The sequence below is a fragment of the Papio anubis genome, chromosome 8 (genome assembly GCF_008728515.1).
Source record: "Papio anubis isolate 15944 chromosome 8, Panubis1.0, whole genome shotgun sequence".
Classification (NCBI taxonomy): domain Eukaryota; kingdom Metazoa; phylum Chordata; class Mammalia; order Primates; family Cercopithecidae; genus Papio; species Papio anubis.
Genome location: NC_044983.1, coordinates 40044844 through 40116112, shown reverse-complemented (window position 1 = coordinate 40116112; position 71269 = coordinate 40044844). Strand labels below are relative to the sequence as shown.

The following is a 71269-nucleotide window of genomic DNA, read 5'->3' as shown; positions in this document are numbered from 1 at the left end:
TTGCTGTGTTGCCTAGGCTGGTCTAGAACTCCTGTGCTCAAATGATCTTTCTACCTTGGCTCCCCAAAGTGCTGGGATTACAGAAATGTGCCACTGTGCCCCGCCCATTCCTACCTTTATTCAAGCACAGTATGCTGTGATTTGGTTTTTGTTGGTCTCCCTCACTAGATTGTAAGCTGCTTTAAGACAGGGGCTTTCTTCTCTTAATGTGCAGCACATACCAGTGTCTGACCCCATCTGTCTTTTTTTTTTTTTTTTTTTGAGATGCAGTCTCACTCTGTCATCCAGGCTGGAGTGCAGTGACATGATCTCAGCTCACCTGCAACCTCCACCTCCTGGGTTCAAGCAATTCTCCTGCCTCAGCTTCCCAAGTAGCTGGAATTACAGACACCCGTCACCATGCCCGGCTAATTTTTTTTTGTATTTTTAGTAGAGATGGGGTTTCACCCTGTTGGCCAGGTTGGTCTCGAACTCCTGACCTCAAGTATCTGCCTGCCTCGGCCTCTCAAAATACAGGGATTACAGGCGTGAGGCACCGCACCCAGCCAGCCTACTTGTTTGTTGACTAAAGTGAACGGAGTTACACCTGGCACCTTACTGGGTCACTTACCTGACCTGGCCACTCTTTTTAAACAAGTGCTGGAGTGAGAGGACACTATACCTCCTGCCTTCATTACCACTTTTGCTTATGAATTTTCCTACTTAGGAATAAATACACTGTCAAATGGTTTATTAATCATCATTCCCATATATGTTTTAAAAAGTGGGAACTTCAGGCTACTAATATATGTCCAAGTTACTAATATGTACTTATATAACTTTTACGTAATTCTTCCCCAAATTTGGGGTAGCTTTTAAAATTAAGGCAAAATATTAGATTGAAACTGTAGGTATTGTAAGGAGATCAGAAACTATTTAAGGAAAGACACAAGGAAGCTGGGAGGGAGGCAGGAGGCACACAAAGTGGCTCTGAGTTCCTGGTAGGGAGGCCGGGAAGGGGAACAGATAGGACTCATTTGTCTGATAAAATGAACCATAAAGTTTGAAGATACAAACTTTTACTTGCACTAAATTCTGAGAAAAATTTATTACAGGGATTCTTATATAGAAACAATGGATATGTAATTGATAATACCTTCAGTTGTAATTTTCAGAAAACATGGAAATGTTATTCACATGGCTGTCTCTTTGCTAAAAGCAAAGAACTAATACATTTATCCAGAAATACTGACTTATGGGATCCAGTTTGATACAGAAGTAAAAGTTGGACGGCTGGGCGTGGTGGCTCACCCTTTAATCCTCGCACTTTGGGAGGCTGAGGTGGGTGGATTGCCTGAGCTCAGGAGTTTGAGACCAGCGTGGGCATCATGGTGAGACTCCATCCATCTCTACAAGAAATACAAAAATTAGCTGGGCGTCGTGGTATGTGCCTGTAGTCCCAGTTACTCCAGAGGCTGAGTCAGGAGAATTGCTTGAACTCTGGGAGGCAGATGTTGCCGTGAGCCAAGATCACGCCACTGCACCCTAGCCTGGGCGACAGAGCGAGACTCTGTCTCCAAAAAAAAAAAAAAAAAGTTGGAGAACCAAGAGAAATTGACTAACGAAACAGCCCTTAGGCTCTCTCTTGTGTTAGTTGTTAAACTGTTGAAAAGAGTGTGGGCAGCAGCCTACTCATGACCTCACTAAAGAGGACCCAAAGGGTACATGTTACGTTGTTGACTGGAGATCAGAAAGCTTCAGATTCCAGAAGATGGCAAAGTTGATGATCTTCTACACAAACAAGGGAGGCCTGCTACAGTCTCACCTGGATTGAGGGCCAAATCACTCGTCCGGAGGTTGAGGGCAGCCACATCTGCAAACAGAACTGGGAGTGGACGGCACACACTTTAACACGTGAAGCTGGGTGTGGGAGAGGCCATTTCTCACTGTTACTTTCATTACCTATTCTGGAAGTGAGATTTCAGGCCGACCAGAAAGCTGTGTGTGCCCAAATCACTCCAGTGTTTCTCATATGAAAACTTGTACACCTTAATTCCCCAAAGTTGTTGGTGGGATTTAAACAAAGATAAAATAGTAAAACTGTAGGTATTAAAAAAGAGATTATAAAATATATAGGGAAAGAGAAAGGATAATTTGACCAGGAAGCTGGGGTACTGTGGTGAGCTGGCGCTTATCTCACAGGGTCGTTATGAGGATTAACCGAGATAATTCGTGGAAAGCAATTTGCCTATTGTCCAGGACACAGATAAATATTAATCTCCTTTACTGTTTCCTTTTCTGTAGGCAACAGGTAACCACTGAAGCTTTTTTTTTTCAGATGGAGTTTCGCTGTTTTAGGCCAGGCTGGAGTGCAATGGCAAGATCTTGGCTCACTGCAACCTCCAGCTCTGGGTTCAAGTGATTCTCCTGCCTCAGCCTCCCAAGTAGCTGGGATTACAGTCACCTGCCACCATGCCCAGTTGATTTTTGTAGTTTTAGTAGAGATGGGGTTTTACCATGTTGGCCAGGTTGGTCTTGAACTTCTGACCTCAGGTGATCCGCCCACCTCTGCCTCCCAAGGTGCTGGGATTAGTCATGAGCCACTGTGCCTGGCCCACTGAAGCTTTTTAAGAGGCAATGAAATGGTCAGAATTCTGTTTAAGGAAAATTATAGGTTCAGTGATAACAGAAGCAGCAATTTGAAGTTTAAAGACATTTACATTTGAGTTGGCAACAACTTTGGGTCCCAAGTTGTTTTAAGCCACTTAAGAGGCTTAAAACATTCATATGCAAATCTCTGAACCCAAGAAAATAAATTCCTCTTAACCCTAGGCCTGGCCGTTAGGAAAATCTTTTTCTGAGCCAAAGAATCTCATACTTTTAGGTTTACACTTTAAGACATTTTCTCAGGATTAATTGTAAATTCCTTAGAGGCAAAAATAGTCATTTACTTTTATTCTTATTTCCATAGAAACTAATAGAACTGGACAAGAAGCAAGACTTAGGTTTAATTGTGTGCGGACTTTATTTCAAGTGGTTTTCCTTGTCTTAAGAAGCTAGGCAGAATTTGTCAGCATTGTGTTATGTAGAATAGGACCTGGTTAAAACAGAAAACTATGTTGAGAAAAATGCCACCTCCTCTAAAGCAATGTGAATGGAGTTGGTTATTCCCTCAAATGAGTCTTTTTGGAATATGAGAACTCATTCCAGTGAAGCTGTCGTTGCCGAAAACATTTTTGGATCTTCTTTTCTTTTGTGGAAAGAAAGATTACAGTAAGATGAAAAGCATGTACTCAGGTGCCCTGGCCTCACTGGGGTTTGATCACATCTCCTCTACTTAGAAGTGATGTGGCCTTCAGCAAAGGAGTCTGGTATCTCGACTCTAAAAGGGGGATCTCAGATGCCATGGCTCATGCCTGTAATCCCAGCACTTTGGGAAGCCAAGGCAGGTGGATCACTTCAGGCCAGGAATTTGAGACCAGCCTGGCTAACATGGTGAAACCCTGTCTCCACTAAAAATATAAAAATTAGCCAGGTGTGGTGGCACATGCCTGTAGTCCCAGCTATTCAGGAAGCTGAGGCAGGAGAATCACTTGAACCTGGGCTTGAACCCGGGAGGCGGAGGTTGCAGTGAGCCGAGATCATGCCATTGCACTCCAGCCTGGGTGACAGAGTGAGACTCCGTCTCCAAAAAAAAAAAAAAAGAATCTCATATATATATACATATATTTGAGACAGAGTCTTGCCCTGTCACTCAGACTGGATTGCAGTGGTGCAATCATAGCTCACTGCAGCCTCAACCTCTTGGGCTCAAGCAATCCTCCTATCTCAGCCTCTCGAATAGCTGGGACTACAGATGCACATCAGCAAGCCAGGTTAATTGTTTTATTCTTTGTAGAGACAGTCTGTCACTATGTTGCCCAGGCTGGTCTGGAACTCCTGGGCTCAAGTGATCCTCCCACCTTGGCCTCCCAAAATTGCTGGGATTACAGGTGTAAGCCACCAAGCCTGGGCCAGTACATCTCTTTGTACACCAGTAGTTGTTTCTTAGCCATGGAATGAATACGATTTTTCAGAAATAGCCAAGCTATTTGAAACCAAATCTGTTAAATAAGTACAGAATAGTGATTTTGCTTTTTTAAAAAACAAAGGTTTTTTGGACAATATAACGAGAGGGCTTTCATAGCTAGTTGATTAGATACATGAGAAAAATCAGTTCTTACAGAATTCTAAATGGGACATTTGGTTTCCCAAGATAAATTACTTAAAGGACACTATATGAAGAATTGACATATGATGTGTTTGCTTAAAAATGCACTCTGCGGCTGGGTGTGGTGGCTCATACCTGTAATCCCACCACTTGGGGAGGCCGAGGCACGCAGATCACTTGCGGTCAGGAGTTCAAAACCAGGCTGGCCAACATGGTGAAACCCCATCTCTACTAAAAATGCAAAAATTAGCTGGGTGTCGTGGCGTGCACCTGTAATCCCAGCTACTTGGGAGGCTGAGGCAGGAGAATCGCTTGAACTCAGGAGGCAGAGGTTGCAGTGAGCTGAGACTGTACCACTGCACTCCAGCCAGGGCGACATCTCAAAAAAAAAACCAAAAAAAAAAAAAAACCACCAAAGCACTCTGCAAGCTTACTGGCTAACTCTTGTACATTGCAGCTGGGAAAGTTTGATGCCTCTGAGGGCGATGCCAAAGCCAGGTGGGCTGCTGCGGCATGAGCATGGAGTAAACGCATCAAACTTCATCACAGATGACGGATGATGACTGCGGTGGGAAAACCCACACAGGGACCTGCAAGCACGTCTCAGGAAGAGCTGTCTTACTAGGGGCAAACTTATGGTAAAGGATCATGCCATCATTTGATAAAATGTTCTGTCATGCTTTTAGCAGCGAGTTTTTAACAAGAAAGCAAAACACTCACCATGAACCAAATGTTAACATCAATGTCAACCGAGTCACATCATTTCCTGTTCCACTTGGTTTTGAAATTCAACTTCTCCTTTATTTAAAAATGACATATCAAAACCAGTCTTCTTGAAGAGGTAACTTAGGAAATGGAGCAATTTACTGTGGCTTTAGAGGATGTAAAGGGCTTCGTGCAGTCGGACACGTACAGGGCAGCAGCTGGAGGCACGAAGACATAGGGCCATCACTCAATGTGGTCCCCGGGCCAGCAGCAGCTGCACAACGTGGAGCTCCTTAGAAAGGCAGGATCCTGGACCTCACCCTGTTTCAGAACCCACATCTTTTTTTTTTTTCTTAATTTGCAAAAATTTATTCATATACAAATGTGCAATGTCAATAATATGACCAATTAGGTTTGTTCTTGAAACATTTTCAATTGAACAGGAATTAAGTGCTTTTGAAAAGTGACAAAATGATCATACAGTGAAGATGTCTCTTTATATCAGGTACTAACTCTTGATTTTACTCTGAATTAACTATGACATACTAAACGAACTTGGGCTTCTGGCAGAACCTACATCTTAAGGTGAGCTCCAGGGGATAGGTAAGCACATTAAGGCTTAGGAAGCACTGTTCTAGGTAACAGCTCAGGTCTCTGGGCTTAGCACTACAGGGAGAAGGTGACTAGGAAATGGAGACTTGGGTTCTGATCTCAGGCTTACCACTAAATACTTGCTGTTTCCCATTAGCCCTGCCTGCTTCACAGGACTGTGGAAGACCAAATGGGATCCTTATTAACAAGGTTCTGTAAGATCTGGGCCCAGCCTGTCTCAGACCTTATCCTGTACTACTTTCTATTTTGAGTAGGGCTTTGTAGCCAGGCTGACCTCAAGCAGAGCTTGTTTCTGCCTCAGGACCTTTGCACAGGCTGTCTTCTCTGCCTGGAACACCCTCCCTTTTGACCTCTACACTGCAGTTGCCTCCTGTTAATCAGATCTCAGCCTAAATGTTGTCTCTCCAGTGAGACCCTCCCAGACCACCCAGTCCAGTGTCCCCGGTAAGTCTAACTCTTTAACTCTCTGCAAGGCACTTCTCACTCCATCCAAGCAGGGACTGAATGTCTTACTCCTGGTTCAAGGCACTGGTGCCTTGAACTATGCCTGGCACACTGTGTGCTCAACGCACATTTGTTTAATGAGTCGCTTAAGGCGGTAAAGACACTGCAAAAAACAAGGGACTGCACGAGTATCAAATACCTTTGTCAAGAAATAAAACCTCCCCAAGCCGTGTGCGGTGACTCAATTCCAGCACTTTGGGAGGCTGAGGTGGGTGGATCACCTGGGGTCAGGAGCTCGAGACCAGCCTGGCCAACATGGGAAACTCCATCTCGACTAAAAATACAAAAAATTAGCCGGGTGTGGTGATGTGCATTAGCTACTCAGGAGGCTGGGGCAAGAGAATCTCTTGAACCTGGGAGGTGGAGGTTGCAGTGAGCCGAGATCATGTCACTGCCACTCCAGCCTGGGCAACAAGAGGGAAACTCTGTCTCAAAAAACAAAAAAGAAAAAAAAAAAACAAAAAACACCTCCCTTGCCTTCCCCTACTGATTTCTCTTGGAAATGACAGCAATGTTACCCTGATTACTCTCGCAGCCCATATCCTGCAAATGGAAATCTGCCAACTTCATCCAGGAAGAAAAGATGGAATGCAGGTTTTTTTTTATCGCATTTCAAGGAACGATCATTCATTCACTGCCTATACATCCTTCCTTCCAGCATCATTGTGAAACTCTGCATGCATATTAGGTTAATTTCATCCACTCCTCTTGAAAAAGTGAAGGACTTAAACCAGAAAAGCGGCCACAGAGGTCACAATACAGGATGGTTAACATCACTCTGTTAACAGTGCCTTGGCCAAGGACAGCCAGATGGCCCGGAGGCTGGCCTGGCAAAGCCGCTGGAGAGTTGGGGAGGGCTGCGGGTTAACAGCAGGGAGCACATACTTCATTAGACTACAAGCCGGGAGCCGTCCAGAGGTGCCTTCTGCCACAGAATGGAAATTTAATAATGGTTTATTGGTTTAGTTGTGATTTTCAGTTAAGCATGACAGAAATTGGTTTTAAGTCCAATATTAGAGGTTCTAAAATGTTAGTTCACACAGTCTAATGATGTATGACGGGAGAAGGCCACAGCTGTTTTCTTTAATCTATTTACAATCTTCCCAGCAGAAAGGCTAAATGAACTCTCATACCATTATCAGGTCAGGGCTAAATGCAGCCCCGATCACAGGCAGTGATGCCTTCTTATGAATTACCTCTGCCTGACTTCCCTTAGCTCAGAAAATACTACAAAGGGAAAAGGCGTGCTGAGAGCCTCTGCTGCTCCGCCAAGCATACAGAATAAACAGAGCAATGGCCCCATCTACTGACACAGGCTAAAGCGGCACACAGGACGTGCGGCAACACAAGCAATCCTGCCTCAAGCTCCTCTTCACGCCTGTGACCCACAGCACTGCTGAGGAATGTCTGATGCCTAGTGAACTACTTTATTATTGTCCTCAGGCACAAGGTAATACGAGGGGTTTCTAGTATTTTCTCTAGGGTTCCAGGTCTTCATTCCTGTGTATGCCATTTTTTTTTTGAGACGGAGTCTTGATCTGTCGCCCAGGCTAGAATGCAATGGCACGATCTTGGCTCACTGCAAGCTCTGCCTCCCAGGTTCATGCCATTCTCCTGCCTCAGCCTCCCGAGTAGCTGGGACTACAGGGCCTGCCACCATGCCTGGCTAATTTTTTGTATTTTTAGTAGAGATGGGGTTTCACCGTGTTAGCCAGGATGGTCTTGATCCCCTGACCTCATGAGTTTATACCTAGTTTGTTTTTTTTTCGAGACAGTCTCGCTCTGTCACCCAGGCTAGAGTGCAATGGCACGATCTCGGCTCACTGCGACCTCCTGCTCCCAGGTTTAAGCGATCCTGCTGCCCCAGCCTCTCGAGAAGCTGGGATTACAGGTGCACACCACCACACGCGGCTAATTTTTTTGTATTTTTAGTACAGATGGGGTTTCATCATGTTGGTCAGGTTGGTCTCGAACTCCTGACCTCATGATCCGCCTGCCTCGGCCTCCCACAGTGCTGGGATTACAGGTGTGAGCCACCATGCCTGGCTGTTTATGCCTAGTTTTAAATTAGCTGGACAGCTCCAGATGCAACCAGAGGTGCAATGGTTTTGTATCGGATCAAGTGCTGTGAGCCCTTTTCCAGGTCAATCACGTAGTCCCTGAAAAAGAGGGAAACATATTCGCCTGTAGAGCTCGGCTGGCCCTCCAATGGGAGGAATGTGCCCACTGTGAAAGACGCACGCCACTCACCTCTGCTCATCTGTGTCTGGTTCTACTAGTATGTTTTCTTGTCGTTCTCTCACTCTCAGAAACACGTAAGAATCTAGATCTGGTTTGGGAACTGCCAGGAAAATAATAATGTGATCAGGAAATGCTCGGCCAACAAAGTCAACCAAGGAAAAGTGGCTGGGAGGTATGGTACACTCAGGGTTTAGATAGGAGTCCAGCCCTTTCCTATTCTTCTAAGATGCAGACAGAGTGGCTGACCAGGGAGGGAACTGGACACGGATTGGGCCTTTTGTTTTCCTCAGGCAGCCTCAGCAAAATGACCAATTCAGGGTTTCATAAGTCTGATATGGGTCTGACTTGCAGCTGGTGTTATGGGCTACACTGTGTCCCTGAAAAATTCATATGTTGAAGCCCTAACCCCCAATACTTCAGCATGGGACTGTATTCGGAAACAGGGCTTTTAAAGAGGCAATTAAGTGAAAGTGTGGGCCCTAATCCAATCTGACTGGTGTCTTATAAGTAGAGAATAGGCCAGGCAGTGGCTCATGCCTGTGATCCCAGCATTTTGAGAGGCTGAGGCTAGAGGATCAATTGAGGCCAGGAGTTTGAGACCAACCTAGAAAACAATAGCAATACTGTCTCCACAAAAAATTTTTAAAAATAATAGCCAAGCATGGTGGCACATGCCTGTAGTTCCAGCTACTTGGGGGGCTGAGGTGGGAGGATCACTTGAGCCCAGCAGTTCAAGGCTGCAGTGAGCTATGACAGCGTCAAAGTACTCCAGCCAGGGCAACAAAGCAAGACCTTGTCTCAAAAAATAAAAAAACAAAAAAAAAAAGGGCGGCGGGAGGGAGGGGACTAGGACACAGAGACTGGCATTAGTGATCTTACGGAAGTAGCCTGAGAGTCTGCTTGCCCCTTGCCCTTTGCCCCTTCCCTTCTCTGTGGCGACATATGGAAGGCGCCATCGATGAGGAACAGGCCCATGGCAGATACTGAACCTGTCGGGGCCTGGATCCTGGACTTCCCGGCCTCCAGAACTGTGAGTAGCCCAAAGGGACTAAGACCTTGTTCCACCACCACAGGGGTGGCTGTGTGGCCCCCAGCCCCAGCACAGGCTGGGCAGAGATGAATTTCCAGGGCTTGGGTGCACTGGAGCTCGTGGCCTTGGAACACTAAGCTCAGCTTGTAGACAAGGCGGGCTCCAGACCCCTGGAGGGCATTTGATTTGGTGTGGCAATTTTGCCTGAGGCAGTCTTGCTTGGATCTGGCGCACTGTGAAACACTGAGGAACATGGGCTTTATCCTGTAAGCCAGGGGCCCCCGGTGGGTTGATCCACGGTTAAGCGCTCTACCTATACCTCCCTTTCCTTGCTCAGCAGCCCTCAGGAGCCGGTGCAAAGAGGCCCGTGGAGGGGCTCCGGCCAAGCTGCCCTTCCCCGGCTTCCCTCCCTCGTCTTTCCATACCCTCCAACCTGCTCCCTCTTCCAAGGCCACAGGGACTCAGTGGAGGTCTCCCTAGCCTCCTGTTTCAGCCCTCCCCTCCAGCTAGGCGGGCCCTGCGCATTCTGGGACCTGTGAGGAAGAGACTGCCAGCCCCTCAGAGCAGGGGCAATGTTGGCGTGGGCTCTGCAGCACTGGTACTCGGGGCTGCCAGCACCTCGCAGAGGCTCAGCAGATGGCTAGCTACTGAAGGTGAACGCAGCTCCATGCCCGAGTCTACAAGCACCAGTGCAGTCACGGGGCTCAGCCCACCCCAGGGAACATGGAAGCAATGCTCAAATGACTACCATTGGATCTGCTTTCTGTTTTGTTTTTGGATTTTAGCCAGAACCCTTCCTCTCCTTTCTGTTTATCTACATACTTATTTTCCCATATTTGGGTAAAAACAGTGAAGAGAGGATCCTACCCTGGGACACCTGAGGATGGGTGGGCCACCTGCAGGGAGAATGTCCTGTTTACCTGCCCGAAAGAGGTCCACCTTCTGTAAGTTAGGGGGCATGTGCTTCAAGGCGACATTTTTCAGATAGGTCTCTGTGTTCACCATGAACCTGAAAGACATGGATTCAAACTGCTGTAGTGTGCACAGCTGATGGACGTCCAAGGTTAGCAGGCAGCAGCGCACAGCCCTCGAGGACAGGCCTCATGCTGAACCAGCCAGGTGCCCCATGCCGACAGCTCACTCACTCACTCTCTGGCAAAGGCCAACTCTTCCGGGGAGAGGCTGGAAGGCTCCCCCTCGGGCCGGGTTTTCTCCTTCTCAAGGACATGAGGGAAAAACTTCTCTATCTGTGAGGATAAAGCAAAATCTTCATGAAAACGTTGGTAAAAGTCAAAGACAAGGATGTGGTTAATATAAAGAGGGTTTACACAACTCTCCCGAGGAAGGACGTGTGGTCTGGAGGTGGGACAATGTGGGTAGAGAGGCACACCATAAGACACGGGACAACATCTCTGAGACACCCTTGCAGGCAAGCTGTGGACGTGGGGCTGGGGGACAGCTTGGATTGGGAGACTCCTAAGTGGCTGAACAAAGAATGCTGACTCAATGGGTAGATGTCAAACTGTAAGGAAGTCTTTGGTGAGAGATCCTTAACACAGTCTAATTAATATTCACATAAGGTGTTTTTTTTTTTTTTTTTGAGATGGAATCTCATTGTGTTGCCCAGGCTGGAGTGCAGTGGTGTGATCTTGGCTCACTGCAACCTCCACCTCTCGGGTTCAAGTGATTCTCCTGCCTCAGCCTCCTGAGTAGCTGGGATTACAGGCACCCACCACTACACCCAGCTGATTTTTGCATTTTTAGAGATGGGGTTTCACCATGTTGTCCAGGCTGGTCTTGAACTCCTAACCTCAGGTGATCCACCTGCCTTGGCCTCCCAAAGTGCTGGGATTACAGGCACGAGCCACTGCCCCTTGGCTGGTCATCACCAGCTTTTGGTCATCAAAAACCTTATGTGGGCCGGGCACAGTAGCTCATGCCTGTAATCCCAGCACTTTGGGAGGCTGAGGTGGGGGTGGATCACCTGAGCTCAGGAGTTCGAGATCAGCCTGGCCAACATGGTGAAACCCTGTCTCTTCTAAAAATCAGGCTGGCATGGTGGCAGGGGCATGTAATCCCAGCTACTTGGAAGGCTGAGGCAATAGAATCACTTGAACCCAGGAGGGGAAGGTTGCAGTGAGCTGAGATCGCACCACTGCACTCCAGCCTGAGCAACAGAGCGAGACTCTGTCAAAAAACAAAACAAAACAAAACACAACACTCACAACCCAGCAAATAAAAAAACAAGGGGGCTGATGACATAAAGTATTAAGAGACAGCTAATACATTAGGTGACAAGATCAGGATCCAGAGACAAGGGAAATGGCCCAGTTTAATAAGATAAAGTTTAAGAGGAATAAGTATCAAGCCCTACACTTAAGGAGCCAAAACCTAAGCCGTGCAAGTAGAGGACAATGACTGGATGGGATAATTATCATATTAAAAGGGGTTAGCGTCCATGTGAGTGAAGAATGAGCTCAGGCAGCGTACCTGTCAATATGCTAATGTGATAAATATGCTAACGTGATGTGGTTGGCATTACTACCAGCTTAATAATCAGAATAAGAGAAATGATCAGGCTGTTTTTCACAAACTTGGTCAAACTACAACTGGGATACTGTGTTTAGTTTTAGATAGTGTAACTTAAGAAGGATAAAGACAAACAAGAATCCTTTTAGAGACCAGGAGAGTAAATGGTTTGAATGGCTAAAATGTGTGCCTGAGAGAAGACTTCGAGGAGACTGTGGGCAGTCTTCAGATAGCTGAAGCATTCTCGTGTAGAAGAGATAATTTATTTTATTTGTAATAACTAAAGAGACACATAGAACCAAATGAAATGTCAAGGAAGTAGGAATTTCTCAGGGTTATAAAATAGGAATGTTTTGCAATCTCTTTTCCTTTCTTTTTTTTTTTTTTTTGAGGCGGAGTCTCGCTCTGTCACCCAGGCTGGAGTGCAGTGGCACGATCTCAGCTTACTGCAACCTCCACCTGCTGGGTTCAAGCAATTCTCCTGTCTCAGCCTCCAGAGTAGCTGGGACTACAGGTGCCTGCCACCGCGCCCGGCTAATTTTTTTATTTTTAGTAGAGATGGGGTTTCACCTTGTTGGTCAGGCTGGTCTCAAACTCTCCTGACCTCAGGTGATCCACCCTCCTCAGCCTCCCAGTGCTGGGATTACAGGCGTGAGCCACCATACCTAGCCTGCAATTTCATTTTTGTAAGTTAGATAGCCACAAAGCTGTAGGCGAATGTAAGTCATCCTGGCTCATTTGACATTGACGCTGGCCATCTGACAGGCAAAATAATTTTGGAAACAAGTTCTCCTCTAGTCAGCATTCCCTATTCACCAACGCCAACGACTCTCCCTTCAGCACCGTCATGCTGTAATGCAAGGGGGCACCATTCACTCAGCAGGTAAACAGACTAAAAATGTGTGCGGTGTTCCCGCAGTGGGCAACACATGCCTCTCTGTGCTTCTGCGGAGCAATCTCTCGCTCTCCTTACACTTTAGCTACACTGATATTGGGCTCTCAGCAGTGTCTTCAGGTCCTGCACCCTCCTAGGCCCCAGTCCAAGTTCTCCCCAGGACATTCAGTCTGCTTTACAGACTGCGCTGTCTCAATGCCTCCAGGTATCTCCACGTCAAACCTTCATGAGGCGACACCGCAAGTAGCTGCTGAGGACGTAGCGGATCCTCTCCATCTCCATTTGGTGGATGCTGACCTTCAGGTCCTCCCTTTTGGCTCTCCTGAGATTTTCCTCCTATTAAATGAGAAACTAAGGTTTATAAAAAACATGATGTTCAACCATCATCATTGGCAACGTTGAGGACCCAGACTATGTTTCAGTCCAAGGAAAACAAAAATATCATGTGAGTTTTCATTTTATTTTATCATTGTATAAAGTGCAAACAATAGTCATTTACTTTTAGAAAATGACCATTTGAACAGAATATGTTCAGCCAGAGGGTTCCAGAAGAACTCCAGTCTGATTGTAAGGGAGATAATACAGCACACAGAAGAAACTTCCATCGGGCCTAAAAAGCAGTATTAAAACACCAGCTGAGAAACTGTGAAATATCCACATTTCACAGCTTCTCTGAAGTTGACAACGATTTAGACTTAGATAATCTAGGCCAGGGACCACAAACTCAAATGTCTGCAGGGGCCAGGTTAGGAGGCTACAAGAGAAGGGTGGGTAGTCAGGGACTGTGGGGAGCAGGGAGTACATGGATAGGCAGCTCTCATAGGACTGCTCTGGTCAACTGTTCTCATGCAGAAATGCAGGATATTAGACTTTTCATGGGAAGCCAATATCCAGATATTTACAAGAACTCTCAAGCTTGATAAACATAGATAACTAATTCAATGTTTTTTTTAAAGAACTGGACTGTGGGTTGGAGCCAAACAAAACAGATTTGCTATCAGACCGCAAGCTCTCAGTGTGCTCATCAAATGCTTTTACCTTTCTGCTCCTTTGCCAGCCCAAGACCAGCGACTCTTACCATGTGCTCCAGCTGTTCCATGACACATTCTACAATCTCAGGCTTGCTCTCCAGCAGCTCAGGGGCAAACTTTTCATTCATCCAGGCCTAAAAGACAAATGCCAGAAAAACCAAGCATCATCCACCACAGAGCTAAACAACCTTGTGAGTCAGCCCAAGTCCCACAAAAACCAGGGACGGTGCAGGCGAGAAAACGGTCTGCCCACCAACTGGAAACACTGAAGCTGTTTTGAAGACAAACTACGTTTAGCAATTGCTTTCTCATGTCCTGTTTTAGTTGGGAGGATATGTTCATAACCTTCTATTCAACTGACACACAAACCCTTGCTTACTTCAGTTAGTATGACGCCCAGTGCTGAGAGTGACACCACCTGGTGTTCAAACCGTGGCTTTGCCAGGCAGCCCAGGCACACTGTTACTCCACCAGCTCCTTCCTCCCAGGGAGCACCACCCCATGTCTATTTAGAGAGAAAGCAACAACCCACCAATCCACACAGCTCTTCATTCCTGAAGCTCAGAGCACTTCACAAATGTTTTTAATTCATCATCATCATATCGCAGAGAAAATGGATATAGTTATCCTCATCTGATTGAAAAAATACAGATTGAGTAATTTACTAATGGCCCCAAAGTATACAGGATCATAATAGAAACAGGCGCTCATCTATTATGGAGTTTCGGAGCCAGAGGTTAAAGCTCTAATTTATGACTCAGGCCCAGCTGTTTGGTTCATTTTAGAGACTTCTAAGGCTTAGAGAACTGAAATATCCCTAAGTGACTGACGAAAGCTACACTTATCTTTCAATTACAGGAAATGTAGCTTTAGCATAGCTCAGAATTATATGCTGACCAGGCTCAACTTATTTTTTTCTGATGTCCTTGAGTGTCTGCTTCTCTCCATGATCACCATCAAGACACATGACCAAATGCTGGGCATGGCCACTGTCATAAGTGTTTGTGCAGAGCCTGAGCATCTGCAACAGTTCTGCAGACTGAAACAAACAAACAAAACCCTGCATAATGCATGGGAAAACATCGTATTTTCTGACGGGCTTATTAGGAGCAGTATTTCTTTTTGACTGATTTTTATTAAATACTGAATAATTTTTATTTACTTATTTTTGAGGGACAGTCTCACTCTATTGCCCAGGCTGGGGAGCAGAGGCATGATCCCAGCTCCCTGCAACCTCTGCCTCTCGGGTTCAAGCGATTCTCCTGCCTCAGCCTTCCAAGTAGCTGGAATTACAGGCATGTGCCACCATGCCCAGCTAATTTTTGGGTTTTTATTAGAGACAGGGTTTCACCATGTTGGCCAGGCTGGTCTTGAACTCCTGACCTCAAGTTGACCCACCTGCCTTGGCCTCTCAAAGTGCTGGGGTTACAGGTGTGAGCCACTGAGCCCAGCCAAATATTGAATAATTTTTAAAACTAGAAGAACAAGCTGGGCGTGGTGGCTCATGCCTGTAATCCCAGCGCTTTGGGAGGCCGAGGTGGGAGGATCATGAGGTCAGGAGATCAAAACATCCTGGCTAACCTGGTGAAACCCTGTTTCTACTGAAAATACAAAAAATTAGCCGGGCTTGGCACGCCTGTAATTCCAGCTACTTGGGAGGCTGAGGCAGGAGAATTGCTTGAATCTGGGAGGCAGAGGTTGCAGTGAGCAGAGATCGCGCCACTGCCCTCCAGCCAGGGCAACAGAGCAAGACTCCGTCTCAAAAACAAACAAACTACGAGAACAATGACAAGTCCCTGTGTGTCCCTACCTCCTCAGAGGTAATCACTAGCTTGAATTTCGTGTTGAATTTCCTTTATGGTTTCACTACATTTGTTCATATCTCTATAGAATACCTCTCAACTGTTCATGACAGGATATTAAAAGAAAGTGATAGTGCTTGTCTGGTACACTGGGGTACCATTGGGGACCACTTCATTTATATTATGAAATTATGATGATAAAGTATAAAACATTAGGTGGAAGTTTATATTAGTATAAAACTTTCATATAAATCTTTCCAAAATTTTTACTGAGAAACTTGTATCAAAATCCAATCTTTTTTTTTTTTTTTTTTTTAAATCAGGTTTTACACTTGAAATGGCTACATCTGGTTTCTGGTCACACAGTGGCACGATAATGGCTCACTGCATCCTTGACCTCCCAGGCTTAAGTGATCCTCCTGCCTCAGCATCCAGAGTAGCTGGGACTACAGGCACATACCACAAAGCCTGGCTAATTTTTAAATTTTTTAAATAAAGATGGGGTTTTACCATGTTGCCTATGGTGGTCTTCGAACTCCTGGCCTCAAGACATCCCCCTGTATCAGCCTCCAGAAGTGCTGGGATTACAGGCTTGAACCACCGTGCCTAGCCCCTGATCAAAATTCTAAATACCAATCAGTTCATTATTGCTATAGGCTTAAGTGTGTCCCCTCTCAAAAATCTACCTAACTTCCAGGACCTCAGACTGTGACTATATTTGGAGATGGGGGCCTTTAAACAAGTGATTAAGTTGCCATAATCCAGTAAGACCGGTGTCCTGATAAGAGGTAATTTTAACACAGACACACACGAGAGGGAAGACCACGCAAGGACACAGGGAGAATATGGTCACCTACAAGCCTAAGGCAGAGGCCTGGGAAGAAGCCAACTATGCTGGCACTTTGACCTGAGCCTCTAGAATTAAGAAAATAAATTTCTATTTAAGCTACCCAGTCTTTGGGATTTTGCTCTGCAGCCATAGCAAACTAAAACAATCATTAAAATGAGCAAATCTGCACTACAGGTAATAACTTTTAAATCACTTTTTACAGGTATTAAAGGGTATCCTATATATGCTCCCAAAGCTGTTCTCATCAGTGGCCCTGTCAGGCTGTCCCTTTGGCTGTGTCACACAGCATAAGAGACAGGATCTGGCTGTGGCAGCCATGCAGGTGGTGGGTCACTTCCTTGGCTGCACTCAGGGCACTGCACTGGAACATCAGGCATGAGATGTTACTCTAGCTCAACCACCGGCAAGCCACAGCGGTGCTGTCAGACCCCCCGCCGCCCATCCTCTAGCTGCCTTTCAAGGACCCCAATGATGCTCACTTGAAAAAGCAACCAGCCTGGGGCTCTGGCTGTCCTGGAAGGTGCAGGGGTCCACACTGAGGCATCTGTGGCACAGCAGTGTGCCACATCACCCAAGGGTGGTGGCTCTGCCTTGAACAGTAATTTTGCAAGTTTGAACTTTACATAAAGTTTCTTTGGCAGCTCATATTTTATGGTTGTTATTGTTCTACATTATGTTCCTGTTATTCATGCTGTTTCAGGAGTTATTTTACTCATTTTCACTACTATTTCCACTGTACATGGTATATTTTCTCAATGCTATTTATTTATGGTTATCTAGGTTATTTTCATTTTTAACTATTGCAAGCAATGTGTGAAAATACGGTAGATGTCTCCTAGAGTATATGCGGAAGTTTTCACTAGGTATGTACCTGGGGGTGGAATTACTGGACCACAGGTATGTGCACCTTCATCTTTACTAGACAATAACAAATTATTTTCCAAAGTGATTACACCTATTTACATCCCATGGCAGTATGTAAGTGTGCAAATTGCTCTACTTTTTTTTTTTTTTTTTTTTTGAGACAGAGTCTTGCTCTGTTGCCCAGGCTGCAGTGCAGTGGTGTGATCTCGGCTCACTGCAATCTCCACCTCCTGGGTTCAAGAGATTCTCCTGCCTCAACCTCCTGAGTAGCTGGGATTACAGGCGTGACAACACGCCCGGCTAATTTTTGTATTTTTAGTAGAGATGGGGTTTCGCCATGTTGGCCAGGATAGTCTTGAACTCCTGACTTCAGGTGATCTGCTCGCCTCGGCCTCCCAAGGTGCTGGGATTACAGGTGTGAGCCACCGAACCTGGCCTGCCCTATATTCTTAATTTTTTTCTTTTTGGGATAAGATCTTGCTATGATCCTCAGGTTGGTCTCAAACTCCTGGGCTCAAACGAACCTCCCACTTTGGCCTCCTGAGTTGCTAGAACTACAGGCATGAGCCACTGCGCTCAGCTGCTCTACATTCTTGCCATACTTTACATTGCTCACGTTTTTCAGTTCTTCCAATCTGATAGATATGAAATGATATCTCATGATTTTAATTTTCATTTTCCTGATCACTAAAAATGTTGAACATCTTTTTCATATGCTTATTGGCCATCTTGTTTTCTTCTTCTTCCAGGTATCAGTCTGTATTGGGCAGTCTGAAAGAGTTGTTTATGTACTGTGGATAATCATCTTGTGTCAGCTACATATTAACATTTTGCAAGTATCTTCTCCCAGCATGGTGGCCTGTCTTTTCACTCTAATCCAGAAGTACAAACAGGCAGGGCACAGTGATTCACACTTGTAATCCCAGCACTTTGGGAGGCGAAGGCAGGCAGATCACAAGGTCAGGAGTTTGAGACCAGCCTGGCCAACATAGCGAAACCCAATATAGTGAAACCCCATCTCTACTAAAAATACAAAAATTAGCCGGGCGTGGTGGCGCAAGCCTATATAGTCCCATCTACTCAGGAGGCTGAGGCAGGAGAATCACTTGAACCTGGGAGGCAGAGGTTGCACTGAACCAAGATCATGCCACTGCACTCCAGGAATGTATCCCTTTTTTCTTTTATGCTTTGTGCCTTTTGATTTTTGTTTAAAGAACCCTTTCCTAATGAACAAGGAACTCTTATGCTGTTCCACAAACTAGGTCTGTGGGTGGATTTCAGGGGATCTGTGATGCCCTGGAAGTCATATGCAAAATTCTGCATGGGTGCATGTGTGCGTTATTCCGGGATGAAAGACCAGAGTTTTTACCAGTTTCTCAAAAAGGTCTGTGATATAAAAACAGATTAAGAATCAGTGCTAAATAGTAAGGATCATCATATAAGGTATAATTCAAAAATTATTTTAGTTCGGTTTTGGCATTCATGATATCATGTATGGCAGGGAAGAGTGAAGAATACTAAAGTCGCAAACATGAGAGAGCTCTGGAAAGGGGCAGTTAGAGCAAGAGGGTAAGGATAATTACTATGAACAGCTCACGTCTAGTGAGTGCTTACCACGTATCAGACAGCATGCTGAGTACACAATTATAATTCCACATTTAATCAACCCAAAACTCTAGGAAGGAGACACTATTATCATCTCAATTTTATTTTATTATTTTTTTGAGATGGAGTTTCACTCTTGTTGCCCAGGCTGCAGTGCAATGGTGGGACCTTTGCTCACTGCAACCTCTGCCTCCCGGGTTCAGGTGATTCTCCGTCCTCAGCCACCTGAGTAGCTGGGATTACAGGCATGCGCCACCACGCCTGGCTAATTTTTGTTTTTTAGTAGAGATGGGGTTTTATCATGTTGGTTATGCTGGTCTCGAACTCCTGGACCTCAGGTGATCCATTCACCTCAGCCTCCCAAAGTGCTGGGATTACAGGCTTGAGTCATTGTGCCCGGCCCTACTATCTCCATTTTATAGTCAAGCAATGGCTTGAGACAAACTCCCCAACTTGCTTAACATCACGTAACAGAGTCGTGTCAGAGACAGATTTAAATCCACATAGTCTGAACTGTTACCAGAGCGTCATGAGATATAAGTGTAAAGAACGCAGTTACTGGCACATGGGAAATATGCAATAAGTCAGAGCTATTATAACTAAAAGGAGAAATATTTCAGAAAGGATTTTAGATAAGCAGTGGACATATGGAGAGCAGATGACTCAAGAAAAAAACATGTGAGAAAAAGGAAGAATATGACGAGTTATCCCTTACGGGCATTTCAGCATTTTCTTGCTGAACAGGCATTCTCCAGGGAAACAGCAGATGTTCAAGGGACTAAGGTAAAGAAGTTAGCAGTCCCACCACACCTCTACAGTTCCTGAAAATATCACGTGGATCTTGCTCTGTGAACTGTTCACTGAATGTGCCCAAAGCTGTCTCTTACTGACCCCACTTGGGAATGCTGTGTTTGACATGATGAGGTCTCTAACAGAGGATGTCCTTCCTGCTTCCCGTTTCCATGTAGATGGTAAGATCCAGTCCCTGTTCTCCTGAAATAAGCCCTGAATTCCATTTCTTCATTTTGTGATCCCTGATATTCACAGATGAACTAAATAAAAAGGCTGACTGGAGCAAAGGGATTCGATCTGAGATGCTTACCTGCTCCAACCTTTCAATGAGCTCTGCAGGAGTTAGAACCACTTCCTCACTACCCCCATCAGAGTCCTGTCCCAGGAAATCCAGTTCTTCGGTCATCTTCTCTGAAACCAGGAACCTAATGAGAAGGAAAGAACCAATACTCTGCAATGCATTTTCTATTTCTTTGCAAGAATAGACATCTATCTGGAGAAGGGAAAGGTTTATTGCGGTTTCCTGCGGTTGTAGAGGCCCATTAGCAAGTGGTGAGAGAACGCAGGGACTCTAGTTTTCCAGTATCTGCCTCTTCCTCCAAGGCTCAGGTCAGGTATCCGTTTCTCAAACAATCCTCCCCTTTATTACTGCCCACCAGGAACTGACCACCTATCACATCATACAATCACTATTCATTTCTTTGACTTCCCAGCAGAGGTCCTGTTCCTCAGGGACGGGGTTCGTTTCAGTTCACATACGAATCGCGCCTCTGCTCAATGCCTGGCACTAAGCACTGGGGACGCAACGACTTGGGGAGCCCCTGCACTCAGCACAGTGCTTGACTCCTAGCAGGCACTTAACATTGTTGGGAGCTGGCCGGGCTCACGCCTGTAATCCCAAGATTTTGGGAAGCCGAGGCTGGAAGATACCTTGAGCCCAGGAGTTCAAGACCAGCCTGGGCAACATAGGGAGAGTCTGTCTCTATAAAAATGAAAATTGTTAGGAGGATTAATCAATGCTAATTTCCCAGAGCCACAAGGCCCGGCGACATTAGACCAGTCGGCGACTCCAAAGGCCTAAGGAAGTGGATGGCGGGGACGAGCAAAGTCCCCGGGGTCGCAGGGAAACTGCCAACATTCCCCTCCCCTTCTACCTCTCAGTGCCACCCACACAGGCCTTCCTTCGCCACAGAGGTCCCACTCGACGCTCACTCGGGGACCTGGGAGACAGCGAGGCACTCCACAGCAGCAAGCGGTAAGGACGGGGAGTTCGTGGGGACGCAGTCGGGGAACCTGGAAGCAGGAAGACAGCGGAACAAACTGCTCAAGGCCTTCCGCAGATGAACCCGAGCCTCCAACTTCTCAGCTCCCGCGCTACTCTCGGAAACTTTCCGCCTAGGCAGGACGTCATCGCGCACGGGCGAGATTGACCAGTCAAGGCGCGGGGGGGAAGAGAGGGGCGGTCTTCTTGGGCCCGCCCACCCGAGGGGTGGGGACAGTCTTCGCGGCTGCTCGCAGTCCCAGCAACCGGTGGACACTAAGCGGCTGGAGGCTGGTCCGGGTGGACCCCGCCCACCTGAGTCGGCGGTTCGGGTCTGCGGTCCGGGTTGCACTACTCACGAGCGTCGGGAGGGGGCGCCCCGTACCGTGGCCAAGGGGAGTGGCGGTGTCCGCCCCGGGGGGTCCCACCCAGGAGTGTGCTGTTGAGAGCCGGCCGCAGCAGCCTCTTGGGTCGTCTCCACCCACAGCTCCCGTGGCTCTTTGGGTTCCTCCGTCTTTGCGGGGTTTCAGCTGTGGTCACTATGGTCGGTGCCTTCAGAATCTCCAGTACATTCCTTTTTATCTTTCTTGAGACAGGGTCTTGCTCTGGTGCCCAGGCTGGAGTGCAGTGGCACCATCACAGCTCACTGCAACCTCTGCCTCCCGGGCTCAAGCGATCCTTCCACCTCAGCCTCTGGAGTAGCTGGGACCACAGGCCAGCGCCACCACGCCCAGTTACTTTTTAATTTTTTTTTTTTTTTTTTTTTAATGTAACTATGAGGCCGGGCGCGGTGGCTCATGCCTGTAATCCCAGCACTTCGGGAGGCCGAGGCGGGTGGATCACGAGGTCAGGAGATCAAGACCATCCGCGCTAACTCGGTGAAACCCCGTCTCTACTAAAAATCCAAAAATAAAAAAAATTAGCCAGTAATCCCAGCTGCTCGGGAGAGTGAGGCAGGAGAATCACTTGAACCCGGGAGGCGGAGCTTGCAGTGAGCCGAGATCGCGCCATTGCACTCCAGCCTGGGCCACAGAGCGAGACTCCGTCTCAAAATAAAATAAAAATAAAAATAAAAATAAAATAAAATAAAATAAATAAAAAATTGTGGCGGGGTGGGGGAGAGGAGTTGTGTCTCCCTATGATGGCCAGGTTGGTCTCGAACTCAAGGACCCAAGTGATCCTTCCACCTCTGCCTCACAAAGTGGCTAGTGGTTTTTGAAGCCTGGGATCTGACGACCAGCAGCAGCATCGCCTGGGACTCCGCGACGATGCAGATTCTCAGGCCCCACCCAGGCCCACTGAATCAGAAACACTGAGGGTATTTCACTAGACCCAGGCCCTCCCGGTGACCCTGACGCAGGTGAGGTTTGAGAATCACTGCTTTGGGGCAATGCTTTCAACTCAGCTTCTGGAGGGGAAAAGCAAAAAAACCCATGTCTGTATATTTATATATTTTTTCCATCTTTGTGTGATCCAGTTTTTCTTCTCTGAATTGCTGATTCTTTTCTCTTTGCTGTCCTGCATTTTCTGTGCAAAGCGTTGCTTCTGGCTTCCCTAAAAGTGTCTCTTCTCCATCAGTCTGAGGGCTCTTTGTGAAGCTGCCCTGTGATGTCATATTGATTGACTAGTAAAATGATTGGCTAGTATAGGATGATTGTACCTGCCTGATTACAATCCTGTTTTAAAAATGACAATAGAATAAGCTGAGTGAGAGAGTGGGCATCTTTACAAAGGGTGTGTAAGCTGGGGCGTATCAGCACGGGATTCCCAGAAGGAAGGGACATTTGAACTGGGTCTTACAAAATGAATTTTGTGAGTGGCAAATAAGTGGTCATTTTAAGGTCTGTTTCAACGCTGTGTTTCAATGGTTTGGGCATCCCGTTGTTTTTGGTTTGGCAGAGTGTGTTTCCCAAACACAGCTGTTCTGACATGGATCTCACCCCACATACCCTTCTTACCATATGACACTGACACGCCTTCATCAAGAGGTGAGGTCTATGTTCTCATGTTTTGTTTATTTAGAGACAGAGTCTCACTCTGTCACCCAGGCTGGAGTGCAGTGGGGCGGTCACGGCTCATTGCAGCCTTGACCTCCCTGGGCTCAGGTGATCCTCCCGCCTCGGCCCCCATGAGTAGCTGGGACTACAGGTGTGCACCACCATGCCTGGCTAATTTTTTTGTATTTTTAGTAGAGATGGGGTTTCATCATGTTGCTCAGGCTGGTCTTGAACTCAGGCTCAAGTGATCCGCTCACCTCAGCCTCCCAAAGTGCTGGGATTACAGGCATGAGCCACTGTGCCTGGCCCTGTTCTTGCCTTTTACATCAGGAAAGAGCTTTTTAACTGCTTTGACCAAGAGAATTTGGCAGAAGTGATGCTGCTTGGCTTCCAGGACTAGGTCATAAAAGGCAATGTGGCTCCCACTTGGCTCTTTTTTCTGGAGCCCTATCCCTTGAGAGCTGTGGGCTGATGTGGAAGAAGTCTGGCTAGCCTGCAGTTGCTGTGCAATAGAGTCCTTATGAAGATGCCAGGCAGAGATGGGGAGCCTTACTGGACGAACCCCAGAACCCCAGTTGTTCCATTCTCCAGATGTCTAGGTTGAATGAGCCTTCAGGTGATTCCAGCTCTGAGGCTTCAAACTGTCCCAGCTAAGATGAAGGGAGCAGAGATGAGCTTCTCTGCTGAGCCCTGCCCAAATGGCAGATTTGTGAGCAAAATAAGTATTGTTGTTGTTTTAGGCCCTATGTTTTGGAGTGGTTTGTTATGTAGCATTCGATGACTGAAACAGTGGTCTTTGAGTACAATCCTATTCTTCCATAATTCTCATTACCAAATAGCTTTTCAATGATGTTTATTAATATTCCTTAAGTGTTACAGATTTGAGTCCAAGCATAGATAACGTCTCTACACAAGTGCCGATTATGTACTTTATTGATTTAAAAACTTCCCTTCTCTGGGTCCAATCACCGTCTCCAATCTCCCCCGCTCCTCCACTGGAGAGCTAGAGCCCGGCTTCTGCTTCGTTACTTAATAGAGGTGTGACCTTAAATGAGTCACTTTGGATTTCAGTCACACCACCTTTTTGTTGTTGTTGTTGTTAGATGATGTTTTGCTTTTGTCCCTCAGGCTGAAGTCCAGTGGTGTGATCTTGGCTCACTGCAACCTGTGCCTCCCGAGTTCAAGCAATTCTCCTGCCTCAGCCTCCTGAGTAGCTGGGATTACAGGCATGTGCCACCGCACTTGGTTAATTTTTGTATTTTTAGTAGAGATGGGGTTTCATCATGTTGGCCAGGCTGGTCTTGAACTCTTGACCTCAAGTGATCTGCCCACCTAGGCCTCCCAAAGGGCTAGGATTACAGGAGTAGGATTACAGGAGTGAGCCACCACACCCAGCCATCAGTCATACCACCTTTTTTTTTTTCACTCTGTCACCCAGGCTGAAGTGCAATGGCGTGATCGCAGCTCACTGCAATCTCCACCTTCCAGGTTCTCCTGCCTCAGCCTCCCCAGTAGCTGGGGCTACGGATGCGTGCCACCGCACCTGGTTAATTTTTGTATTTTTAGTAGAGATGAGGTTTTGCCATGGTCGCCAGGCTGGTCTCGAACTCCTGACCTCAAGTGATCCACCTGTCTCAGCCTCCCAAAGTGCTGGGATTACAGGAGTGATCTACCACGCCTGGCTAGTCACACTACCTTTTACACAAGAATAATATGTGTCTGCCTGAAGACAGAGGGACAGACCCAAAAATTGAGGGACCCCTTTCACTTCTAAGATCTTTGATTACAACTAATATTCATTAGACAAAAACACTTCTAGAGGAAATGAGTTGGCAGAAAAATATTTCTACTATGTAGAGAAGGGTTATTAAAAGAAATGCCAAAGCAACACACAAACTTTCGGTGAAAGTGTTGATCATTTGGCACTGTAAAGTTCAGGAAGGTGGTAGAAAAGAGGTCTTCAGTTACATTATGCAGAATGAAGAGAAAAATCAGGAACATCTGGTTGATGTGCACCCACTGTCAAGAAGTGTTTTAGAAATAATAAGATAGCCATATAAATGGAATGCAATTCATTAGAATGATCACAGATAAAAGAGGATTACATAGATTGTGATAGCAGGAGGATGAAGTTTGTGGACAGAATTTGCAGGCAAGCTTAGATGTTTTAAATTGCAAGATGAACATACTAACATGAATTCAGACAAGTAAAACATGAAGTTACCTCGAAAGAGAAGGAAAAAGCTACTGCCCAAAGTGGAAGAGGAGGATACAGAAAATAGGATCCTATACAGCTGAAGAAAGTGACAAGCCACAGCAATTTCCAGATATTCTCAGTGAAGATGTTAATGGAAATTATAGACACAGCAAATAGAAACAGCCAAAATATTTGTGGGCAGCCATACATTATTATTATTATTATTATTATTATTTATTTTTTTTTTGAGATGGAGTCTCCCTCTGTCGCCCAGGCTAGAGTACAGTGGCGCAATCTCAGTTCACTGCCAGCTCTGCCTCCCAGGTTCACATCATTCTCATGCCTCAGCCTTCCAAGTAGCTGGGACTACAGGCGCCTGCCACCATGCCCGACTAATCTTTTGTATTTTTAGTACAGATGGGGTTTCACTGTGTTAGCCAGGATAGTCTCGATCTCCTGACCTTGTGATCTGCCCGTCTCAGCCTCCCAAAGTGCTGGGATTACAGGCGTGAGCCACCACGCCTGGCCCAGCCATACATTATTTTTATTTTTTGAGACAGAGTCTCGCTCTGTTGCCCAGGCTGGAGTGCAGTGGCATAATCTTAGTTCACTGCAACCTCTGCCTCTCAGGTTCAAGCGATTCTCGTGCCTCGGCCTCCAGAGTAGCTGGGATTACAGGTGTGCACCTCCATGCCTGGCTAATTTTTGTGGTTTTAGTAGAGATGAGATTTCCCCATGTTGGACAGGCTGGTCTTGAACTCCTGACCTCAGGTGGTCCGCCCACCTCAGCCTCCCAAAGTGCTGGGATTATAGGCATGAGCCACTGCTCCCGGCCAAAAAGATACATTATTAATGAGAACAAATTTAATTTTTTTAATCACAAAGGAAAAACGACAGTAAATACTATATATCTATACAGAATTGTGAACTTTCTGGAGAAAGATGCTTTCAGAATACAAGTGATGGCATTACTATTGTTCTCATATCACTGCCCTTGCTTGTTTGGTCAACAGCTGTTTCTCAGGGGTCCTTTTTTCTGAATTCCATCACATTCTTGGTCTCACTGCGCTGGGAACCAAAGCATTAAGATTTGGGAGTGTATTAGTTAAGTAGAGTTTAACTCCCAGTTTTTCTGAATGCATGAAGATTGGCACTACAGACAGCCATGTAAGAAGACAGCTTGCATTTTTTTTGAGACAAAGTCTTGCTCTGTCACCAGGCTGGAGTGCAGTGGCATGATCTCGGCTCACTGCAACCTCCGCCTCCTGGGTTCAAGTGATTCTCGTGCCTCAGCCTCCCAAGTAGCTGGGATTACAGGCGCCTGCCACCATGCCTGGCTAATTTTTGTATTTTTAGTGGAAACAGGGTTTCACCATGTTGACCAGGATGGTCTCGATCTCCTGACATCGTGATCCACCTACCTTGGCCTCCCAAAGTGCTTTAAGAAAGGCAGAAAAGTGCGCTTAGGCTGTTTAGTCTTAGCCTTATGAGGAAAGCTATTGGCTGGTGAACTTACACGTATTTTTCTGGCCAATGATAACACCCAATACCTGCTGTATGGCCAGGATGCTGGAGAACTCAGGAAGCCGGTCAAGACTTGGGTCTCCCTTACAAACGTAAAATCTGGGCAATTCATGATATTCCTAATTCCTTTGCTGTCCTCAGACCCTAGGTCCTCTGAAACTCTGTAAGGAGATACAAAAACTATCTGCCCCTTTGCTTGTTGCAGAATATAAAATAATCATACAAAATTTTTAAAAATTAAATCTATCTTCTGAAACACTGTGGCCAACATAGCATTTAGCAGGTTGAGTAAGATTCTTTTCCTAATGATTTTCTGAATATGTCAAACAAAGAGAAAGGTGACCTTTCTATAAAGAAATTCATGTGCCTTTATATCATGGGCATCTTTGATGAGAAGCTTATGTGCCTAAGTGCTGGGCAAGTCTGTTTATTTATTTATTTATTTGCGATGGAGCCTCACTCTGTCGCCCAGGCTGGACCGCAGTGGTGTGATCTCGGCTCACTGCAACGGCACAATCTTGGCTCACTGCAACCTCTGCCGCCCGGGTTCAAGCAATTCTCCTGCCTTAGCCTCCTGAGTAGCTGGGATTACAGGCGCCTGCCACTGCATCCAGCTAACTTTTGTATTTTTAGTAGAGACGGGGTTTCTTGGTCAGGCTAGTCTTGAACTCCTGACCTTGTGATCCATCCGCCTCGGCCTCCCAAAGTGCTGGGATTACAGGCATGAGCCACCGTGCCCAGCCTAAGTCTTCATATTTATTAATGTCTATATAGTTTACCTGAGAGATCTTGAGGGACTCATCCTAAGGTCTAAATGAAAGCCAGGCCAAACTCAATCTCTTTTTCTCTCTGACTGGATCGCAATGGGACAGTTATGACTCACGGCAGCCTCAAACTCCTGGGCTTAAGCAATCCTCCCACCTCAGCCTCCCAAGTAGCTGGGACCACAGGTGTGCACCACCATGCCTGGCTGATTTTTCTTTTTATTATTTTTTGTGGAGATGGGGTTTCACTATGTTGCCCAGGCTGGTCTTGAAGTCCTGGCCTCAAGCGATCCTCCTGCCTCAGCCTCCTAAAGTGTTTGGGATTACAGGCATGAACCTCTGCACCCAGCCCAAACTCAGTATTTCTAAATGCTTGCACCTTAGGGCCATGCGTGCTGTCTCTCTCTCTTTTCCCATAGTGATAGGAAAAGGTCTGATTATAGTCAAAGTAAAGGGTAAAGGGTAGCCTTGCTCAAGACTGTGCCCTGTATCAAAATTTCATTTATTGTCTTGAATTTTAATGTCTTTCTTTTCTTTGTGTTAATGAATCATAGACATGGGCACCGTTTTGATAACTTTTATTTATTTATTTATTTATTTATTTATTTATTTATTTGAGATAAGGTCTGTCTCTGTCACTCAGGCTGGAGTGCAGTGGTGTGATCTTGGCTCACTGCAGCCTCCACCTCTTGGGTTCAAGCGATTCTTGTGTCTCAGTCTCCCGAATAGCTGGGATTATAGGTGCGTGCCACCATGCCTGGGTAATTTTTGTATTTTTAGTAGAGACAGAGCTTTGCCATGTTGGCCAGGCTGGTCTTGAACTCCTGACATCAAGTGATCTGTCCCCCTCAGCCTCCAGAAGTGCTGGGATTACAGGCATGAGCCACTGTGCCCGACCCGTTTTGAGAACTTTAGACTAACAGTTATTGAAGTAATTGTTTTCTGTGGGAGAACTCTTAAATAGAATTTATTCATCTGTATACGTTGACCCTTGAACAACATGGATTTGAACCGCGGAGATTCACTTACATGTGGGTTTTTTTTTTTTTTCAAGTAAGTTTCACCAGTGTGCCTGCCTCCCTTTCCACCTCCTCTGCCTCATCTGCCTCTGCCACCCATGAGACAGCAAGACCAACCCCTCTTTCCTTCTTTTTATAATTTTAATTTATTTATTATTATTTTTTGTACAGATGAGGTCTCCCTAGGTTGCCCAGGTTGGTCTCAGACTACTGGGCTCAAGCAGTCCTCCTGCCCAGGCCCCGCAAAGTGCTGGGATTACAGGCGTGAGCCACGGTGGCTGGCCGCCTCCTTCCTTCTTATGAAGACCTTTATGATGCTTCACTTCCACTTCATGAATAGTAAATATATTTTCTCTGCATTGGATTCTTAGTAACATATTCATTTCTCTAGCTTACTTTATTGTAAGAACATAGTATATAACACGTATAACATTAAAATGTGTTAATTGACTGTTTATGCTATGGGTTAGGGTTCCAGTCAACAGTAGGCTATTAGTAGTTAGAGTTTGGGGGAGTCAAAAATTGTATGTGCCCAGGCGCAGTGACTCACACTTGTAATTCCAACACATTGGGAGGCTGAGGCAGGCGGATTACTTGAGGTCAGGAGTTCAAGACCAGTCTGGCCAACATGGTGAAACCTTGTCTCTACTAAAAATAGAAAAATTAACTGGGTGTGGTAGCATTTACCTGTAATCCCAGCTGCTTGAGAGGCTGAGATGGGAGGATCACTTGAACCCGGGAGGCGGAGGTCACAGTGAATCGTGCCACTGCACTAACCTGGGTGACAGAGTGAGACTCCACTCCCCCCCCTCCCAAAAAAAACGTTGTACGAAGCTGGGGATGAGAATGGTGGCTCACACCTGTAATCCTGGTGCTTTGGGAGGCCAACATAGGAGGATTGCTTGAAACCAGGAGTTTGAGACTAGCCTGTGCAACATAGTAAGACCCTGTCTCTACAAAAACGAGAAGATTGCTTGAGCCCAGGAGTTCGAGGCTGCAGTGAGCTATGATTGTGCCACTGCACTCCAACTTGGGCAACAGAACAAGACCCTGTCTCTTAAAAAAAAAAAAAAAAATGCAGATTTTTGACGTGCAGGGATTTAGTGCCCCTAACACCTGAGTTGTTCAAGACTCAACTATATAGGTCATGGTTTTCTTGAGCTGACAAAATACAGTAAGATTCATTTAAAGTTATTCCTAAATTCTGGCCAGTCATGGTAGTTGATGCCTGTAATCCCAGCACTTTGGGAGGCCTAAGCAAGCAGATCACTTGAGGCCAGGAGTTCGAGACCAGCCTGACCAACATGGTGAAACCCTATCTCTACTAAAAATACAAAAATTAGCTGAACGTGGTGGTGCACTCCTGTAGTCCCAGCTAGTCAGGAGACTGAGGCATGAAAATTGCTTGAACTTGGGAGGTAGAGGTTGCAGCAAGCTGAGATCGCACCATTGTACTCCAGCCTGGGCGACAGAGTGAGAACTTTGTCTCAAAAAAAAAGAAAAAATAAAATAAATTATTCCTAAGTTCCAAACTTTTTAATTAGAATTACAAAGATGGAATTACAATTACAATTGTTGTCATTATTTTCCTTCTACATGTAGTGTCTATGAATTATACATCTCTTAAGATGTCAATACTTGAAATCATAAGGAATACGAGGCCTAGGCTGGGTGCAGTGGCTCACGCCTGTAATCCCAGCACTTTGGGAGGCCGAGGTGGGCAGATCACCTGAGGTCAGGAGTTTGAGACCAGCCTGGCCAACATGGTGAAACCCTGTCTCTACTGAAAATACAAAAATTAGCCGGGTGTGGTGGTGGGTGCCTGAAGTCCCAGCTATTCGGGAGGCTGAGTCAGGAGAATTGCTTGAACCTTGGAGGTGGAGGTTGCAGTGAGCCGAGATGGCACCATTGCACTCCATATGGGTAACAAAGCAAGACTGTCTCCAAAAAAAAAAAGAGGCCTAACAGGAGAAGATTGTGAAATTTTAAATTTGTGACATCTTAAAAACTTCTGGGTTATGATAGGTTTCTTTACTGAAACACTTCCAGGTTTCTCACCGGTAAAAGTAAATATCTTAATTGAGTTCGACATTCACCTGCTATTTATCAGAAGGCTAGAGAACAGGATGATTATGTTCCATGCCACATACCATTATCTGAGTATTTTACTACTAACTTAGCTCAGAACAGATAATGAAATAATTCCACCTTTAGAGTATCCCAAAGTGATAGAAATTATTAGATTTTTCAGTTTATTTCAGTTCAGTTATGAAAATACTGAAGTCTGGTCATGCAATTGTGTTAATTGTTGATATTTTTTGAAATAAGAACCAGAAGCCTTGAGTCATTTGGTCTATTACTGCTGATCTTGCTGTGAACAGCTGTGATGCTATGAGTTGCTAACTCATTGGAATCAGTAAGATTTGGGTGTGACCCATGGAGCTGTAAGGGCTGCTGTTGCCTTTGACTTTTCTCTGTGAAGCAAGATCATGCTTTCCTAGTCATCCTTTCTTTGCTTTGTATTAGACATGTTTACTTTCGGTGAAAATTCAGCTTGACCCTGAACTTTACCCTTGGCTATAACCTGCTTCTAGGCTGGAATTTTAATTCATTTATTTTAGAGTTCTACTCATATACTTGTAAGCATGAAAAAGCCACTTTTTTTTCATATTTTCCACCTTTTTTAGGGGGTTATAATTAGAATGGCAGAGCTCAGAGGCTAGTCCGTGTTGACAACCAATGGAACCAATGAGCTGAACAGGCTTGGAGACTTTGAGGAAATTGAAGGGAATCCCAGGAGGTGGTGGTTGTTGCATCCAAGTTATCAAAGCCATTCATAATACTGAAGATGTTAACTGGTGTGCATGGTATTTAGGATATGGTAATCCATATTGACAAGTACAAGTCGTTGGTTCTTTTTAGGCATTTGAAAAAGTACGAATGATAAGAAGCCATATAACACGACAAACTCAATCTAAGTCTGTTATGCTCCTGTTTCTGACCTCATTCCTGTTCCTTACCCTCTAGATGTAACCTGTATCTTCAACTTGGTGCTTATTGTTCCTATGAATAATTTTTTTGTTTTGTTTTTAATAGAGACAGGGTCTCGTTCTGTCACCAGGCCAGAGTACAGCCCACTGTAGCTTCGACCTCCTGGGCTTAAGTGATCCTCCTGCTTCACTGTCCTGAGTAGCTGGGACTACAGGCATGCGCCACCACGCATGGCTCATTTGTTTTTTTTTTTTTTTTTTTTTTGTATTTTTGGGGTTTTTTTTTTGAGATGGAGTCTTGCCCTGTCACCCAGGCTGGAGTGCAATGGTGTGATCTTGGCTCACTGCAACCTCCACCTCCCGGGTTCAAACAATTCTCCTGCTTCCGCCTCTCAACTAGCTGGGACTACAGGCGCCCACCACCACGCTCAGCTAATTTTTGTATTTTCAGTAGAGATGGGGTTTCACCATGTTGGCCAGGCTGGTCTCGAACTCCTGACCTCAAGTGATCTGCCCACCTCGGCCTCCCAAATTGGTGGGATTATAGGCGTGAGCCACTGTGCCTGGCTGCTAATTTGTTTTTTGTCTCACTATGTTGCCTAGGTTGGTCTCAAACTCCTGGCCTCACCAGTCCTCCTACTTTGGCCTCCCAAGGTGCTGGGATTCCAGGTGTGAGCCACTGTGCCTGGCCTGTTCCCAGAAATGTTTTTAAATTTAGCTAACTGTGTACCCCAAAATAATATGGTAATATAAGCTGTGTGTGTGTGTAGTCATGGCATCAATTAGCATAACTCAGGAAATGTGCTCATAAAACAAGTTGATTTTTTCTCTACATTTATTTGTTGGGGATGGTTCTTCCCCTGCCACTGGACAAAAACTGATTACTCTTGTCACTCTGCTTTAAAAAAAAAAAAAAAAAAAAAAAAAAAGAGTTCCATGATCTCCTTAAGTACCATTCAGTAATTAAAATATATAATCAAAACTTCCTCCCTCCCTCCTGGGAAACGGTGCCACACTGTGGGCTTAGCATGAGTCTCCATCGGCCAGTTGGGCTGCCGGCAGTAGCAGTGGCCAGGTCAGCCATGATGGAGGAGGCCCATTTTGTGGAGCCTTTTGCACACTTCATCCTTGCCGTGTCCACCTTTTCACATGGTCCCACTGAGCCAGCACCAGGAAGGCTGGGAAAGAGGTTGACTATTATCAGAGGACTTTCCACTTCCTTTCCTGCAGTGAGAACCTCCCTGCAGGGATGCTGTGCAGTGGGCATACGCAACATATGAATTTCTTCACCTTCTATGCCCACTCCTAGAGTGCATCCACATAGAGTTTCTCTCCTCTTCCTCACCAGCCTCCAGTTGTGTCTTTCCAGATCCCTAAGCAGCTGTCTAAATAGTTAGCCTCCCTTGCCTGAACCCTACCAGAAGTGACAGGGCAAGGAAGCCAGGTTGATGCAGCCTGCTCAGATTAGTCTTCTAGAACATAAGGAGCACAGGGAAGGAAAAAAGGTATGAGAGACAAAAGGATCCAGGACACCATGCATGCTGAGGTCTGTGTGCAGGTCTCTCTTCTGTTCCATCATCCGTGAGCCTATTCTTGCACCAATGAGACACATCTCAGCTACTACAACTTCATGTCTTGCTAGACACAGGGCATATCTCTTCACCTTTTCTAAAACCAGCATGTCAAGTTCCATTGAAAACCTTGTTGGGACCTGGATTGCCAGGCAAATATTTTTCTCAATTTTTACTAAGCTTATCTGTTTGCTTTTTTTTTTTTTTTAGAGACGGAGTCTCACTCTGTCACCCAGGCTGGAGTGCAGTGGCATGATCTCGGCTCACTGCAGCCTCCGCCTTCCCGGGTTCAAGCGATTCTCCTGCCTCAGCCCAACTGGGATTACAGGTGTCCACCACCACACCCAGCTAAATTTTTTTTTTTTTTGTATTTTTAGTACAGACAGGGTTTCACCATGTTGGCCAGGCTGGTCTCAAACTCCTGACCTCATGATCCACCCGCCTCAGCCTCCCAAAGTGCTGGAATTACAGGCATGAGCCACCGCACCCGGCCAAGGTTATCTGTTAAATGAAATGATCAGATCAAATTTTACCCTCTGAGCCTAAATGCTGGCTTTGGTCTCAGAGGCATTTTTACTTGCTGTCTTAACTGCTGCATGGAGTTAATATACAGCTGTGTATTACTCTGGCAGCACGTTTCCTTAATGGAAAATTTGTGGTCACTTCAAAATCTACACAGTACTTGGGAATAGAAAACAACTATTCCCTTTCTATTCCTTGGGAATAGAAAACAACTTGTCACAAGCAAATTTCCTCAGGGAGCCCCTATCAGGGATCTGATAATTTTACATTTATAGCTCTTGCTGGCAGGGGCTAGTGAAGTTTCTATATTCAAGATGGCTGCTCTGGGGTTTCTGGTTACTTAAAAGGTGATTTTTCCTATCCTGAAATAGTCCCTCCATGTCATTAAACATTAAGTGAAGATCTTTTCTGCAATATTAAAAATCCCCCAAAACATGCTTTCCTAATTGTGCGCGCGTGCGTGTGTGTGTGTGTGTGTGTGGTGTTGTTGTTGTTTTTGAGACAGGATCTCATTCTGTCACCCAGGCTGGAGTGCAGTGGCATGATCTCAGCTCACTGCAGCCTTGACCTCTCAGGCTCAAGCGATCCTCCCACCTCAGCCCTGCAAGTAGCTGGGACCACAGGCGTGGGCCACCATGCCCGGCTAATTTTTGTGTTTTTTGTAGAGACAAGGTTTCGCTGTTGCCCAGGCTGGTCTCAACTTCCGGGCTCAAGTAATCCGCCCACCTTGGCCCCTCAGAGTGCTGGGATGATAGGCGTGAGCCCAGCCCCTACGTTTTTGTTTTTGTTTTTGTTTTGAGATGGAGTGTTGCTCTGTTGCCCAGGCTGGAGTGCAGTGGCGCGATCTTGGCTCACTGCAGCCTCTGCCTCCCAGGTTCAAGCTATTCTCCTGCCTTAGTCTCCTGGGTAGCTGGGATTACAGGTGCTTGCCACCACGCCTGGCTAATTTTTCTATTTTCAGTAGAGATGGGGTTTCACCATGTTGGCCAGGCTGGCCTCAAACTCCTGACCTCAAGTGATCCACCCACTTCGGCCTCCCAAAGTGTTGGGATTACAGGCGTGAGCCACCGTGCCTGGCCTGGCCCCTAATTGTTAACTGAAGCACTCCTCATTTTAAAATTAGAAACGAGAATCACAGACGTTGGTTTTCAAGCACATAATCCTTCAAACATCTAAGAAAATAGAAACTGGACTAAGTAAAACATTTGTAGATTTTATGAGATAAACAAAGATATGCAAGTTGTGCACATGAATCCTTTCGTTGGGAGGAAAAGATCACGTCTGTTTCTCGGCCCTTGCACATCCCAGAATCTGAGCTTCTAGTTATGTTGTTTGACACTCGGCTGCTCCGTGAAGAGTAATTACCAAAACATTCTGAATACAAATTATTATCATTTCCTGGCAGTAAACAGGTCTGTTAAAACATGAAGCGAGAGAATATATACATGAACAGAAACAGAAAGATCAAGAACAACAGATACGGCAGCTAATAGGTGGATTTTTAGGTCTCTTTCTGCCTTTTTTTTTTTTTTTTAAAGAACTCTTTGTAGGTAAAACAAAGAATTTCTTCAAAGATAGTTTATGAATCTGAAGATTAAAGATTTCACTAGCAAAGTAAAATGTGACAGCACAAAGTTAGATCTAAGTTACTAGGTCAATAAATCCTTTTATTGCTCAGATACTATTTTTTTAAAAACCCACAACATCCTACTAGCATAAACTTGTTTTCACTTGACAATAACCCTTAACCAAAGATCTTTGGTAGTACCTAACTTGTAAAAACTATTTTGTTTTTTCAACAAAACAAATAGTTTTTTCAAAATGGAGGCTTAAAAGTGTGAAGAGTAGGCATTAAGTTCCCACGGGGCTTCCTGGTTCCAGGCAGAATTTCACAGAACTTCGTATCTGCAGCATTTGAGGTATATATACAGGAAGAACTTAGGATATAATTCAGAAGAGCCAAGATCTTTCTTTTGGTTCTGTAATTCTGTGCCTACTCATTTTGGAGCAAAATACATGTATTGCTGTACCCCTAACAATCCTAGCATGTAGGTGGTCCACAATCCGCATTTTAGCATTCCCAACAATCCACAGCAACGGGATGTTATTCAGATGTTTGCCGTTCTCTACACATTTCCAAGTTTTAAGTACAGTACTGGAGAGCACCATCATAAAGCCATTTATTCCAGCTCTTGAGGGTGGGGTAGAATAAAATCGTTCACACTGACACCCTTGCACATTAAAGCTGGTCACCGTGTAATGGTTATAGTCATCCATGTTTATCCTTCCAGCAAGCACACATGAGGACGGGGATCACTTTGGCCTGTTTCAGTTGGTGTTTGCACTACAGAGTAGTCTCTGGTAATGTTACACTACAAGCCTTCTTGGTTCATTTTATCTAATGAGTGAGAAGCACCTTTTTTCATATTGTTCTTGTAACTTTGATTTTACATAGAGAAATTCAGTAGCAAGAACTCAAATGAGTACCAAGTATGGTTTGTGCTTCATTAGGTCCTTAGAGAATTTTGAAAAGTGGAAATTATCTGAAAATAAACTTTTATCAGAAGACTAAGTTAAAAGAATTAAGGAGAAATAGACTGCTAAGTTTTCCAGTTTCAATGATAGCTAGATTTAACGTTAGACAGAGAACAATACAGGACAAAGTATAAGCAGAAGACTTATTTATTATTTACACTACCCAACTCAGAGGTTTCGATGCAATTCCTTTCCTTTCCCTGGGAATTCCTAATCTAGAATTAAAGGGCATTGGGATCCTCAAGGGTCCTTATCTCCAGGCAAAAGTCCACTCTATTGGAGGTTAAACCACAGATATCTCCTCCCAGTTTTAGAAGACTTTACCAAGGGAGCACACAAATCACTGCCTATCAAAAGCCAGACAAACACTGCACTAATCCAAATGTAGCATCGTAATTCTATTCTGATGTTAATGACCTGATGGGTCAACTTACCTCTTATTCATTTATTCATTTCACAAATATGTGAGAGCTAAGTATCTGTAGCACTGTGTATGAGGATGCATGGAGTGTGGGGTGGACGCAAGGTTAAGTAGGAAACCACCTCTGCCCTCATGGAATGTACAGTCTCCTTTGTTGGGAGGGGGAAGGAAGCTGGTGAAGGGGAGAGGAGCTAAGTATAAATCACACATGGCACTAATACTCTGATTTCCTTTGACATTAAAACAAATAAAGAACAAAGCATGTTACTCCTGGGAAACTGTAGCTTTAACTTATGCTACGGGCCAGGGCTAAGTGGAATACGGAAGACATTTAATTGAGGTGTTATGACCTCTTTTTTGACTCCTGGCTATATAAGTATTATTTACTATGAGTTTCACTGGATAAGGAGAGACACTGAACATTTTAAAATAGGAAAATAAGCTTACAAAAGAAAGTTGGAATATGGACTGTAACTTCTAAGTTGTTAATTTTCTACAAATCTACCTTATTTAAAAGAAATGGAGTCTGGGCCGGGTGCAGTGGCTCACACCTGTAATCCCAGCACTTTGGGAGGCTGAGGCCGGCGGATCACCTGAGGTCAGGAGTTCTAGACCATCCTGGCCAATGTGGCGAAACCCTGTCTCTACTAAAAATTGCACCACTGCACTCCAGCCTGGATGATTAAGAGCAAAACTCCGTCTCGAAAACAAAAAACCAAACAACGGAGTCTGTATTTGGATTGTTTGTAATGCAATGCTTGAGGGGATGAGTAGCCCATTTGACATAATGTAACTATTACGCATTGCATGCCTGTATCAAAACATCTCATGTACACCATGAATGTAGACACCTATGTACCTAGAAAAATAAAAATATAAAAAGAACCCCACACTGAGTCATCAGGTGATCCAAGATAGTAACAATAACTGTGATGCCTTTTTCCTAATGAAACATGTCAATGTCTTATTTCTTTAAATACGTTTTTTAGGCCAGGCATGGTGGCCCAGACCTGTAATTCCAGCACTTTGGGAGGCCGAGGCAGGCAGATCACCTGAGATCAGGAGTTTGAGACCAGCCTGGCCAACATGGTGAAACCCCATCTCTACTAAAAATAAATTAGCTGGGCATGGTGGTGGGCGCCTGTAATCCAGCTACTTGGGAGGCTGAGGCAGGAGAATCACTTGAATCCGGAAGGTGGAGTTTGCAATGAGCCGAGATGGTGCCATTGTACTCCAGCCTGGGCAAAAAGCAAAAGTCCATCTTAAAAAAGTAAGTACATTTGTCAATTATCATGGACTATTCCTTTTTTTTTTTTTTTGACCTCTGAACTTTTTATTGGCCTCTTGCTCCCCAAAGGGTACCCTGCTTCTGCTGGCTTAATGTCTCAGAACTTTGGTGTCGCTGGTCTCAGACACCACTTTGCTATCCACTATCCGGTGGGTTGGTCTTTTGGATGGTTTGCATGGAGTGGCTGCCATCCAGGGCATCACCAAGATTGAGGCCCTCGCTGTCTTCCAGCAGGCGGCGATAGGTGGCGATCTCAGCCTCCAGCTTGACTTTGATGTTCAGCAGGTTCTCGTACTCCTGGACCTTGCGCTGGCCCTCTGCCCAGGTCTGTGCCAGCTTCAACTCCAGGTGCAGCAGGATTCCATTGAGCTGCTCCATCTGCAGGGTATAGTGGGCCTCCACCTCCCTCAGGCTGTTCTCCAAGCTGGTCTTCAGATCTCTCATTGAGTCCAGGTTGATCTCCAAGCACTGGACTGTATGTCTCAGGTCCATGAGTGTCACCTGCGACCTTAGCAGACTGAGTGGTGACCACTGTGGTCCTCTCCTCAATCTGCTGAGACCAGTACTTGTCTAGCTTGTCTGGATTCCTCCGAGACAGCTCGTCCTATTGGGCCCTGATGTCTGCCATGATCTTGGGGAGGACTTGAGATATGGGGGCATCTACCTCCACGGCCAACCCAGAGTTGGCAATCTGGACTTGCAGGTCTTTTACTTCCTCTTCGTGGTTCTTCATGAGAAGCAGTTCCTCAAGAGCCCCCATCTCTGTCTCCAGCTGCAGCGGAGTGACATTGGTGTCATCAGTGACCTTGCGGAGCCCATGGACGTTGCTCTCCACAGACTGGTGCATGGACAGCTCTGTCTCATACTTGACTCTAATGTCATCAGCAGCAAGACGGGCATTGTCGATCTGCAGAATGATGTGGACATTGTCCACAGTATTTGCAAAGATCTGAGCCCTCAGGTCCTTGATGGTCTTGAAGTAATGGCCCCAGTCTCTGACATGGGGTCCCTTCTCCAGATACCCCTGGATTTTGCTCTCCAGCCTCCAGTTCTCAGTCTCCAGGCTCCTCACTCTGTCCAGGTAGGCCAGGTGGTCGTTCAGGCTTTGCATGGTCTCCTTTTTGTTCTGGATGCCCCCCATTCCTGCCAAACCCCCAGCCATCCCTGTGGCCAGGCCCCGAGACCCCGAGCTGCACCAGAAACTGGTGGAACAGGACATGGAGATCCGGGAGCCTAAGCCCCTAGTGCCTGCATAGATGCTGGCTGTGCTGCTGACCGGCCGGGTGCCACAGCTGGGTGGCTGGACAGAGCCCAGGGACTGGTAGTTGGTGGAGAAGGTGGAGCGAGTGGTGAAGCTCATGCTGTCCAGGGAAGAGAGCAGGAGGTCAGGCCTCAGGCTTTGTCAACGACTACTCCTTAATTTTTACTTGTAATATACCTGCTCTTGTAAGATAAAGCAGGTAAGAAATTGAGAGGTGTGACATAGAAATGTTAAGATGTTTATTTTAAAACGCTAAGCTACATTGTATGGTACACTACAATTCTAGTATTATCTGCCAAATTTAGTGTCCTATCACTTACCACTTTACCATCATTTACCACCAAATCCCACCAAATATGACACAGAGACAATTTGTTTAAGAAAAGTTTTATTAATGTGTTAATATTTCAGCAAAGTTATTGCAACGGGTTGAAAAGGCAGACACACTATTACAGGCTGTAAAGTAACAAATGAGTTTTACACAATTAAAATATTAAACATACTTACGGGATTTGCTGAATGACTAACAGACCCATAAAAGAAATTAAATCTGAAAGACGAAATCCAGTATTAGCACCTACAATAATCTCTGACAGTGAAACTTTTAATGGTTTCCCTCTTCTAATGTATTTTTAAACTCTCTCCCAAATACAGCGCTCTCAAACCCCAAGGATAAACGAAAGGCATAAGCAGCCCCGATCCTAGGAATGTACAGCCAAAAGCAGAGCTACAGATAGGACTCAGACTTGAGAGTTCTACTGAGAAGTAACTTACTGTACTTGAGCCAATCATAAGATTTCTGTGCACTGAATACTGTATATGAGAAAATTCTGTGAGTCATAAGGTTTGCCGTAGGGATAGTTAAAAATTAGTAATATACAGTATTATTCCTATCAAATTTTTTTCCCATAAGTTATATTTATAACAAAACTATAATTAAAATATTTTTTATACCTGCTTATTCCATATCCAGGGACACAGCGGGAACACCTATGTGTTTGATGGTTTGGCATCCACTTTATTGTGCTTACTGATTTTTGTGATGAACAAGCAACACGCACCACATCTTTCCAACATTCAAGGTAATGCAACAATGACATCAAATTCTCCAAAGAAATAACTGGAAATTGCATTAAATACTGCTTTAATTAGGAATAATTGCTATAATAAAACAAATAACATTATACATAATTTTTTTCAAGGAGCTTCGGTTTGAGGAATTGAATAGTAGAAACAGATCTTAAGATTTGAGTCATGGTAAAACCGGTAATTCTTTGAAATCTGGGAGATGCATTAGCAAAACGACAGCCACAGCCAACCCTCACCAAAATCCTGGAGAAAAGCATTTTATTAATTTAGGGCAACAAGATAGAACACTGGCGAAGATACGGCTTGTTGAGGTCTAAAGCCACCTGAGAAGCTGGCCCAAGGAATGAAGAGAACTAATGGTACGTACTGGTGGCAGATAATAAGCTTTGCACTGGGCTAACCAACTGTGTTTTATTAAATGGCTTTGAATAAAAAAAAGTGAAATGCTTCATTGTGTTTTCTCAGAAACTAATCAAAAGATTACAGAGTCCTACACAATTTGGAGACACAAAGTGGATGCTGAGCGACTAGAGGTCACCTCAGGTGTGGAATTTTAGAAAGTTGAGTCCTTGGAGTAAATGGCACCGTGGCTCTGGCAGCAGATAGAAAGGAATGATGCTCTGGAGAGGAGGTAGGGACACTCTGCGGTCGGCCAGTGGATACATGAGGGGCCCGGCTGGAAGTGGGATCTGTAATTAGAGGGAGAAGTAAAGGTTTGAGAGAGATGCTGAAAATAACTTGTAAAATCATTTTTCTTCCATCAACTGATATGAGCATATAACATGTGGTCTATGTTCTACTAACCCACGATTTTATCTACTAAAATATCTTGGTACCATTTGTCTAAATGAGTCTACAACTCAATAGTCTACAAATCTAAGTCCTAGATATTCAGATCTCTGACCAAGCACATCACCACGAAGCCAGGCTGCCTTGACTGCTGTCTACTAGCTGTTCGTCCTTGGGCCAGCAACTTAAAGTTCTCTCTGCCTCGGCTTCCTCATCTGAAAAACAGGGATAACAATATCTACCTCACAGGGTCGTTGTGATGATTCAAATTAAGCATTCAGAATAGTGCTGGCACAGATGTGCCAACAAACATTAGCTGTTTTTATTATCACTAGTTGTGATGGAATAATCATGTATTCCATTTTATATAAAGATGGCAATTTTAATCCAGAGAGAAAACGCCAGTGTATGTAACAATGAGAATGTGATAATAAAGATACATGCAAGATATTATAAAAATTAAGCTTAAAGAAAAGTATTTTTGTTTAAAGCTCCTTATAAAAATAAAGGCCATCCTCATGTTTGTGTAGTCTTTTGTTAAGTCACTAATTCCCACATATTACTTCAAATTGCAGACACCTTGCAGACTGAAGAGAAATGGAAGAATTGAATAAATTATGCTTAGAGTTTCCTCCCCTTCCCCAAGATCTCAGCCCACATTGCATCCTGGACCTTGGGAACACCTAACTCCAAAAATGAAATTGTGTTGAACAAAAATATCTGCATTCATGAAAAATGGTATCCAGAAGTTATTAATGTAAATCTTTCCCATTTCAAAATTCTAGTTATTTGAATATTGACAGATTAGCCTCTGGTGTGTAATTGCTCAAACCCCATACATCAGAAAAACACATGATTACACAATAGCTGCAAAATGAGTCATGACAAATGGGCTGTGCCAAGTTATCGCAGCTGCAACTGATATACAAACCATGGCATGGAACAAAAGCCACACAGAAGGTCACTGGTTGTTTGAGAAGTATCAGTTTGAAAATTGTTCATGAGAAAGTGTATGGACAAGTAACACTAAGTGTTCCAAAACAGCCTTTTTAAGGAAACACAGCATACAGCAGAGGATGTCATGATTTAGATCTCTGGCTTTCAGGAATTCAGGTGACACATTCACTAGTGCTAAAGAAGGCAGCTCTGGAATGTTGCACGGCTTGCAGGATTCAATAAATCATACAGGAGCAGACAAAATGTATTTTTTTTCTTTTTTTAAGCATTGAAAAAGAAGAGAAGGGGATAAACCTCTAGAATTATCTGATGAACTCTTCCCTTTCTCCATGTTCCTGCTGCTGCAAGTACTGAGAGGAAGTATGGTATAAAAGACAGGGGTTTTATGGTCAATCAGACTTGGGTTCATATCCCAACACTCGTTAACCGTGTGATTGTGAGAACATCATTTAATTTATTTGTATCCGAGTTTGCTCATCTGTAAAATGGGGAAATACTTTGTAGGGTTCTTATGAGGTTCAGAAGTACCATTTATACAATACCAGGCACACAGTAGGTGCCCTCAAAATGGTAGCTGTTATTAATGTTGCCCTAGGAAGACGTATGTTGGCTTTGGTACATTCTGTATCTGTGCTGTCTATTACCTAGTGACAGATACCCGTAAGCACAGTCAACTAGAAAAATGCAGCAGCAGAACACTTTCTGTAGGAAGACCACGTAACTGAAATTGGCAGAAATAGTGAAGTGCTACTTCCTGTCACTTAGAAGGCTATGCTAAAGTACTTATGGATTCAGCGTGACTCTGCCTACAGATTCTTATTCGTATTAATTTGTTTCTTACTCATTAAAGGGCAGTATCTGGATATTTAAGGACATTAACACTTTAAACAAAGGAATGGAATTTATGTTTCTACTCAGTAGGTAAGGTTTCTTCCACAGGGGTCTGAAGCCACTTAAATATAATAAATGAAATATTCAGAATCTCCCTACTCCCCTCTGAAATGTTCCCTTTGCTTATTAAAGCCATTTGTCATACAGGTAGACATCTCTGAGCTCATTCTTATATGCAAAACCCACGTATTTATATGCCTATGATAGTTCTGAAATATTAAAACAAGCCAAGTAACTGCCATCCCCCATTCCCCCACCAAAGTAACAACAAAACCAGTCTGAACACAATACAGCAGGAAAAAAATCAGAATTAAATTCTCTATCACCAAACAGAACTTGGGCTGAATATACATTTTAAGTATCAAGCTAATACAGTGACTAGCTTAAGCTAACACAGCAAATATACCGCTATTTAACTGTGTGATTTAATGATTTATTTACCATGCGGGGAAGAATATTTATGCATCTTCTAAACTTGCAAAAATTGCATACAAGCCATATCATTTCATATTTACCTTTAATTCTACAGTTTATCTTCCACTGCTCATGCCTCTGTCTTCATAAATGGTAATTTCAATCTAAACAGCATGGCTGTTAAGAAAACACACTACAGGACACAACACAAAAAGGGGACTTGGCAAGGTGAAGGGTGTGATCCGCAGACTTTGCTTTCAGTTTGCTTTGCTTATTTTTCAATTATTAAACTTTTTTCCTACTTAAGTGTGCTTTCTCCAATTTGCTGAATATTTTAAGAAATGTAATTACTTATAGTCCACCTATAGTTCCTTCCCAAACACTGATGATTTATGTTTTGAAAACAAAACAAATAAATTCTGAAAAGGATGCTTTATTTGTAGAACTAGGGAGTTCTTAACTGAGAATCCATGGAGGTAATGAATTCAGGGATTTAAAAATACCCTGAAATTATATGAAAACTTTTTTTTTGGGAAAGGGTTCATGACCCCTGAAAGTTTAAGAACTATTGTTGCAGAGTATAATAAAACTGCTGAAATTATTATCAGCTGGAAGGCCTGGGCTTATGTGACCTAGGTTTTTAAAAAAATTTATTTACCCATTACTCCAGTTATCAAGCTAAATTAGTTTTTTGCAATTGTATTTACCAAATTCACTTAGTGATTTTCAAAGCTTATTGCCTCTAAAAATATGCACAGTATGTCAAAGGTAATGAAATTATACATCTGGCAGCTGTAACTGATTTCAACTAGTCAGATGAACCCATGAAACTGCAATTCATTTGGATGACAAGTCTCACCACACATTATGAGTTTATCCATTTCAAAGGGGCTTCAGGTTCAGGGTTTCTGCAGCTGAAATGCATTACTCAAACCACCCCCGTTATTACTACAAGATGCCCTCAGAACCACCAGGAAAGATGGTGACCAGAATAGTAAACAAACCACAGAGACCTGCACCATGCAATGGAAGGAGGGACATACTTTAAAATAAAAAATGTTGGAGACAGGGGATTTACAGTAGGTATGCAATTCACACAGAAACTACCCAGGGCAAATACAGGATGGGAGTTAAATTCTCTCTAGCCGATGCCAAACAATATCAACATTTTCTTGTTATAAATATTTAGACTTTCTGATCCGAACCAAAAAGATACAACTCGCAGTCCTCGCTCAATGGGGTCTGTCAGGAGGAGGCCTTGTGGAGCATAGATCTTCTCATTCTGCTCTTGAATGTATTTGGAGACTTTCTTCAAAACCTGATAAAAAGAAACACCACAGCTTTTTACAAACTTTGTCAGATTTCCCTTTAAGTGTTAGTGAGATCTCAAAATATTCAGGCAGTGGGAATTCGTTTTCAAGGCAAGTCACACAGATATTCACATGGTGGAATACAGCTGTGATTACTTGGCTCACAGGAGTTGTATATGACATATAGCAAAGTGTGAGGGACTCTTCCAGTCAAAAATATCTTCAACGCAATGCAAATAAATGCAAAAGCATACAATGGCACGGTGAGAACCAACCCCCTCCTTCCTACTTCCCAGTCACCTCAATCCTGCATGTGGAGAAACACACAGATGGCTATATACACAATGGCTGCTCATGCTTCTCTTTTCCTATTCATAAAATGCTGTTAATGTGACATCTTCTAAAATCAAGGACAGTTCTTGGCCTTGACTTTTACAAAACTTAAAGGACTGCTTCTCTCCTTTGTACATGTTCATCAATTTAAAGTAATGATAAAAGGCTGGCTTATAACAAAAGGAAGACCCATTATTTCAAAACTAGAAAGTTTATTTCCTTTGTAGAGCATGTGGGCATTAGCTGCCAGGGAGTTTCTGATAAATACAAGTGTCTTATGTCATTTCCATGACTGCATGTAGTGCTCTTCTGCAGTTTGCTCATTTCCTAGACAGGAACCTCAATTTGTAAGTTTAGTATTAAGCTTGTAAAAGTCAAAGCAAATGTAGACAAAAACCAGATAGGATACAAAGGAACTTCTGGAAATTGCCAAATCTCCAGCTTTAATAAGGGCAATTCTGAGACAGATAAGCTAGAAGAAAATAAATCTTAATAGCTACATCCAAAATCAAAGAGTTACATGTTTTATTTCAGGCTCGAAGTCATCATAACTTTTTTCTGGCTCTAATGTTCAAAGAGGCTTTGATCCAGTTCTTCAAATTACTATGTATTTCCTTAAATTCACACTATTAGCAAATGATAAAGTCACAAATGTGATCACAACTTAAAGGGAAAAAAGAACTGTATGAAAATAAAGTTGGAAATTAAGCAATGATTTAAGTGTGCCTTATATAACGTACAGACCAAACTAACAAATTAGGATGTCACAATTTAGATGCTTTGGTATACACTGATTTAGAATTTAAAACTCTACTTGTTTAATATAAAGAATTTTCTAATTGAAGAAAACTAAACAGTTTATTCAAGTTTTTTTGGGGGATAAAAAAATCTCATGTTTTATGCTTCTGTAAAAGAGCGTAAGATTATTAAAAGAGCAATCTGCATGGTTCTTATGTAATAAATTAGGAGTACTATTTCTAAAGAAAAGATTTGTTTTTTTCATCTAATTACCTGAAGCAATGCATGTATCATTCTCCTATTTTCAGCACTCAAAGAATTTGAGCTGTGCTTGGTCTTTATGAGCAAAAAAATCCCTTAGGCACTATCTTCACATCAGAGTTTGTCAATCATCCTAAAATAATGAATAGAAGGAAGTAGCCCATAAAGGTGCCCAACTAAGGCCTCTCAATCTTCTCTCCAATTTCCTTCTCAGCTCACCTGCCAGAATTGGAAACTGGAGACTCAGTCTCCCTTCACGCCAGTCCATTAGTACTAAGGAAGACACTCAGAAAATGCCTGCATGGCTGGTTTCAAAGAAAGGATTCCTTCAGAACAGCTTTCCGTCTCCTTTCTCTGAGTACAGGTTACGAGCAAAGAAACAGCAACAGCATTCTTTTATTTGGTTCAAGTATCACTTTGTTGGGCAAGTTTTCTGTTGTTTTTTTTTTTTTTTTATAAACTTTAGTAACATTGATATGCACTTGGGTATCAGTTCAGAAAGAAAACAATCAGTTTTCCTTTTTGTATAAGCTCTAAATCTTCTTATACTATTGTGGCGAAGGCAACACTCTCCTAAACAAGATGCTTTAAAACTCTTAGTCTCAAAATAAAAATAAAATAAAAATTAAAACAAACAAACGATAAAAGTCTTAGTCTCTTTAATAGCGGGAAAGCATTAATATGTGTAAACTCATACCACAGTCTCAGAAAGGACAAAGCGCCATTCTCACCCCCAAGAAATCATATGTTGACATTTTATTCACACTTTATTATTTTTGGTAAATCAATGTCAAAGTAAACCATAATATTTAACAAAGTTATCTGTCACTCTCAAATCCTCAACAAAACTTCAATTTGTATAATATTTACAAAGTGAAACACAATCAAATCTTGGAAAAAACTACTGTCTTCCCTGAGGATATTCAACTGGAGAAAGCCTTCCAGCCCTTCAAGAAAAATAGCCTGATTGAGGCTAAGTAACACCACATCTTACTGTTTTCAGAACATATCCAAGTTCTCTCCTGTGTTTTTCTAGACATTCTGCACATGGGCAGAAGGGATGTTTTCTAGTTCATGAACAAGGCAGAGAGATACTGAGAGGAGAACGTTCCACGAGCCCATTTGTTCCCTAATTATCATGGGTAGCAACAATAGAGAAATAACACTGAAGTCTTTATCTTCATTTTAAATCAATAAATAGCACATTATAGGGAAAAATGCATCATTGTTCTAGTGAGTTTTAAAAGGCCTATTTACAATTTCAAAACATTTAACACACATGACAAAGTATAAGCACTGTTATATTTGGCTTACTGTTTGTAGACTAGGAATTTCGGTGTTTAAAACAATAGAGACTAAATGACTCAACCCCGTCCTTTCGTAAGTAGAAAATAATAGCACAAAAATTCCTGAGAGACAAACTGGGAAAGGGAGAGGGCAACTGTGCTTACATTTTAATCATTTTATCGAAACACAAATACACACTTCTATTAAAAGTATAGGTATATCATATCTTAACTATGATCATTCCAGTTATTAATTTTGCACAATCTAGTTATCCGTGTTCACTTTCTACAAAATATCACCTATTTTTAAAATGTGGCCATGCCTTAAATTTGGTTTCTGAATTTTACTTGGTCTTTACTTGCTTTATAATATTTGCTTTATAAAAAGAAAAGGGCCTTGCTTAGACCTACAAAATAGGACCTTACACAATGTCTACAAATCCAAGCTAAAACACATATTGGGATCAACCAATTTCCATTGAATTTCTGGTATCAAGGACCATCTTCCAAGATTTCATAATTGGAAGGATTTTAATTGAGAGCTAAGTATTTTCAGCACCCAAATAAACTAGCAGCTGACTAAAAGATCACTTATACTTGAAAAAAATCATATGTGAGTTCACAAATATCTGATTAAAACTTACATAGGTAACTTCATTAAAATCTATCTTGGCTGGGCACAGTGGCTCATGCCTGTAGCCCTAGCACTTTGGGAGGCCGAGATGGGAGGATCACTTGAGGCCAGGAGTGCAAAACCAGCCTAGCCAACATAGTGAGACCCCATCTCTGGTTTTTTTTTTTTTTTTAAAGTAATAAAGGCTGGGTGCTGGGTGCAGTGGCTCACGCCTGCAATCTGAGAACTTTGGGGGGCCAACGCAGGTGGATTACTTGAGGCCAGGAGTTCGAGACCAGCCTAGTCAACGTGGTGAAACTTCATCTCTACTGGCACAAGAATCACTTGAACCCAGGAGGTGGAGGAGTGGGATCGCACCACTGCATTCCAGCCCGGGCGACAGAGCGAGACTCTGTCTCAATAATAAAAAAAAAAGAAAAAAGAAAAAAAATTGACCTCAAGAAAACACTGTTTATTAAGCACTAACCACATGTGAAGAAAATTATGAATTCTAATATCCATTTTACAGTTGAGAGAATTCAGAGAGATTAATTTGTCCAAGATCTCATAATTCGTATAAACTGACTAGCACCCAATTACCAATTTCTTTTTACAAATGACATCAGTACTTCTATTTCAGCAAATATACTTTGACAAATACAATTAAAATTTTATCAACAAATGTAATGACAACTCAAGCCTTTTAATATTTCACTAAGCATGAATAAAATACTCAAGAGATGTGCTTCTACCTCAAATTAGCAATATCATGGACTTCTGTAAATAGCCATTCCGGATGATAAAGTTTCTACCCATATGAATTCAGCTTTACCCAACCCTCCTACATTCATGCCGACTATCAACATATCTCTTGGAGCTGGTCACCTCTTTGCACCTCCCCTGTTCCCTTCCTAGTTCAGGCTATCTCACTCTTGCCTGGACTTCTGTGGAGCTTCCTCACTTGTTTCCCTACTTCTATTCTTATGCCTTTTTTCCACAAAGCAAAGAGATCTCTTTAAAATGAAAATCTTGCTGGGCACAGCAGCTCATCCCTTTAATCCCAATACTCTGAGAGGCTGAGGTGGGAGGATCGCTTGAGCCCAGGAGTTCGAGACCAGTGTGGACAACACAGTGAGACCCTGTTTCTATTACAAAAATAAATAAAATGAAAATCTGATCACATCACTCTCTTAATACTTTGAGTAGCTTCCTACTTGCACTAAAAATAAAATCTATACTTCGTTCCATGGACGAGGCACTCCAAGCTACAGCTCCTGCTTACCTCTCCAAATCCACCTCCCATCATTCTCTGCCCCCCCTCTCCTGTGCATCACCTTCTCTCAGTTCTCAGGGTCCATCAAGCTCTCTGGGCCTTTGTGTATGTTCATCTTTCTGCCTTAATGCCCAAGGCTTTTCATCCTTCATGCAACAGCTTAAATGTCACCACCTCAGAGGCCTCTTTTGACCATACACCCTGGATTAGGTCCTGCCTATTATTTTCTACCACAGGCCAGTTTGTTTCCTTTAAGGCACTTATCATAATGTGTAATTTTGTTGTCTTTGTTTCCTTGTTATTATCAGCTGTCACCACTTAATTATGAACTCCACAAGGTCAGCAACCATGTTTGTCCTGTTCGGTTATGTGCCAGCACTTTGCTTAGCACATAGTAGGCTTTCCAATAGTTACTGAGCAAACAAATCCCCTGAGCCTTCACTCACTGAAAGTATTAGAGAGGAGATACACTGAAACAGACTGAAAGCTGACACTAAGCCTTGATAATTTCTGATTTTGAAAGTTAAACAGGAATGAAAGCTTCTCTCTGTGGTATTGATATGGAAGGAAAGAGCATGGTCCCTTTAAAGGACACAGAAGCAGGCAGGTAGGGAAGTGCTGGGTGGAGAAGGGCATGGTCCCTGGCTAGCACTCCACCTCCAGGCCTGTGCCCAGTAGGTGAAGACAGGCATTTTTGTTTTCCTGCCCAAAAGCTGCAAGTCCACCCTGGCCTGCAACGCCCCCATCCTGTGCCTATAAAAGCCCTGAGACCCTAGTAGGCAGGCAAACAGGCGGCTGGATGTCGAGAGGTGAACATTAGTGGAGGAACACACAGGTGGCTGGATGTCGAGAGGAACACACTGGCGTAGGAGCACACTGGCACACCGGTAGGCCATCAATTGGCAGAATCACGTAGAGTTTGGCCAGGATGGTTGGAGAAGAGTTCGGTCGTTGAGCAGCCTGACTCCAGGGGAAAACCATCTCCCTTCTGGCTCCCCCATTTGCTGAGAGCTACTTCCACTCAACAAAACCTTGCACTCATTCTCCAAGCCCACATGTGATCTGACTCTTCTGGTACACCAAGGCAAGAACTCTGGGATACAGAAAGCCCTCTGCCCTTGCAATAAGGCAGGGGTCTAACTGAGTTAACACAAGCCGCCTATGGACAGCTAAACTAAAAGAGCACCCTGTAACATATGCTCACTGGGGCTTCAGGAGCTGTAAAACATTCACCCCTAGACACTGCCATGGGGTTGGAGTCCCACAGCCTGCCCATCTGTATGCACCCCTAGAGGTTTGAGCAGCAGGGTACTGAAGAAGCAAGTCACACCCCATCGCACACCCTGCGAGGGGGACAAGAGAACTTTTCCTGTTTCAACATGGGGAAGGATATAAATAACTATACTTAAATAGACCTGTTTATATGAGATGGAATTATAGTAACAGGATGGTAATGAAGAATACAACAGCATTTTCAGCCAACAGCTCCAAAAACTTTAGCTGCAACTATATGCACTCTCCACTACATGGAGTGTAAGACATTTCTATCAGATGGGGTATGATATATTCTTATAGCATTTCGTTTTCTGAGCACTGTCAGAATTTAGTGATATACCAGGGCTTACTGTGATTAATTTACAGTCATTTATTTAACATATATTCAATGAGTGCCTGATATACCCAAGGCATGGTGTCAGGCATAAAGAGGGATACAAAATGGTTAAGGCATTGTCCTCAAGAAAAATACATACTTGAAAGGCAAATAAGACAAGAACATAAACTGCTACATTCCAAAGAAGAGTGAGGCAAGTGCCATAAAACAGATACAAATAAAATGTAGGGACACAAGAGAAGAGAAAGAATTCTGACTAAAATAGAGAAAAAGTTAGATGAAAGTGACACCCAAGGGACTGGTGGGATTTGAACCTGGGAAGATAGCATCCCAGGTGGAGGAGAACCACAGTGGGTATGTTTGCTGACCAGTGAGGGATGGAGTTTGGCTGAGGGAGAAAGTGAAGGAAGGAATGGGAGGCAGCGCTGGAAAGGTAAGCTGTGGTCAGCTTGAGCAGGGCCTTGAACTTTATTCAGTGGTAAAACATGGGAAGCCAGGGAAGGTCTCTGACTTGGCAGAAGTAGTAAGGGAAGTAAATCTGTGTTTTATAAAAACAGCAGCAGATAATTTAGAAAGGCAAAAGGAGGGAAGAAATGAGACAAGTCACACTATTTCAATAGTCTAGGAGAGACAGAATAAGGGCATAACCTAGGATAGTGGCAGAGGAAATCACACAAAGTGAATGACTGTGAAAATGAAAGATATTTGTCTTTGAAAACAGATTAATTTTTCCCTCTTCTTCATCCCTCATGCCCAAAGATGGTATTGAAAAGACAGGGGTGCTACTGACAAAATGGGGAGGTGGGAGGTTTGACTTCTGGTCATCTTAAGTTGGGAAATAAGCAATTCAGGAGCTAGCAGCCAACTGGAAAGAGAAGGTAAGAACTCAGGTGGGAGAAGAGAGTGACATTTAGGGAAATAAAGTAAAAACATTCCCAGAAAGCTGAGTAGGAAGAGAACATAAAGATTTTCTACATTCTTCTTAAGTGTAGGCCAGTCTGAACATTGACACGTCAACTGCAAGTGAACATACCAACTGTAACCTGTTTTGAAAGACTCAGGACTATGCGCCTCTGTACATCGGAACACAATTTGAATGATAAATGCCCCTAAATATTTTACGGCAACTATCACCGTGTAAGCATCAATGTGTAATAAGCTTGCCTTCTTCATGATTTTAAGAGATTTTTGTGAAAACAAAAGTAGCGTTACCTTCTCATAATGAGTTTCCATGCATAGGAAGATGGTATATGCTGTTAAACAAGCCAAACAACCTTCGAGATATGATTGGCCGCCAAGCTTCTCTGCTTCTGCATAAAGGTTATTTAGAGTTCGAACTGTTTCTTCAAACTGCTGCCTATCAATCTGTAGAGAAGAAAAGAATTTAAAAATAAGTTTTGGAAAAAAAAAATCAACTTACTAATGCATGCTATCAATAATGTATCTTGTTTTGTCACCATTCTTAGCCACCAGTTGACAATTTTTTTGGTGATTAAATCTGGGCCTAAGTTACCAAAACTGCTTAGTTTGTCTAATTTTATCCCTCTATAAATACTGGATAGCTTCAAGGCTCAATAAGGTACTTCTTTATTCTTTCTACTAAATTTCAAGTAACTCTAGACTTTGTTCCTCTTTCCATTCATTTAGATTCACATTTACTGAGCACCTACTATCAGATACTATGAAAAACCTCAAGATAAAGCACTGTCTCAATCCTCAAGAGTTTCACTATGCAAGCAGAGCAGGTATGTAAACATAAAAATGCAAAAAGCTGGCCGGGCGCGGTGGCTCACACCTGTAATCCCAGCACTTTGGGAGGCTGAGGCATGCAGATCACGAGGTCAGGAGATCGAGACCATCCTGGCTAACACGGTGAAACCCCATCTCTACTAAAAATACAAAAAAAATTAGTCGGCCGTGGTGGCGGGTGCCTGTAGTCCCAGCTACTGGGGAGGCTGAGGCAGGAGAATGGCGTGAACCTGGGAGGCGGAGCTTGCAGTGAGCTGAGATCGCGCCACTGCACTCCAGCCTGGGCGACAGAGCGGGACTCCGTCTCAGAGAAAAAAAAAAAATGCATAAGCTGACAGGGTACTATCATATAGGCAAATATAAAGTCTAGTGGGGCACAAAAGCAAGGAGATATTCCCTTTATCTGGGAAGGGCAGGTAATCTTAAATTGAGTAAGTAAACACTGGAATTTACTAGGCAAGAAAAAAGTGATATTTTAGCAGAAGGATCAAAAGGCGTAGGTTCTATATTCTGTTTACTCAGTCTATCTCTTTTGAAGCAATTCTCTTGTTACTAAATAAGGTAAAATTTGTTAAGGTAAAATCTCAAGCTAATACACAATTTTTCACATCAAGTCATTCATTCTTATTACCTCTCTCTATTTGGTGACACCATTATCTTAAATTTACACTAATACTACTACAGGTTGAGCATCGCTGATTTAAATTCTGAACTCAGAAAGTCTCCAAAATCTGAAACTTTTGAGCACTGACATCACACCACAAGTGGAAAATTCCACACCTGACCTCATGTGAGGGGTCACAGTCAAAATGCAGGTGCACAACACATAGTTTATTCAGTGTCCCCAAGGGAAAAAGACCCTTCCAGCCCCCGTCAGCTGCCATGTACCTTTTCCATGCACAGTCAGATTCTCCCATGCAAGCACGCTCACAAAAGGTGGTAAGACGGTTCAGTGTACACACACTTTGTCTCATAAAGTCATTTAAAATATTGTATAAAATTACCTTCAGGTTATATGTATAATAAGGTGGATATAAAACATAATGAGTTTCATGTTCACACTTGGATCCCAACCCCAAGATATCTCATTAGTATAAACAAATATTTCAAAATCTAAAAAAACCCCAAAATCTGAAATACTTCTGGTTCTACATATTTCACATAAGAAAGAACCTGTACTGTCATCCATCGTTTCACTCCATCATCTGCTTTTACTTTATTCTCCCAATATTACTTTACTGTCTTCTAATAGTACTTTGTATAACAGATTTCAAATTTTGCTACTTCATCCTAGGATTTTCAAGGCCCATTAGGAGAGCATTCATCCAATACTGCTATTATCTGTCCGTACTCTAGGCCTTCTCTCGCATAAGGATTCCCTTATTTCTAAAATTAGTAAATACTTACATATGAATTCTCTCTTTTATGAAGTCTTTATTTAAAGACTTTTTTTGTTTGGCTTTTTTTTTTTCCCTTTCCTGGTCTCTGCGAACCTATTAAGTCTTGCTTTATAATAGAAATAGACTCAGAAAAAAAAAAATTAGGCTAGAGATGAAACCTCATCTCTACTAAAAATACAAAAATTAGTAGGGAATGGTGGTGCACGCCTGTAATCCCAGCTACTCGGGAGGCTGAGGCACGAGAATCACTTGATCCTGGCACCAGAGGTTACAGTAAGCCAAGACTGCGCCACTGTACTCCAGCCTGTGTGACAGAGTGAAACTGTCTCAAAAAAAAAAAAAAAAAAAAAAGATTGGCTAGGGTACACAGTCTAGTACCCTAGACTGAGCTAGTGGCATGATGGCTCATGCCTATAATCCCAGCATTTGGGAGGCTGAGGTGGGTGGATCACTTGAGCTCAGGAGTTTGAGACCAGCATGGGCAACATGGTGAAACTCTGTCTCTACTAAAAATGCAAAAATTAGCCAGGCATGGTGGCGCATGCCCATAGTCCCAGCTACTCAGGAGGCTGAGGTGGGAGGATTGCTGGAGCCTGGGAAGTGGAGGTTGCAGTGAACCGAGATCTCACCACTGCACTCCAGTCTGGGTGACAGAGTGAGACTCTGACTCAAAAAGAGAAAAAAAAAATCCTCAACATACAGTATGAGCCCTACTATTCCCAAGAACATAATCTGTTTTTTTTTTTTTTTGAGACAGAGTCTCACTGTGTCACCCAGGCTGGAGTACAGTGGCACAATTTTGGCTCACTGCAACCTCTGGTGCCAGGATCAAGCGATTCTCGTGCCTCAGCCTCCAGAGTAGCTGGGATTACAGGCGTGCACCACCATTCCCTACTAATTTTTGTATTTTTAGTAGAGACGAGGTTTCACCATGTTGGCCAGGCTGGTCTCAGACTCCTGGCCTCATGTGATCCACCCCCCTGTCCTCCCAAAGTGCTGGGATTACAGGCATGAGCCACCTGCACCTGGCCCCAAGAACATCATCTTTCAAGTGTAAAAAATTCATGACCATCCTTAAGCTATGACAGTTCTTTAAGTTAGAAGCAGTTGTTGTCATTGTTTTGTCCACTGTGTGGAAAATGTGAGGAGTCAATGAGCTAGTGGCATGCATGAATTTAATGTAACCTTTAAAGTGGTGTTGGCTCGACCCATTTTTCAAAAGGAGTTAAATTTCCAGGAATATTAGAGATTTGGACAAAGGCTAGGTGGGTCAAGACGGCCTTTAAGTGCAGGGGCAGTGTTTCTTCACTGAGCTACCCCTTGAAGATGTGGTGTCAAGGCTGGTCATCTGGGAAACTGTCAGAGTTCTCATTCACGAAAACAGACTGAGAAGAGCTCAGCAAACAAAAATGGTAAGCTGTTATGTTCACCTAATTATGCCTTCAGTTTGTCTACCGATAAGTCCACAAAAGTCTAAATAATTCCAATCACATTTGATGTGCTTATAAGTCATTGAATTATTTATGTTTCTTTACAATACAATTCAAAACCATGGGATTCAACCCAGAAAAATCTTATTTCTTTCATATTAGAATTACTATTTATCCAGGAAACCCTAATTATTATTATTTTTTAAGTTTGGAGACAGAGTATCGCTATGTTGCCCAGACTGGTCTTGAACTCCTGGCCCCAAGTGATCCTACCTCAACCTTCAGAGCAACTGGGATTACTAGGGTGCAAACCACCATGCCCAGCCAGAAACACTAATTCTTATGCGTTATTCTGAGACTACAATGCCTTATAGGATAGAGGTAAATCATACGTCAGTTAAACAAATAAAAAAAAAAAAAGGTTAATAAAAAAATTTAAAAAAAGGATAAATGGTTAAAGTAAATGCCAACACATTTTTGAAAGGTTATTTTAAAAAAGGGAAATAAAGGGTAAAAATCACAGAAGGCATCAGTAAAGGCAAACAACAAACTTCACAAGAAAGGGCTCAAGAGAACAAATGTTGGCATTTGTATCTCACTACCTTTAGGTTATGAAAAACAGTGGCCAGTGTTCTCCCTTAGGTTCCTGGACACTGATATAGGAGCTCTATCAAAATTTAGATATATGAGAAGTCAGAGCCAAATAAAATTTGGACCCACAAACATCAAAAGTCAGAATGGAAAGAGAAATCAGGCTCATTTTCTCAGAATTTTGGTTCGTGTTGAACTACATAGTAGAAAGCATGGTGAAGCCTGCAGTGATCACGTATCAAGGGTGGCAGGTCAATGGTAATTACTAACCAGAAGGGGAGACATATTTTTAAAGGGAAATAAGGGAACAAATGCCTCAATTACAGTTCACTCATTCTTCTACCCAGACCAAGGGTAACTAAGGTATCTGTATTTTGGCTAATGAGAATAAAGCTTCCTTTAAGGAACTGTTCTGGCAACAAATCGCTTAAGCATCAAAGTAGTACATTCTAAAAGCCAGCAGAGAAAATGAACTTGTTAACAGACAGAACCTATCCTACTCCCAAATTAAAGGGCACAAATGTGTGTGTATTTTTAAAAAAATGCTTTAAAATAACACAGAACACTTGCATATTAGTCTCTTTCTCTATTACGCTGCCAAGTGTGATGTTCTCACAAAAAGAAAATCAGCTCCAACGGCAGAGCAATCAGTAAAATTTCTAGGGTAAGTAGTAGAGAAACAGAAACCTTTCAGTTTTTCATCAAAGCAAGGAAAGTTTAAACCTGTAATTTAAATTTAATCTCAACACACACACACACACACACCCCCCCATACACACACAATCAAAGCTTTTCTGGTGGTTTAAAGCATAAGCTAGTGTTTTAACCCAAACATTTAAAAAGAAAAAAGAAATTCACAGGCACAATTGAATAGTGCCATGTAACATTCCATATAGTACTCAGTACCACAGGCAGTTCTGGGCTACACAGAGTCAAAGAGGTAAAAGGACTCCAGAATTTAGAAACATCAATTTCCTGAGAAGAATCAGTGGAGCACTGTAACTACATTGTGCTTTTGTACTTAGGTTACAAAATAAAGGCTCTGCCACACACAGAGTGGAAGGCTAATGTCTGATTCTGCGTACACACATTTGCTCAAATATGAGGTGTAAGTGTTGCTTTAAAACCTTAAAGCAAAGGAATCTTTAATGTCCAAATAATGGCAGTAAAAAAAGAATACTTTATATTCTGATTTTCAAGTACATAAAATTGCATGTCATAATCTCCATGAGAGGCTTAAAAATAAAACATTTGATTGATTCCATGTAAATCTTTTTATTTTATTTATTTTTTGAGACAGAGTCTTGCTCTGTCGCCCAGGCTGGAGTACAATGGCATGATCTCGGCTCACTACAACCTCCGCCTCCCAGGTTCCAGAAATTCTTCGACTTCAGCCTCCTGAGTAGCTGGGATTACAGGTGCCCGCCACCACACCTGACTAATTTTTGTATTTTTAGTAGAGTTGGCCAAGCTGGTCTTGAATTCCCCACCTCAAGTGATGCACCCGCCACGGCCTCCCAGAGTGCTGGGATTACAGGCGTGAGCCACCGCGCCCAGCCTGATTCCATGTAAATCTTAACATGTAAAACACATCAGCTGTGATGTTAAATTATTTTAAAACAACATTCAGTAGCTCTAACCAACTGGCCACTTGCTGAATTTCTAGCTCTTCTAACCACTGTGGATAGTTCCACCTACTGTCACGCTGAGTTAACTCATAACATAGTTGACAAGATACTGCAGCATTTAAATGGCATTTTAGAAACAAGTCACCTCACCATCTTTTAAAGGCATATTTGATCAATTTGCAATTCAAGAAACATATTTGGGCCACTAACCTGCCCATGGTTATGTCAAACTGAAGGAAACTATAATGGATCATTGTTGATTTCCCAACCATGGCAATCAGGCAGTGCAACCCACCTCACTGTAAACTGTCTGTAAATAACTGCTACACATTTCTCTACACAGACTCATCCACACCTACTTATCCCATGACCAGCATCCCTCAGTCCCACACCCAACGAATGCCTAATCACCTCTCAGGCCCTCGCCCTCCCTGTCACAGAGGAGGGAGCCACAAAACCTGCTTCCAGCTAACCAGAAATTGATCCCTGAACAGGAAACACAATCTACATGACATGGGTCAAGACCAAAAGAATCTTTGGTTGAGTGTACATATGTGGGCACACAAAAACACAGGCAGGCACGCACATACTCCATTACCTCTACAAGATACAATGATTTTTTAAAAAAACGTTTTGCTAAGTCTGAAGGAGAAGCAAATTCCATTCTTACATTTTTGCATGCAATGTTACCCAAAGGACCTACATCCTGATGGCCATTTTGATATGCAAGACAAAACAAGTGGCTCCCAATGAATGTGATAAGTTTAAGGCCTTGTTCTGAGATATTTTCCTGTCCAGGCCTATCTAACGCTCTACGTCTTTAAGGTTCCAAGAAAGCCTAAATGCACCGCCTGGCAATGCACCTAATAAACCCTTTCAGTCAAACAGTGCGGCCAGCACAGAGGCAGCAAACACCAGTTATGAGAATGATGATGATTTATCTTGCGCGGAGAGGTAGGAAGATATAGCTTAAAACCTGGTGGCTGAGGTGGCCTGGAGCCTCAGGAATCGGCTCCTCAACGCTGCCGACAATAACCCGGGGTGGGGATTTGAGGGAGTGCAGCAGGGGAAGACTGCTGGATCCAGATTCCCGGCACCTGGCAACAAAGTTCCATAAGGTCGTCAACCCCGGCGACCGGCGTATATTATTCTTCCTCCTCCAAACACCTGTCTTGCTTAGTGGCTCTCTTCTTACACCTTTGGCCAAGGCCCCTTCTGTGCCTGGCCCTCCCCAGAACTGCTGGATCCTCAACGGCCCGGTTGTCGCCCACACCCCTCCCGTCCCCGGTGAGTCTCCCTCCCTCGCCAGAGCAGGCGTGGGGAGCCAGGTTGCGTACCCGGTTCTCCAGCTCCGCAGGGAACTTGGTCTGGAACTGGCAGCGTGTGCCACTGCTGTAGTCTCGCTGAATGAACACCTTTCCGGACACCGGCGCCTGCTGCGGCCTCATGGCGAGGACTGGACACCCCGCGCTGCGGGGTCGGGGGAACACCAACCGCGGATCAGAGCCCCGGCCTGGACCCGGGACTCCGACCCGCCAGTCCCTCGCCCCCACTCGCCGCCCAAAACAGCCCAAGGCCTCCTCTGCCCCGCTCCCCTTCACCCATGCTGTCACCGCGGGCCTTAGCTGCCGCCTGGCCCAGGCCCCGCGCCCCCCAACAACCCGGTTCGGCCCGGGAAACAAACCCGCCTCCTCTGCCCTCCAGCTGCTGTCGTGCCGCCTTCGCCGTCACTTACGTCCTGCCGCAAAAAGCCTCTTCCCCGCCCCTCAACTCGGCCTCCTACCTCAAGTCTGGGACCCACCCTCTCCTCCGGCCGTAAAGTCACCCTGCCGAGGCTGCGCGCTGCGGGGCTGGGCCGAGGAAGGGAAACGCTGTGGGCGGGGCCAGGGCCGACCCCGCCTTCCGCCCTCGGAGATTGTTTCCGGAAGGAGAGAGGGGGGGCGAACTGTGGGGCTGCGGCCGGCGCGAGCGAGCGGCGGTGTGAGGGACGAAGTTTCCTGGCTGTGTCACTTGTGGCAGCTGGTTCCCGATCGCCGATTGTGAGGGGTTATTTTCGTTCTTGATTGGACGTCGCAACTTACGTGTGGGTTGTGCCACCCAACTCATACGTAAAACGAAAAACAAAACATAAAGAAAAAACAACACCCCATCCCCAAACCCTCAAACACAAACTGCTCATCGTGTTCAGAAGTAGAAGGGCTCTGGGGATGGATCCGTTTGGTCCCTAGACTCGTAAGAAAGGGTCAGGAAGTGAGGACGAAGAACCTGCGTGGGCCCCAGCGTTAGCCGTCCCCGCCCCTGCCCCGACTCGTCTTTGGGGGCGGCTTTCCTCTCACCCCACGTTTCCACCCAGCTCCCATCCACGCCCCTCGACGGCGGCTTTCCTCTCACCCCCATTTCCACCCAGCCGCCACCCATGCCCCTCAGGTGACCCAAGGGGACAGACAGGCAGTTCTGCCCTCCTTGCCCACTGGCCCCTACTTTACTCAGCATCTCTTTGCAAGGCAGCCAAAGAAACCCCACCTTACCTTGTCTCCTGCTAATACAACCTTTCAGTACCATGTCTTATATATTTAATACAGTTTAAATATCCTGCCTTTTAAATATGAAAAATTCTCCCATTGTGTTTTAAAAACAGCTTTTTCGAGATATAAATGGCATACAATAAACCACACATATTTAAAGCAGTGGATTTGATAACTTTGGACATATGAATACACCCATAAACCATTGTCACAATCAAGATAGTAAAGCTCCATTGCCCTGAAAAGGTTCCTCCAGCTCCTGTGTAATTCCTCCCTCCTGCCTCTCCCCAGACCCCATTTCCCAGGCACTGATCCACCTTCTGTCACTATACATTAGTTTCATTTCCTTGAATTTTATATAAATTGAATGATATAGTGTGTACCCCCTTTTTTGCCTGGCTTCTTTCACATAGACTATTTCGAAGTCCATCTGCTGTTGTGTTATCAATAATTCATTTCTTTTTGATGCTGGATAGCTATTCCATTCTATGGCCATCCCACAGTTTGTTTATCCATTCTTCTGTTGATGGACATTTTGGGTTGCTTCCAGTTTTGGTATGTTACAAATAAAGCTGCTATGGACATTTATTTACAAGTGTTTGTATAGATGTGTAGACCTTAATGCTTTCATTTCTCTTGGGTACGTACCTAGGATTAGAATGGCTAGATTGTACGGTGAAAACACGTTTAACTTTTTGGCAAACTGACAAACTGTTTTCCAAAGCGGTGTCACCATTTTATATTCCCACCAGAGTTCCAGTTGCTCCACATCTTTGCCAACACTTGTGTAGTGATATCTCCTGCAGTCATAATTTTCGTTTTTCCATGACTAATGATTTTGAGCATATTTTCCTGTACTTATTTGCCATTCATGTATCTTCTCTGGTGAAGTGTCTATTCAAAACTTTTGCCCATTATTTTTGGTTGTATTTTATTTTCCTGTTGTTGAGGGTTTTTTTGTTTTTTGTTTTTTTGTTTTTTGTTCGTTTTGATTTATATCTTTATTGGCTGGACTAAAGGTCAGTTTTAAATTTTTATGGCACTTTAATTCTTGGGTTTTTGTATGTTTAAAGATGTTTTCCTGAGGCCTTTATACTTGTGTGAGAAATTGGCTGGGCTGTTTTTGAGTTTTGAGTTCTTTATACATTCTGGAGAAAAATCCTTTATCAGATAAATGATTTGCATGCATTTTTCACAGTCTGTGATATGTCTTTTTACTCTCTTAACACGTTAGGGGTTTGAGGGGATTAGGTGTGGACCTCTTGGGAAGGGTATTTCTGCCTCCTACAGGTATAGATTGAAACTCTTCCCTCTCCCCTGTATGATTATTCAGTTGTTTACGCACCATTTGTTGAAAAGACTCTCCTTTCTTCACTGAATTGCCTTTGTATCTCTGTTGAAAATCAGTGGTGTGTGTGTGTGTGTGTGTGTGTGTGTGTGTGTGTGTCTGCCTGTTCTGGACTCTCTATTCTATTTCATGATCTGATCTTGTTTTGCATTAAATGTCTACTAGTGTTTGTCTCTGAGATTGATGCTTCCTTGCTGACTCAGTAAGATCTCCTAGGAGCTGTTTTTCTACATATTCATTACTAGGAGTGGAGAACACCCTTAAGCAGGTAAAACAGTTTCTACCCTCACAATTCCAGTCTAATGAAGTCAACAAAGAAAACAATTTTCATCCATTGTGTATTTGGAGTATTTTCCTGCAGCCCTTGGCCACTGAGACTAGGTGGTAAAACAGATTATTATTGTTATTTTTTGAGACGGAGTCTCACTCTGTCACCCAGGCTGGAGTTCAGTGGCACGATCTTGGCTCACCACAACCTCCACCTCCTGGGTTCAAGCCATTCTCCTGCCTCAGCCTCCCGAGTAGCTGGGATTACAGGCGCATGCCACCACGCCCGGCTAATTTTTGTATTTTTTAGAGTAGAGACAGGGTTTTACCATGTTGGCTAGGCTGGTCTTGAACTCCTGACCTCGTGATCCACTCGCCTCAGCCTCCCGAAGTACTGGGATTACAGGCGTGAGCCACTGCACCCAGCAAACAGATTATTTTTGATTGAGGAAATTTGAGGGCAAATACAACCCAAGGAAAACCCTCTTCATATTTGGGAAGAGGATCGATCCTATGTGAAAGAGGAATGAAAGGATGATGAGCCATATTGTTATTGTCTTCCCTCATCCCTAAACACACTCATGTGTCTAGATTCTAGTTTTGCCATTAAAAGTAAAACTGCAAGTACTTTTGCACCAACCAAATAGCTTCTGGCGGTTGTCAGCAAACCTTGGAATTCCTTGGCTTATGATAGCATAACTGCAATTTCTGCCTCCATCTTCCCATGGCCGCCTTCCCTGTATCTTCTCTGTGTCTTCAAATATTTCTCTACTTATAAAGATCACCAGTCATTGGCTTTAGGGTTCACCTAATCCTGTCTGACCATCTTAACCTGATTCCATATGTAAAGACCTTATTTGGAAATAAGGATCTGGGGTTCCTGACTGACATGGATTTTGGGGGACACTATTAAATCTAGTACGTCTACCTTGTAGAGGGTATCAATGTGATATTGTATGTAAAACATTTAGAATCTGTTTGGCACATAACAAATACTCAGTGTATGGTACTCTGTTTTTGTTTTTGTTTTTTGATTATTACATCATTAGCTACATAGTGAAATGATTTGCTAACATTAACATCGTAATAGTAACAGCTACTATTCATTGGGCTATTAGTGTTAGGAACTAGGTTGAGCGGTTTATATGCATCACCTCATATAATCTCTGCCATATCTATTGATCTAGTAATCCTGGCCAAACTGATAATACTGTGGTTCAGATATGATCTATAATCTATGAGCTCACTAGCCGCACACTATTATTTTATTCCTTTTTATGTTTTCAACAATCCTCTGATACTTTAAGGAGCTGAAGTCAAGCTATTAGTCTACAGCATTGACAATTCATTCTTCCTTTTTGAATTTTGAGTCCCTTGTCTATGTTTAGCTTCTTTGAAGCCTACATATTATCTATTTTATTGCTGTGTCCATAATAAATTCTCATGAAATGCTTTGAAATGAATTCATTCAACAAATATTTATTGACACTCATAAGGGCTGGTGATGAAAGGATAAACAAAGTGTGGATTATTTACGTCCTATGGAAACTCACATTCTTTTGGGTGGCCAGGAGGGTGGGAGGAGGGAGATTATAACAGGTAAATAAACTTTGGAGGAGGGGAGGGGTTTTAACAGAAGGAGAGATAATTGGGCATTCCAGCCTCTCTGTCCAGGGAATGATAAGTATTCCTACCTGAAATGAATAGGATCTGAAGTCGGCTTGGGTGAGGGTGAGGTGGGAATGGGGATGAGAGATCTTTAATAGAGAAGAGAGATGGTGATAAAAATCTTATATCCTTTTTACACACCCCTCTATCATTTCTTCTCCAAGGTAAATGAACCAACTTCCTTTTTCTTGAATAGAGATCCTACCTTAGAAGGATCTCTATGGTAGGATCTCTATTCCAAAGTTTCTGTCTTTTTGTATGACTCTCAGAAACTTCTGGTGTTTCGAACTACATACTCTGATAAGAGCGTTAACCCGTGCTGAATATTATCAGTGAAATCCTTTTGTCCCTCCATTTTAAACTCTATTTTTTTTTCTCTATTGGAACAAAGCTAGCTTTTCAATGCGGGGTCCTATTCTGTATCACCGACTCATGTTCAACTTTTGACCTATCCTGGATCATTTTCAGCCCTGCTTACAAACAGCTTCCCATGCTGCAGTTGGTTTCTTGTCTTCAGCTACGATCCCTCCTGGGCTTTGTTCTATTTGTGTCCAGCCACTTCCTCCCAGGTCCTTCATAAAGATCTCAATTGGAATGAAAGACATCCTTATACTAAAGAAACTTTAAACTCTCCTCCTTGGCCATGCTCACGTTGCTCACCGAAGTCATCCCTGTGTTGTCTAACATCGTTTTTGTTGTTGTTGTTGCTTCCTTCTAAAGCTTTGTGGCATGACTGGGGTAGGGGGCAGATCAGATCCATTTTCCTTGGTTTCAGTTCTGGTGTCTACCGTGCACTGGTACATTGGGCAGAACTCCAAGGATCATTGTCTCTGTGTTTTCACGCATTTGCTGGTAATTTCAAGTCAGCTTCCGTTTTATAAGCTTGTATATCTTTATTGCATTTTGAGAGAACATTATTGGCATACCTGAAATGACGGCATCTGTTCCTTCCATTTAAATTTCACCATCTAAAACAACATGTGTCCCAGTTTCAGGAAACAGGCTGAACAGATGCCAGACAGTTGTACTGAATGCTCTCTCCATGAAAAAGCTGCTCTTGCCTACATTTTTGTTTATTTCATTGTGAGGGAGAAGAGCAGATTGAATGATGTCATTAATAAGGGTCCTTTGCCTTTATTGTTTAGGATCCTATTGAAGACCTCTCATATCTGAAGTGGCTGGTGGATAAGAGGGTTTGGAGATTTCAGTCTCTCTTCACTAGCACAGTGTAGAATCGCAGAGCTGGAAGCAAGGCTGGCGTCATGGACGTGTGACTTGTATAGTTGCATAGGGATCTGCACTGAGAAGTGCTCTCTGCTTGGCTTAATGTCCTGCTGTCATCATCTTGAAATTCTCAATACTTTCTGAACATGGGAGTCTGCACTTTAATTTTGCACTGGGCCTCAAAAATCATATAGCTAGTTGTGGATGGAAGAAATATGAGGGCATCTAGTGGGAACACACCATCATTATCTGGGATAGATGATTAACTGTCCATATCTTCTGTGAAACCTGATTTGATGGCAGTTTTGACAAAAGTGAAAAGAAAAACAGGCCAGGTGCGGTGGCTCACGCCTATAATCCCAGCACTTTGGGAGGCCGAGGCAGGTGGATCACGAGGTCAGGGGTTCGAGACCAGCCTGGCTAACATGGTGAAACCTCATCTCTACTAAAAATACAAAAATTAGCCAGGGGTAGTGGAATGCCCCTGTAATCCCAGCTACTTGGGAGGCTGAGACAGGAGAATCACTTGAAACCAGAAGGCAGAGGTTGCAGTGAGCCGAGATTATGCCACTGCACTCTAGCCTGGGCAACAAGAGTGAATCCGCCTCATCAATTTTCCGATCAAAAAAAGAAAAAGAAAGAAAGAAAATAAAGAAAAAAGAAAAAGACCTCCTCCTTGGAATTGTACCTCCCTTGAGTTGGAGGGGCCTGGCAAACATCTGGCCCAGGTGGCCTTCTTAGAATAGGGCATCATTTCAACTATCTTTATGACCTCTAGGGATGGAAACTTCACAACTCCCCCTGTGGGTTCTTCCATGTGCACTGCATGTTATGTCTTATTTTCCCGTAAAGGACAAATACTCACTAACGCAAAGGATTAATTTCTATGGTTGCTTTATAGTAATACGCATTCTAGGGCATTGGAAAAATGGGAAATGAGGTTGTCTGTAAAATCCCCTCCACCCACTGTGGGATAGCGTTGTTGAAAAAGGGATGCATACTTTGATCTTTCCTTTTGAAAGAGCAAAATTCCTGTCCTTCTGACATTTGTTCCTGGAGATACATTTATAGAGGGAATGAGTTGGACAACTTGAGGCTAGAAGAGAATCAAGATGAGGAACGACTGGAGTAAAGGATCCCAAAAAAGACAAAAGAGAAGATGGGTGTGTAGAGGATGTTGTTTTGAGAAGGGCACATTTGTGGCTGTAGACTCAGAACCCTGCTTAGTATGTTTTAGAAGCCTCTCTGCTTTCCACACTATCCATTCACAAATGTTATAGAATTCTGCTTTGCAGAAAGCACTCCGTGTTCAACTCAACCTCTGTACCCATCACACCTTTTATGGCTGAGTGGTGCTGAACCAAGTGGTTTCCATATCGTTTGTAGTATGTTTTTCATCCTTTGATATGTCAACCTGAAATAATGGAAAGGATTTTAGAATCCAGTTTTAAGAGTGTATTCAAGTGAAAAGTTGGGAATAGCCACCTGGGAAAACCAGACTCCAGAGAAATGGAGCGAGTGTTCTGAAGTTAAAAGTTAAGTTCTTGCTTATATAGACAGAAAACAAATAAATTTAGTAGGATCATAACATTTTCTATACAAGGCTGGTTTATGAATTATAACAATTTGATTAGTTTGTTTTCTATATGGCTTGTTTTCATTTACTCTCCAGTTTAAAGGAATATATTTCACATTCTATCTTAAGAAAATATGATAAAGTCTTTGTGTGAAAGAGGTAAAAGGTAATTTATTTATTTGACTTTTTCTTTTTTATTATACTTTAAGTTCTAGGGTACATGTGCACAACATGCAGGTTTGTTACATATGTATGCATGTGCCATGTTGGTCTGCTGCACCCATTAACTCATCATTTACATTAGGTGTATGTCCTAATGCTATCCCTCCCCCATCCCCAAACCCACAACAGGCCCCGGTGTGTGATGTTCCCCACCTTGTGTCCAGGTGTTCTCATTGTTCAATTCCCACCTATGAATGAGAACATGTGGCGTTTGGTTTTCTTTTCTTGCACTAGTTTGCTCAGAATGATGGATTCTAGCTTCATCCATGTCCCTACAAAGGACGTGAACTCATCCTTTTTTATGGCTGCATGGATTCCGTGGTGTATATCTGCCACATTTTCTTAATCCAGTCTGTCACTGATGGACATTTGGGTTAGTTCCAAGTCTTTGCTATTGTGAATAGTGCCATAATAAACATACATGTGCATGTGTCTTTAGAGCAGCATGATTTATAATCCTTTGGGTATATACCCAGTAATGGGATGGCTGGGTCAAATGGTGTTTCTACTTCTAGATCCTTGAGGGATTGCCACACTGTCTTCCAGAATGGTTGAACTAGTTTACAGTGCCACCAACAGTGTAAAAGTGTTCCTATTTCTCCACATCCTCTGCAGCACCTGTTGTTTCCTGACTTTTTAATGATTGCCATTCTAACTGGTGTGAGATGGTATCTCATTGTGGTTTTGATTTGCATTTCTCTGATGGCCAGTGATGATGAACATTTTTTCATGTGTCTGTTGGCTGCATAAATGTCTTCTTTTGAGAAGTGTCTGTTCATTGTTCATATCCTTTGCCCACTTTTTGATGGGGTTGTTCGATTTTTTCTTGTAAATTTGTTGAAGTTCTTTGTAGATTCTGGATATTGCCCTTTGTCAGATGGGTAGATTACAAAAATTTTCCTCCATTCCGTAGGTTGCCTATTCACTCTGATGGTAGTTTCTTTTGCTATGCAGAAGCTCTTTAGTTTAATTAGATCCCATTTGTCAATTTTGGCTTCTGTTGCCATTGCTTTTGGTGTTTTAGTCATGAAGTCCTTGCCCATGCCTATGTCCTGAATGGTATTGCCTAGGTTTTCTTCTAGGGTTTTTATGGTTTTAGGTCTAACATTTAAGTCTTTAATCCATCTTGAATTAATTTTTGTATAAGATGTAAGGAAGGAATCCAGTTTCAGCTTTCAACATATGGCTAGCCAGTTTTCCCAGCACCATTTGTTCAATAGGGAATCCTTTCCCCATTTCTTGTTTTTGTCAGCTTTGTCAAAGATCAGATGGTTATAGATGTGTGGTATTATTTCTGAGGGCTCTCTTCTGTTTCATTGGTCTATATCTCTGTTTTGGTACCAGTACCATGCTGTTTTGGTTACTGTAGCCTTGTAGTATAGTTTGAAGTCAGGTAGCATGATGCCTCCAGCTTTGTTCTTTTGGCTTTGGATTGTCTTGGCAATGTGAGCTCTTTTTTGGTTCCATATGAACTTTAAATCGATTTTTTCCAATTCTGTGAAGAAAGTCATTGGTAGCTTGATGGGGATGGCATTGAATCTATAAATTACCTTGGGCAGTATGGTCATTTTCATGATATTGATTCTTCCTATCCATGAGCATGGAATGTTCTTCCATTTGTTTGTGTCCTCATTTATTTCGTTGAGCAGTGGTTTGTAGTTCTCCTTGAAGAGGTCCTTCACATCCCTTGTAAGTTGGATTCCTAGGTATTTTATTCTCTTGGAAGCAATTGTGAATGGGAATTCACTCATGATTTGGCTCTCTGTCTGTTATTGGTATAGAGGAATGCTTGTGATTTTTGCACATTGATTTTGTATCCTGAGACTTTGCTGAAGTTGCTTATCAGCTTAAGGAGATTTTGGGCTGAGATGATGGGGTTTTCTAAATATACAACCTTGTCATCTGCAAACAGGGACAATTCTACTTCCTCTTTTCCTAATTGAATACCCTTTATTTCTTTCTCCTGCCTGATTGCCCTGGCCAGAACTTCCAACACTATGTTGAATAGGAGTGGTGAGAGAGGGCGTCCCTGTCTTGTGCCAGTTTTCAAAGGGAATGCTTCCAGTTTTTGCCCATTCAGTATGATATTGGCTGTGGGTTTTTCATAAATAGCTCTTACTATTTTGAGATACGTCCCACCAATACCTAGTTTATTGAGAGTTTTTAGCATGAAGGGCTGTTGAATTTTGTTGAAGGCCTTTTCTGTATCTATTGAGATAATCATGTGGTTTTTGCCTTTGGTTCTGTTTATATGATGGATTGCATTTATTGATTTGCGTATGTTGAACCAGCCTTGCATCCCAGGGATGAAGCCAACTTGATCGTGGTGGGTAAGCTTTTTGATGTGCTGCTGGATTCTGTTTGCCAGTATTTTATTGAAGATTTTGCATTGATGTTCATCAAGGATATTGGTCTAAAATTCTCTTTTTGTGTGTGTGTCTCTGCCAGGCTTTGGTATCAGGATGATGCTGGCTTCATAAAATGAGTTAGGGAGGATTCCCTCTTTTTCTATTGATTGGAATAGTTTCAGAAGGAATGGTACCAGTTCCTCTTTGTGCCTCTGGTAGAATTCGGCTGTGAATCCATCTGGTTCTGGACTTTTTTTGGTTGGTGGGTTATTAATTATTGCTTCAATTTCAGAGCCTGTTATTGGTCTATTCAGAGATTCAACTTCTTCCTGGTTTTGTCTTGGGAGGGTGTATGTGTCCAGGAATTTATCCATTTCTTCTAGATTTTCTAGTTTATTTGTGTAGAGGTGTTTATAGTATTCTCTGATAGTATTTCGTATTTTTGTGGGATTGGTGGTGATATCCCCTTTATCATTTTTTATTGCATCTATTTGATTCTTCTCTCTTTTCTTCTTTATTAGTCTTCCCAGCGGTGTATCAATTTTGTTGATCTTTTCAGAAAACCAGCTCCTGGATTCACTGACTTTTTGAAGGATTTTTTGTGTCGGTAAGAGGTAATTTATAATGAAGATCAGTGTGAAGAAAAAAAGGATCTTCCCTGGTGCCCTTTAGTCATTTATAACATTTTACAAACTAATGTAGGTAAGGAATAAGGCTAATCTATACTCAGAGAAACAAAGGTTACAGCTGCCTAAGCTACAGCTGCCTATCTTGTGACTCAGGCCCCATAGTTACATCCTTTAAAGGTTCAAAATAATTCAGTTCCAATAGCTTAGATTTTGAATTACTTATTTTCACAAATGTAAGATATATAATATTCTTGTTAAAGTCCATATTACCTTTGAAAATCAGTCTAATTTGTTCCTTGCCTAATTTAACCAGCAGAGTTTCTACTCCATCATTTAAGTCATTGATATGAAAGTAAGTAACAGGCAGGGTCACTGAGTAATAGAGGTTAAAAAAATCACTGTGTAACTGAAGGAATGGCCCAAGGTTCTCCTACTGCTAAAACACATCTGTACTATTATATTTGCTTCTTTGACCTCAAACATCTTAACCAGGAAGCCACAATTGATAAAATGTACATTTCTTACCCGAGGCATGTTTATTTTCATGAATGTCTTAGCCTAGACTGACTTTTTTTTCCAGAAGTCTGGAGGGCCTGTCCTCACAGCCTGTCTAAAGGCACAGGGTGCCTGGGAAAGGGTCTGAGTAGGCGGGAGTGGGTACTTATCTAGGATGTCATCACACACTCACAACTTGGTTAACGATAATCCAGGACAAGAAGTGAGCCCCATATTGTGTCTAATCTGCAGAGAAGGCACATCTCTCCACTGGCCCTCAGTAGCCAGTCACCAGGCAGGGCTATGGAGAACCAAACAAAGGCCACCTGAACCTGGACCAGGCGGAGGAAGAAGGGGCTCATCTGAAGCCCGGTGGGCTTTTGTGTGATGATCTCTAACTGGTAGGTAGGCAGGGGAGAACGTGGTAAGCAAGACAGGAGGTGGGAGTCCTGACCACAAACTTGTCCCATTCAGCGGTTTTCCTGGCATGGTTCTGCTACAACAGAAAAGGGTCCTCTCAGAAGTGAGCAGACAGTCAGAACCAATGGCTTCAGGATTTAATGGGATTGTGGAGGGGCGGCTGGGTTTGCAGTTGTGAGAACCCAGGTGTTCTCTGGTATGTCATATATCCTGCCAGGTGAGAAGTGTCCATGTGGAAAACAGGTCCTTCATCCCACACTTCTGGGAATGAGATTAGTCCTTCCTGGTAGTCGGTCTGTAAGCTGTACCTATCCCTTGAGATTTTTTCTTCCTTTTAGTTTTTTTCAATCCATCTAGCATGTTTTAATGGACAAAATTGCTATACGTTTAAGTTCCTTGTATGAAATCAGAAGTAAGTAATTGCTTGTCTCACAGGTTGTAATGAAGATAAAACGAGATGAGCCAGGTAAAATTCCTCACTCAGCTTCTGGTGCTGTAACTCTCAGATGTTAGTTTGCTTTTGCTTCTAGCATTTCTTTCATTTGTTCATTATTTCACCAGTATTTACTGAGTGCATACTATGTATCATCACTATTATGAATTTCTGCAAATGATTATTGCCTTGAAAAAAATCTAAAGTACTGGGTTGCCTCTGGATTAGTTAACATTATATATCACTCATATGATCAATTAAGAATACAATTATTGATCACATAATTAATAGTAAATTGATAGTCATACAACTAATTAATAGCATGATTGATAATTATACTTTTTTTTTTTTTTTTTGAGATGGAGTTTTGCTCTTGTCGCCCAGGCTGGAGTGCAATGGTGAGATCTTGGCTCACTGCAACTTCTGCCTCCTAGGTTCCAGCAATTCTCCTGCCTCAGCCTCCCGAGTACTGGGATTAGCCACCACCCTTGGCTAATTTTTTTGTATTTTTAGTGGAGATGGGGTTTCGCCATATTGGCCAGGCTGGTCTCGAACTCCTGACCTCAGGTGATCCACCCACCTTGGCCTCCCAAAGTGCTGGGATTACAGGTGTGAGGCCACTGTTCCGGCCATAGTTACTTCTTACTCTAGTTCTGTAAGAGGGTGACATTTGAGGAAGCAAAATGAAAGCTATATAAGACTTTTTAATACAACTTTTGATGTAATTATTTCAAAATGAAAAGTTGAAAAT

At 43.3% G+C, this 71269-nt stretch overlaps 2 protein-coding genes and 1 pseudogene across 12 annotated transcripts; all 3 read right to left on the bottom strand.

Annotated features, from left to right (window-relative positions):
• Positions 1 to 1529: 1529 nt before the first annotated feature.
• GINS4 (GINS complex subunit 4) lies at positions 1530 to 21082 on the bottom strand. Of its 7 annotated transcripts, none has more exons than XM_017961976.3 (8): positions 20804 to 21075; positions 19960 to 20074; positions 13784 to 13870; positions 12928 to 13041; positions 10431 to 10528; positions 10202 to 10290; positions 8261 to 8351; positions 1722 to 1864 (listed from the first exon to the last, which is right to left on the bottom strand). In XM_017961976.3, exons 2-8 carry the CDS (start codon positions 20053 to 20055, stop codon positions 1822 to 1824), a joined length of 618 nt encoding a protein of 205 aa, XP_017817465.2. In that variant the 5' UTR covers positions 20056 to 20074; positions 20804 to 21075; the 3' UTR covers positions 1722 to 1821. The 7 variants fall into 7 exon arrangements, with proteins under 7 accessions (XP_021797950.2, XP_017817465.2, XP_021797949.2 ...); XM_021942257.2 differs by lacking the exon at positions 1722 to 1864 and adding an exon at positions 4969 to 5112; XM_003902684.5 differs by lacking the exon at positions 1722 to 1864 and adding an exon at positions 7779 to 8169 and having other exon boundaries at positions 20862 to 21070.
• A 16672-nt stretch (positions 21083 to 37754) lies between these two features.
• Positions 37755 to 39260, bottom strand: LOC101013104 (annotated as a pseudogene).
• Positions 39261 to 39370: 110 nt separating this feature from the next.
• Positions 39371 to 59264, bottom strand: GOLGA7 (golgin A7). Of its 5 annotated transcripts, none has more exons than XM_009212952.1 (6): positions 59099 to 59264; positions 58701 to 58833; positions 51778 to 51930; positions 44356 to 44457; positions 43241 to 43303; positions 39371 to 40777 (listed from the first exon to the last, which is right to left on the bottom strand). In XM_009212952.1, exons 2-5 carry the CDS (start codon positions 58809 to 58811, stop codon positions 43256 to 43258), a joined length of 414 nt encoding a protein of 137 aa, XP_009211216.1. In that variant the 5' UTR covers positions 58812 to 58833; positions 59099 to 59264; the 3' UTR covers positions 39371 to 40777; positions 43241 to 43255. The 5 variants fall into 5 exon arrangements, with proteins under 5 accessions (XP_009211216.1, XP_009211217.1, XP_003902732.1 ...); XM_009212953.1 differs by having other exon boundaries at positions 43241 to 43308; positions 59048 to 59195; XM_003902683.2 differs by having other exon boundaries at positions 59048 to 59195.
• Between the last annotated feature and the right edge of the window lie 12005 nt (positions 59265 to 71269).

Coding starts and splice junctions, on each gene's coding strand:
- GOLGA7 (XM_009212952.1), bottom strand. CDS start 58,811: ATGAGGCCGCAGCAGGCGCCGGTGTCCGGAAAGGTGTTCATTCAGCGA. Junction 51,931..58,700: donor CTGCGGAGCTGGAGAACCGG/GTACGCAACCTG, acceptor TCTTCTCTACAG/ATTGATAGGCAGCAGTTTGA. Junction 44,458..51,777: donor TGGAAACTCATTATGAGAAG/GTAACGCTACTT, acceptor TCTTTTTATCAG/GTTTTGAAGAAAGTCTCCAA.
- GINS4 (XM_009212958.4), bottom strand. CDS start 20,055: ATGACCGAAGAACTGGATTTCCTGGGACAGGACTCTGATGGGGGTAGT. Junction 10,291..10,430: donor GAGTTGGCCTTTGCCAGAGA/GTGAGTGAGTGA, acceptor CATGTCTTTCAG/GTTCATGGTGAACACAGAGA. Junction 8,352..10,201: donor GGTGGACCTCTTTCGGGCAG/GTAAACAGGACA, acceptor TTTTCCTGGCAG/TTCCCAAACCAGATCTAGAT.